At 41.0% G+C, this 52,577-nt stretch overlaps 1 protein-coding gene across 1 annotated transcript; it reads right to left on the bottom strand.

Moving 5' to 3' along the window:
• Window positions 1-1,580: 1,580 nt before the first annotated feature.
• On the bottom strand, window positions 1,581-41,521 carry ARSF (arylsulfatase F). Its single transcript, XM_021706663.1, has 9 exons — window positions 41,433-41,521; window positions 38,196-38,317; window positions 34,167-34,289; window positions 31,517-31,940; window positions 27,492-27,628; window positions 17,436-17,570; window positions 13,550-13,712; window positions 5,748-5,872; window positions 1,581-1,927 (listed from the first exon to the last, which is right to left on the bottom strand). Exons 1-9 carry the CDS (start codon window positions 41,519-41,521, stop codon window positions 1,581-1,583), a joined length of 1,665 nt encoding a protein of 554 aa, XP_021562338.1.
• Window positions 41,522-52,577: the final 11,056 nt, after the last annotated feature.

Raw genomic sequence — 52,577 nt, 5'->3', positions numbered from 1 at the left:
TGGGTCTCGAATCCGTGGGCTCAGGCAATCCACTCACCTCAGCCTCCCAAAGCACGGGATTACGGGCTGAGCCACCGAGCCTGGCTCTCACTGTTATTTAAATGGTTGGTATATTGCTTACTGAGCAATGAGTCTGATGTACACAGGACCTTATATTTAGTTTGCTGGAGATCAGGTGTAGTAGCTCATGCCTGTGATACTAACACTTTGGGAGACCAATGTCAGGATTGCTTGAGCCCAAGAGTTTGAGACCAGCCTGGGCAACATACAGAGACCCTATCTCTACAAAACATTTTAAAATGGGCTGGGTGTGGTGGCACCTGTCGCCCCAGCTACTCAGGAAGCTGAGGTGGGAGCATCACCTGAGCCCAGGAGATCAGGCTGTGGTGAGCTGTGATCATGCTACTGTACTTCAGCCTGGGTGACAGAGTGAGACCCCCAACTCAAAAATTAAAAAGAAAAAATAAAGAATTTTCTGAAAAGAAACATAGAAGATGGTAAAAAATGCTTGTTTTCTGACACTAAAAAATAAATTTCAAAAACTAAAAATTAGCTCTTTTCCTCTTTGGCTGCAGAGAAACTATGTCCATCATGAATGACGCAGTAACTGTCAGACCAGGAAGTTCAAAGTGGTCATCAGTGTCCTTCTCCCAAGGAAGGCAACAGCACCTAAGACAGAAATTTTGGGGGAAAAACTAACCAAAATGGACAAGACTGCGTCAGATGTTGTCTTTGTGTCTGGATTCAGAACTCATTTCTGTGGTCCCAAGACAATGGCCTTTGGCATGATTTGCAATTCCTCCAATAATACAAAGAAAAATAAACCCAAACACAGGCTTGCAAGAAATGGCCCCATATGAGAAGCAAAAGTGTTCAAGAAAGCAGCAAAAGGAACTCAAAAACAGAATAAAGACAGTCGGGGTGGGGGGCGACAGGGCAAAGACCAGTGTTGGTGCTGGTCAAAATAAATGAAGTGCCCAGCAGTGAACTGGAGATTGGACAACAGCAGGATAAAAATTCTAGGCTGGATGCAGTGGCTCATCCTTGTAATCCCAACACTTTGGGAGGTTGAAGCAGGAAAATCTCTTGAGCCCAGGAGTTTGAGACCAACCAGGGCTACAAAGCAAGACCTTGTCTCTACAAGAAAAAAAAATTAGCCAGGTATAGTGGTGCGTGCCCAGCTACTTGGGAGGTTGAGGCAGGAGGATCGCTTGATCCCAGGAGGTAAAGGCTTCAGTAAGCCATGATTGTGCTACTGCACTCCAGCTGGGGAGACTGAGTGAGACCTCAACTCAAAAAGATGAAAAATTCTGCAAAAATGTTATCTGCGACTAGTGTGTGGATTTTAACTAAAACTAAAACTAAGCACTTCTCAAAAAGATAAAGAAAATCAAATAGACATTTATCCACAGGAAGAAAAAAAGCTAGCAGCAAGTGAAACAACCTATGGGAGTTGAATAATCTGACAAATTTATTGGCTCTCAAATGCTTTCCTTGTAAATTTGAAAGCACCAGAGTTGGTGGCCACTGGTGGCCTGGTTTTAATCACTTTTTTAATTATTACTCCAGGGCTGAGCTAGTTACCCTTCCTTGTCACACAGACAAAAGGGGAATACACCACAGCAAGGCTTCAGCTGTATCCTGTCCTGATTTAACTCTGACAGTTGCTCCTGGACAGGAATGATGGATTTCTGGTGTTTCTCCAGGGCACTGGCCACCGTGTTAATCACCATGTCATACCGAGGCTCTGTCTCAGGCGTCAGGGGTGTGGACTCTGATGGATCCCTGGAGAGGTCAAAGAGCAGGGGAGGGTGGTGATGGGTCACCAGATCTCCAGAGCATTCACACAACTTAATCTCATAGCAGGCTTGGGCTCCCGGTGGCTGGAACACGGGTGTCACATAATGCACCTTCCAAACAGCCCCACCTGGAGAAGAAAGGAGATTTGTGGGTTTTTTTAAAAATTTGTTTTTTTTCATGGAGATTTTTTTTCTTTATTTCCATAGCTTTGGGGGTAAAAATAGTTTTGTGGTTACATAGTTGCACTGTGCAGTGACAAAAAAAGATTTGTTAAAAGATACAAAATTACTAGTCAGGAGCAGTGGTTCATACCTGTCATCTTAGCACACTGGGAGGCCGAGGTGAGAGGGTTGCTTGAGCCCAGGAGTTTGAGACCAGCCTGAGCAACTTGACAAGTCCTCATTTCTACAACAAATACAAAAATTAGCCATGTGTGGTGGCATGTGCCTGTAGTCTCAGCTACTCAGGAGGCTGAGGTGGCAGGATCACTTGAGTCCAGCAGGTTGAGTCTGCAGTAAGCCATGATTATGCCACTGTGGTCCAACCTGGTTGACAGAGTGAGACTCTGACAAAAATAAAAATTACATCTGGATAGGAAAAATAAGTCTTGATGTTTTTTTGTTTTTTAAGAAAGTAGGACTTACTGAGAGGACAGAAAAGCTCCCACAGTGGAAGGGGACCCGAAGGGGTTGCTTAAGTCTTAGTGTTTTATAGCACTGTAAGATGATAATAATTATCCTGACCTGGTCACAATACATTATCTGTATTGTAATATCAGCAATATCATCACTATGTACCCCATGAATGTGCACAAGTATGACATGTCGTCTCAAGATAGAATAGGCCAGGCATGGTGGTTCATGCCTATAATCTCAGCATCTTGGGAGACTGAGGCCAGAGAATCTCAAAAACTCAGGAGTTTGAGACCAGCCTAGGCAACATAGGAAGACCTCATATGTACAAAATATCAAAAAAGTTAGCCAGGAGTGGTGGCGTGTGCCTGTACTCCCAGCTACTCAGAGGCTGAGGCAGAAGGATCGCCTAAGCTCAGGAGGTCGAGGCTGAGGTGAAATGTGATTGTGCCACTGCACTCCAACTTGGGTGACAGAGTGGCACTCTGACTCAAAAAAATAATAAATAAGTAAATACATAAAATAAAAAAGTTATAGTTTTCTATAGCACAGTAGGATAACTATTGTCAACAATAATATATAGCTTTAAATAGCTAAAAAGGAGGATATTAAATGTTCCCAACACAAAGGCATGATAAATGTCTGAGATGACAGATTTGCTAATTACCTGATCTGATCACTGTACATTATATATATCAAAATGTCACTAAGGGTCCCATAAATATGTACAATCACTATGTGTTAATTTAAAACATAAAAAATACTTCCTATTTCTGAGACATAAAGAGATTTCTTTCTAAAATTTTGAATTTTACATTTTATATTTAAATATTTCATCTACCTATAATTAATTCATTAATTATCCTTTTTTTTTAAGATACAGACAGGGTTGGGCTTTGACATCCAGGCTAGTGTGCAGTGGTAAGATCATAGTTCACTGCAGCCTTGAATTCCTGGACGCTGGACTGAAACGATCTTCCCATCTCAGTCTCCTGACTACAGGCATGTGCTACCATGCTCAGCTGGAATTGAGTTTTATAAAAGAAATTGTTATCATGTTACTATTTAGGCATACAAAATAGTCAGCCCAGAGAAGGTATTCAATGACTATTTTATCACCTTAAAAAGAAAGTAAATTAGAGGCATGCAACCAATGTGTTTACTTTTTTTCTCCTTCCTTCTTCTAAAGACCATTTCTGATCTTTCTCTCTGTCCACAGGTCAGAGCTAAATATTAGCATCTTTAGAACAAGAAGAGAACGTTATAATTTCCCAGTAAAATCTTACACTCATTTTCTAGCAGCCATCAACTCTGTTTCTAAAAATGTATATAGATGTTTTTCTATTTTTTTAAAGAGAGGGTCATGCTCTGTGGCCCATGCTGGAGTGCAGTGGCATGGTTACAGCTCACTGCAGCCTTGACCTCCTGGGCTCAGGCGATCCTCTTGCCTCAGCCTCCGAAGTAGCTAGGACTACTGATGCATGCCACCATACCCAGCTGAGTTTTTATTTTTTGTAGAAATTGATTCTTGCCATGTTGCCCTGGCTGGTCTTAAACTCCTGGCGTCAAACAATTCTCCCTTCTTGACCTCCCAAAGTGCTGGGACTACAGGTGCACACCACCACACATGGCTATTTTTAAAATTAGTTAATTTAGTAATTAATTAATAGAGGTAGAGTCTTGCTCTGCTTTCTCACCACAGCCTCAACCTTTTGGGCTCAAGCGATTCTCTCGCTTCAGCCTCCTAAGTAGCTGGGACTACAGGCATGTGCCACCATGCCTGGCTTATATTTTGATTTTTTGTAGAGGTGAGGTTTCGCCATGTTGCTCAGGCTGGTCTCAAACCCCTGGTCTCAAGCAATCCTCCTGCCTTTGCCTCCTGAAATGCTGAGAATACAGGCACAAACCACTATACTCAGTCTAAAAATGCATATCTCTTAAAAGTGTCCCCCTGTCTTTTGTGGAAAGTTTTGTATCCTTTGAATTATTTTATAAATCTATTTTTCTTATTAAGGTGCAACTGGCAAATAAAATTGCATACATTTCTCTCATAAAATGTGATTTTTTTTTAGGAGGGTGGGGGAGTCAAGGTCTTACTCTGTTATGCGGGCTAGAGGGCAATGGCATGATCATGGCTCACCACAGCCTCAAAATCAGGGGCTCAGATGATCTTCCTGTGGCAGCTTCCCATGTAGCTGGGACTACAGGCACACGTCACCACACCTGGCTAATTTTTTGATTTATTATAGAGATGAGGTCTCACCAAGTTGGTCAGGCTGGTCTCAAACCCATGGGGGCAGGCAATCCTCTCACCTTGGCCTCCCAAAGTGCTGGGATTATAGACATGAGCCACCACACCTACCCTGCCTGGCTCACTTTAAACAATTTTTTTTTTTTGGTAGAGATGAAGTCTTGCTATGTTGCCCAGGTTGGTCTTGAACTCCTGGGCTCAAGTGGTCCTCTGCCTCGATCTCCCAGTGCTGGGGTTTCAGGTGTGGACCACCGTGTCTAGCCACATGTAATGTTTTGATATATGTACACCATGTGAAATAACTAAATCAAGCTGATTAGCACCTTCTCTACCCGCTGCCTGCCTTTCTAACAGAGTCATTCTGAGAAACTCTTCTAAGAGGATATATGAGGGGGAACCCCCAAAACCCGAAATTATCTTTTTGAGGGTGGGTCCCTTGTAGTACAGGTTTCCTCCACTAGGTAAGTGTTCTGGGAACCCATTGGCATCTGTGGACCAGCTAGTGGTGTTGTGAGACACTGTGTTCGGCTTCAGTGAATTTTTTTTGGAGATGGTTTCAATGCATTTGCCCATTTCATGATAGGTGATTAATGAGCGCACCTGCCCACACCATGCTGAGTGTTCAGCGGTTTTTGGCCAAAAATGGTGAGACCCCTGTGCCCCACCCTCTCTATTCACCCGATCTCTCCCCAAGCGACTTTTGTTTTTTGTTTCAAAGAGAAACGTTTTGCCAATGAGGAAGAGGTGAAACAAAAAAATGGCAGAAGCACCAAAAGACATGAAAATGGACGAGTTTAAAAACTGTTTTGAGTCATGAAAAAGTGTCTTGATAGGTGTATTGCAACAAACGGAAAGTACTTTGAAGGTGACTGAAGTTCAAACATGTCAGAATAAACAAACAATTTTTTTCATAAATAAATTCTGGGTACTTTTGGATCCCTTCGTAGTTTCAGTGACAACCCTAGCATGAAAGGACTTATCCATGGAGACAAGGAAGAAATGATCAGAATGGACCTACATGACCCAGGTAGACAGTACGGAGGAGGGGAAATGAATGAACTCACCGTTGTCTTTGGGATGCCACCGCACAGCATGCAGGTAGGAGCCACAGTAGTGGAACAAAAACTCGTGTTCTGAGTGTTGGACGTCCCCACGCAGCAATGGCATGAGGTCATGGCCATCAATCACCCTGCAGACATAGACGGAGGGAAGAGAAGGAAAGCTGACCACCAGGCTGTCTGAAGGATGCTCAGGCCTCCCCAAGATTGGAGGACAGACAGCGTGCTGGGTATTTATGAAAAGTCGTGCCAGCTTGTGGGGGGTAACACCCTACCAGGAAAGAGAAGAAACTTGGGGTTTTGCAGAGAAATGATGAGTGGGGGGAGTGTGTCAGTGCATTCCCCTGTGAAGGAAACACCTTAGTTGTGGACCCAGAGATCGTCTGCTGCTCAGTATTTATAGTGGTCTTGTAAATCAGCATCTCATCTGCAATAGGATCGCTGACTTCAGAAAGGAATTTTTATGGAGTCGCTAAAAAATCATGTATTTTATTTTATTTAATTTATTTTATGAGTCAGGGTCTCACTCTGCTGCCCAGGCTGGAGTGTAGAAGCACGATCACGGCTCACAGTACCCTTGATCTCCTGGGCTCAGGTGATCCTTCAGCCTCAGCTTCCAGAGTAGCTGGGACAACAACCATGTGCCACCACCATGTCCTGCTAATTTTTAAATTTTTTATAGAGATGAGGTCTTGCCAAGTTGGCCAGTTGGCCTTAAACTCTTGGGCTCAAGCAGTCCTCCCACCATGGCCTACCGAAGTGCTGGGATTAGAGGTGTGAGCCACCATACCCAGCCTACTTTTAATTTTATATTAGAAAATATATCTTGTAACTTATGTTAGAAAACAATAATAATGAGACTTTACTTGTGATAGAAAATATAACACATCCTAGATAATTCTAAAAGTTATCACAAACAAAACCATGTTTATTCTCAGATAAAATAACTTCTTATTTTGATTACCACCTGCAAGCTTATTGGCATGTATAGTAAGTTTAGCAAAATCACACCATACAAGGCCCACTTTTAAAAATGTCTCTATATTAGCAACACATAACTGAAAATTATATTATTTTAAAAGTACCATTTACTATAGCCTAAAAAAGTTTGAAATGTTTAGGGATTCCTCTTCTTATGTTAAAAATTAATGTGCTGAAATCCACAAAGCATCTAACAAGAGAAATAAATAGAGAAATAAACTCCATTTATAGAGTAGAAGACTCAAGTTGTTATGACATCAATTTTCTGCAAATTGATCTATAGATTTAATACAATCTCAGAAAAGTCCCAGAAGTGTCTATGTAAAAACTGAGAAACTTATTCTAAAATTTAGATGAGGAAAATAAAGAACCTAGAATAATCTAAAATTTTTTGAAAAAGAAAATATTTTGAGGACTCAATGCACCATTCTATTCTATTCTATATTTCAACTGTATACCAAAGACTAGACACATGGTATGCTGTGTGTGTTTAAATTTACAATCAAATAAACTAAATATTAAAAGCCTACCCTTTAAAAGATAATTTCATTTTTTTAGTTCCCCTCAAGTTTTGTTGTGTTTATTGAAATATCATTTACACGACAGCAAAACTCAACCTTTTTAGGTATACAGCTCAATAAGTTTTGTTTTTTTTGAGTTGGAGTCTCACTCTGTCGCCCAGACTGGAGTGCAGTGGCCACTCCCGGCCACCTCAGCCTCGACCTGCTGGGCTCCGGCGATCCTTCTGCCTCAGCCTTCCAAGTAGCTGGAACTACAGGCACGCCCTACCACACCCAGCTAATTTTTGATTTATTGTAGAGATGAGTTCTTGCCACGTTGCCCAGGTGGGTCTCGAACCCGTGGGCTCAGGCAATCCACTCACTTCAGTCTCCCAAAGGTGCGGGATTACAGGCTGAGTCACCGAGCCCGGCTAATAAGTTTTGACAATTGTATATACAGTCATTAACCACCACCACAATAAAAACTCATAGTTTCCTAATTATTTGATTATATTTTACTATGTATATATTTTTCATTTTTATAGAGACAAGGTCTCGCTGTGTTGCCCAGTCTGATCTCGAACTCCAGGGCTCAAGCAGTCCTCCTGCCTCAGGTTCCCAGAGTGCTAGGATTACAGGCGTGAGCCACCGCACCTGGTTGGCCTTTTACTGTTATCTATGCACTTGAAGTAATTTAGGTCTATTGTATCTGTAGAGTAGATATTCCATATGATGATCAATTGCAGTATGTCTCCCCAACCCCATGTTCAGCGACAGAATGTTTGTAGTTTGAAATTAGCTGCAGTGGGAATATTTACACCAGGGAAATTGGCAACTGCTCCAAAGTAGGACTCTTGTTTTGAGAGTCAGTTGTTAAGTATTCTTAGCATACCACTCTTTGCGTGTGTGTTACAAAATATACCTATGAGGTCCAACAAGTAGTTTTGTGAACTCATCCTAGAAAAAGTGCTTCATACGTCCTCACTGAGTCACCTTTGAAGGACTCTCCTTGGAAAGCTATGCACTGATGCCAGTGCCTAGTCCACCCATCAAAGCAATTTTGGAACTATTTTTCTGGAATTGCCATCAGAGCTATTGTCAATATTCATTGAGGTCTGACCATGAAGTTTGCGAACTTACCACCGTGTGCTTATGTTGTACAAAAACTGTATTGGAACGCCCTGCCTACTCACCTGATCTGACCCCCAGTGACTCTTTTCTTTACCTGAAGATAAAGGAAATATCGAAAGGAAGACATTTGATGACATTCAGGACATCAAGGGTCATATGATGACAGCTCTGACGGTCATTCCAGAAAAAGAGTTGCAAAATTGCTTTGACAGGCAGACTAGGTGCTGGCATCAGTGCATGGCTTCCCAAGGGAAGGACGTCGAGATTCAGCAATGTAGTAAGATTCAGAAACGAGGTATGGAGCACTTTTTCTAGGATGACTTCATGAACTTAGTTGTTGGACCTCATATTCAGAAGCAAAACAGAATCTACTGCTTCTTCTTTCAAAAGACCTGAGCTTACTTAGGTAAACTTCCCTGCACTTTTCAGAAGGCCATCCTTTCAACTGGTATAAAATATTCTAGAATTTGCATCGTGTATGATTGTGATCGCTTCTACACTATGTTGCTGACTTTTCAATCATGATGAAAATTATATTTCATTCTGAAACTTTAATGACCGTCGTTACTTAGGGTCCTTACATGCGAATTATTTTAGCACCACGCACCAGACTATTCATTCTGTAATTATCCATGAGATCCTCGCCTTGATAAATTTCAAGGTCACAGGATTGTGGCTTTGACTAGATTTTCTAGCAAAGGTATATATGAGTTTCTACAGGTCCCACAGTGATGTCATAATTCTTTGATATGTAAATGACAAATTACATAGCTATAGGTGTCTTCACAGAATGCTAACCTGCTCAACGACTTAAATTTTGTTCTTGGTAATTAGGTTTCTAAAGTGACTGAGAGAAGACTAAAAAAAATATGATTTGGTTTTTATAATATCAACATCCTTAATTTTAGTACAGGTGAAATTTCGAGAGCCCGATTTGATGTTTTTTATGTTGTTACTTTCATTGGGAGAGACTCGTGTCCCTGCCTTCGGCCATAAAAAACAAGCCTAATAGTGTGAATTTTCTGATTGCTTCTACATGTTAGATGAATGTGGGGGACTCTCCTAAAACTCAGTTTTATCTTTTGGAGGGTGGGCCCCTTATAGTACAGGCTCCCCTTGCTAGGTAAGTGTTCCAGGAGCTCATTGGCATCCGTGAACTAGCTGGTGGTTTTGTGAGAGGCTGCATTTGGCTTCAGTGAAGTTTTTGGAGCTTCCTTTTTTTTTTTTTTGAGTTGGAGTCTCACTGTCGCCCAGACTGGAGTGCAGTGGCCGCTCCCGGCCACCGCAGCCTCGACCTGCTGGGCTCCGGCGATCCTTCCGCCTCAGCCTTCCAAGTAGCTGGAACTACAGGTGCGCGCTACCACGCCCGGCTAATTCTTTTGATTTATTGTAGAGATGAGGTCTTGCCTGCCCAGGCGGGTCTCGAACCCGCGGGCTCAGGCAATCCACTCACCTCAGCCTCTCAAAGGCGCGGGATTACAGGCTGAGCCACCGAGCCCGGCTGGAGCTTCTTTCAAAGCGATTGCCCACTTTATGATAGGTGATTTACGAGTGCACCAGCCCACACCGCACTGAGTGTTTAGCAGTTTTCGACACAAAACAGCATGACCCCCGTGCCCCACCCTCCATATTCACCTGATCTCTCCCCAGGTGACAATTTTTTCTTTCCCTGGATGATAAAAGTCCTCCAAGGGAAATGTTTTGCCCATGTGGAAGAGGTGAAACAAAAAAAGGCAGAGAAGTTCAAGAGGCATCAAAATTGACGAGTTCAAAAGCTGTTCTGAGCAGTGGAAAAAGCATCTCGATAGGTGTATTGTATTCAATGGAGAGTACTTTGAAGGTGACAAGTTTAAACATGTGAGAGTAAGTACACAATTTTTAATAAATAAATTTCAGGTTTTTGGGCCCCCCCTTGTACTTTCTAGGTAGCAAAGACATATCTAACTGGTCAACCCAAAGATACTAACCAAGTTATGAGCTCAGATTAAGAGTTCTGGGACAAGCAAACCAGGATCAGTTATGACAGCTCAGCACAGCAGCCTGATGGGGAAGCTCAGAGGTCGCGTCTTTCTCCACTGGCGCAATCATTATCTACGTGATCTTCCCATCACTTCCTGTTTAACTACAACCATGGCACAGCCTCCGAGGAACTACTTCATGATGAGTGTAGTCACAGCTATAGACAGGATAGCATGGCTGTAGTATGCATGTTACCATGGAGACCAAATCATATCCCTAAACCCCTGATCAAGTGAGCCTGCAATCTCGTGTCTCTCAACTCATCCTTCTAATTAATCAATTAGTGATTTAGAGATAGGGACTCACTCTGCCACCTGGGCTGGACTGCTGTGGTATGATCATAGCTCACCTCATCCTTGACCTTCTGGGCTCAGGCGATCCTTCTGCCTCAGCCTCAGCTGGGATAGCAGGCATGTACCACCATGCCCAGTTCATTTTTCAATTTTTGGTAGAGATGGGATCTTGCTATGTTGCTCAGGCTGGTCTTGAGCTCCTGTCCTCAAGCAATCCTACCAGCTCAGCCTCCCCAAGTACTGGGATTACAGGCATGAGCCACAACATCTGGTCTCAAGATTCTTTTTAGATATAGTTGTTTTTTGGTTTTTTTTGAATCAGGGTATCACTCTGTTGCCCAGGCTGGAATGCAGGGACATGATCATGGCTCACTGCAGTCTCCAGTATCTGGGCTCAAGTGATTCTCCCACCTCAACCTCCCAAGTAGCTGGGATTACAGGTGCATGCCACCACACCCAGCTAATTAAAAAATTTTTTTTTGTAGAGATGAGGTCTCACTATGTTGCCCAGGCTGGTCTCAAGCTCCTGGACTCAAGCAATCCTCCTGTCTCAGCCTCCCAAAGTGCTAAGATGTCAAGTTTATGCCACCGCACCCAACTAGATATAGATTTTTATATTTTCTTTTCTCCTCCCACATAATACAGAAGAGAAAAATATTTTAGAAATCCTTGTGAAATTTTTTTATGGAAAAAATATTAATAACTTATTAGACATCTCCTATTTTTCCCTTTTAGCATTTAGAAACATTTTTTTGATGCTAACCGTTATGCATATCAACTCACTAATATTAGATTTTATTTTATGATTTTGAGGATAATGCTTTAGATAAAGAATCTATTTTTCTGCCTGAAAATAAATTAGGTATCAATGGTGCTAATACAGAAGAGAAAAAATATTTTAAAAATCATCATGAGAGCTGGGCTCGGTGGCTCAGCCTGTAATCCCGCGCCTTTGGGAGGCTGAGGTGAGTGAATTGCCTGAGCCTGTGGGTTCGAGACATGCCTGGGCAGGCGAGACCTCATCTCTACACTAAAATCAAAAAATTAGCCGGGCGTGGTAGCGCACGCCTGTAATTCCGGGTACTCGGAAGGCTGAGGCGGAAGGATCACCGGAGCCCAGCAGGTCGAGGCTGCGGTGGCTGGGAGCGGCCACTGCACTCTAGTCTGGTCAACAGAGTGAGACTCCGACTCAAAAGAAAAAAAAAAAATCATCATGAGATTAAGAAATGAAACTACCCAGAATCCCCAGCTTCTTGGTTATAACATGCAAAGATAATTGCTTTAAGACATCTGCCACACTGCATAACCCAACAGCCTGTTGGTGAAGACAGAAATTCCAGAATAGTAGGACTCAAAGGTAACTACTTCCAAGGTCCATCTAAGGTCCTCACATTAAAAAGGATGATCAGCCTGGGAAACTTAACAAGACTCTGCTTCTCCCAAAATTTAAAAAATAAAAATTAGCTGGGCATGGTGGTGCATATCTGTGGATCTGTGGTCTTAGCTACTTTGGAGGCTGAAGCAGGAGGATCACTTGAGACCAGTAGTGTGAGACCAGCCTGAGCCACATAACAAGACTCTCATCTCTACAACAGATACAAAACTTAGCCAGACATTGTGGTGTGCACTTGAAGTTCTAGCTACTCAGGAGGCTGAGGCAGGAGGATCGCTTGAGCACAGGAGGTTGAGGCTGTGGTGAGCTACGATCATGCCACTACACTCCAGCATGGACAACACAGCAAGACTTCATCCCTTAAAAAAATCTAATTAAGTTTTTAAAATATCCTGAAACAATAAAATAAAGTTTAGCCTCAATGTGAATAACTAAGTAGCATAAAAAATGTACAAGTTCATCTATATATAAATCCAGAATAATTCTCTTTACTGGCTAAAATAAGGCCAGAGCTTTTTTTGATGACTGGGAGCATATTTTTCTTACTACAAGGGGCTCACTCTCCAAATGATAATTCCAAGTTTTTTTGGAGGGGTGCCCCCTTATTCACCATGGAATATGATTCAGCCATAAAAAGAATGAAAGTCTCTCATATGCTGCAACGTGATGGGAACATGGTGGCCATTATGTTTAGTGAAACAACACAGAGACAGAAAGACACATATCACATGTTCTCACTCACATGGGAAAGCTAAAGAATAATGGCTAGAAGAAAATAGAAAGTAGATTAGTGGTTACCAGAGGCTGGGAAGGGAGGAAAGGGGAGTTAAGGGAAAACAAAGAAAATATATAATATGTTTATATAAAATATATATCATATATTTTAAATTATAACTATAAATTGATATATAAATATATAATATCTTTTATATATTAGAAAATAAAATAAATTTATATGCATAAATATAAAAATTTTACAATTTTTAAAATTTATAAATTTTATATTTATATTTCATATATTTATATTTTATACTTATAGGCATAAAATTTATAAATATTTTATAATTTATAAAATACTATTAAGATATAATAAATATGTTATATGTTTTTATATAAATATATGATATATTATGAATTAATATAATTAATATACATATTATATATGTATTTATTACCACTAAACTGTACACTTTAAAATGTTAAGTTGGTAAATTATATATGCATATTTTATGTCAATCAAAAAAAGACTGGTCTTTGGCACATACCTGATTCGGGAAAGACACAGCCATATATGAAGGTGAAACTACCTAAATATTGTGGAGAAATGTCAAAATACAATCAAATAAAGCTTTTTTGATGGGTGGGACATCTTCTTCCTACTCTAAGGGGCCCGACCTTCACATGATGATTCCAGGTCTTCTTTGTTCTGACTTTTCTCAGAAGGAAAGAGAGGGAGGAGGAGCTTTTGGTTAACAGGCTACTTTCCATTACCTGTCCTGAGGGAGACTCGCTCCCGACACAGATGCCAGCGTTGGAAGGACATCCATTAAACTTGTAGGTTCTTCAATCCTCTGACCAGCTGGTACCTTTTCTGGCCACCGGAAAATTCCTGGGACTCGAATGCCACCTTCCCAGCCTCCCATGCCCTTTCCACCTGCAAGGAAATGGGATCAAGTTCGATTATGGTGGTCTGTTCAAATAGTCACTGTGTCAAGTATGTTTACAAAGGGGAACCCCCCCAAAACTGAAATTATCTATTGGAGGGTGAACCTTTTGTAGTACAGGCTTCTCTGCTAGGTAAGTGTACTAGGAACCCATCAGTAACCATGTACCAACTAGCATTGTTGTGAGAGGTTGCGTTTGGCTTCAGTGAATTATTTTTTGGAGACTCTTTCAAGGCTTTTGCCCATTTCATGATGGGTGATTGACGAGCATACCGGTCTACACCACACTGAGTGTTCAGCAGGTTTTGGACCAAAACAACATGACTCCCGTGCTCCACCCTTCCTATTCACCTGATCTCACCCCAAGTGAATTTTTTTTTTGTTTCTCTGGATGAAAAATGTCCTCAGAGGGAAATGTTTTGCCAATATAGAAGAGGTGAAACAAAAAACAGCAAAAGCACTAAAAGACGTCAACATGGACGAGCTCAAAAACTATTCTGAGCAATGGAAAAAGCATCTTGATAGGTGTATTGCATCAAACAGAGAGTACTTTGAAGGTGACTGAAGTCTAAACATGTCAGAATGAATATACAATCTTTTATAAATAAATTTCAGGATTTTTTGGGTCCCCGTCACACAATGTAAATTAATATCTAGAGGAGACAATATTTGCTCAGTGTTGACCACTTGCAGGGTCCTGATAGGGTCAGTAGTGCACATCCATGGAGTCATATTTTCATATGTTGCAGATGGGTTTCTGATGGAACCACTAATCATATTTAATATAAGGTTTTTGCATTCTATTCACATGGCTATTCACTCCACCTAGATTACTTCTATCTTAAATATACACCTGCTTGAATTTCAACATTCTGTATACTTTGTTCAAAACAATCTTCTCAATGAGGCTTGCCTGCATATTTTGAGAACAGAAGACACTGGGCATGCTCAGAGTGGTATTTTATTTGAAATAAAACATTCCCAAATGTTCCATCCTCATTTCTATTCTTTTTTGTCTGTATTTACCACTCTCTTTTAATGTATCCTATAATTTATTTTATTTTTACTTCTGCAGCCCCTCCCTCCAGCAGATTGCAGCCTCCATGAAAGCAATAATTTCTGCCTGTTTTGTTCAAAACTAATTCCATCACCCTGAAAACAAAATAGCTAACTTTTTGTCCAAATCAGGGTATTATTGAGAATGAAAGCAGGAAGGAATATTAATTATACAAGAAGAATAGGCATCAAACCAGGATTTCCATGGGAAAATTAGGAGGAAGGACCATCCTACCATGCTAATGAATTTTACTCATTTATTAAATTACTCAAAGCAGGATTTAACTTACAGCCTGTTGAAAAATGGAGATATTTTTTCCTTGCATTTTTTTTGAGTTGGAGTCTCACTCTGTTGCCCAGGCTGGAGGTCAGTGGCACAATTACAGTTCACTGTAGCCTCAACCTCCTGGGCTCAGATGATCCTCCTGCCTCAGCCTCCCCTATAGCAGACACATGCCACCACACCTGGCTAACTTTTAATTTTTTTGTATAAAAGAGATCTCACTATGTTGCTCAGGCTAGTCTCAGCCTCCTGGCCTCAAGCGATCCTCTTACCTCAGTCTCCAAAAGTTACTGGGATTATAGCCATGAACTACTGCACTCAGCCTTAAAAAAAATTTTTTTTGCAATTTTTTGAGACTTAAAAAAGTTTTTGTAGGCAAAAATATAATGTCTCTAATAATAATTTCCATTATGGGCTTGTTTTGTCTTCTAAGCACATGCTTTAATTTGTGGACCTTAAAGATGAAACATTCACACCCTCTGCCAAACTGAGGTGAGGACCTCATCTCATTCATACAAAAATTATAATTTTCTACAAAATACAAGATTGTACACTGTGTATTTGCATGAATAGCAATGGATTGTACTCTTGAAAACACTTAAAAATATCTCTCAAGACAGATGATAAAATGTACTTAACATTTTCCAGATTAGTTACTCTCTCTCCCTCCCTCCCTCCATCCCTCCTTTCCTTCCTTCCTTCCTTTCTGTCTCTCTCTCTTCCTTTTTTTTGAGTTGAGGTCTCACTGTGTGGCCCAGGCCGACACAATAAAGTGACAAAATAAAGGCTCACCACAGCTTCGATCTCCTGGGCTCAGGCAAACCTCTTGCCTCAGCCTCCCAAGTAGCTGGGACTATAGGCCTGTGCCACCACGCCTGGCTAAATTTTCTGATTTTTGTAGAGATATGGTCTTGCTATGCTCCCTGGACTGGTCTTGAACTCCTGGCCTCAAGTGATCCTCCTGCCTTGGCCTTGCAAAAATGCTGAGGTTACAGACGTGAGTCACCGCACCTGGCCCAGGTAACATTCTTTTTTTTTTTGAGTTGGAGTCTCACTCTGTCACCCAGACTGGAGTGCAGTGGCTGCTCTGGCCACCGCAGCCTCGACCTACTGGGCTCTGGCGATCCTTCCGCCTCAGCCTTCCAAGTAGCCGGAATTACAGGTGCGTGCTACCATGCCCGGCTGATTTTTTGATTTATTGTAGAGATGAGGTCTTGCTGCCCAGGTGGGTCTCGAACCCGTGGGCTCAGGCAATCCACTCAGCTCAGCCTCCCAAAGGCGCGGGATTACAGGCTGAGCCACTGAGCCCGGCTCAGGTAACATTCTTATAACAGCAAGATACATGTTATAGACAAGGCCAATGTGGTAGCTAATGGTCACGTTATCATGGACTAAATGTTGCATCATGACATAAATCAGTGTGAGTTTATTTGTATAATCAGAGGAAGGCTTGGCTACTTATGCACTATGCCATATCTTTGGAAGAGAATAAAGACTCCCTAATGACAAGGAATCTCTGGTTTCTGATCTTTGTTCCCTAGTTACCATATTCCTTCTCATTTGACCTTCTCTCAATAGTCTCAGAAATGCAATTAATGAGTAGATATTCAGCTCCTTTTTGTTTGTTTGTTTTTGAGTAGAGGCTCTTACTCTGTCACCCAGGCTGGAGCACAGTGGCATGATGATGGCTCATCGCACCCTCAACCTGTTGGGCTCAGGTGATCCTCCTGCCTTAGCCTCCTGAATATCTGGGAATACAGGCGCACACTACTACACCTGGCTATTTAAAAATTTTATTTTTTGTAGAGACAAGGTCTTGTTATGTTATCCAGGCTGGTCTCAAACTCCTGGCCTCAAGTGATCCTCCCGCTTCAGTCTACCAAAGTGCTTGGATGACAGGCATGAGTCAATGCTCCTGGCCTGATATTCAATATTTTTTTAAAAGATCCCTTAAAGATATCCCTTTGTGCTAATACCTCATAATCTTCTAAATTGTCAGGGCAGCAGATTTCTGGTTGCTTCTTCAGCATAGCACCTGTTCTCATGGCTAGTTTTCACAGAAATTTTGGCAGATTTAAGATCAATTTCCATCCCTGCCTGCCATTTGGGTGATGGACTCAGTAGAAGCCCAAACCTCACCAACATACAACAAACCTGCACGTGGCCCCTCTTGAAACTAAAACTTATACAAATAATAAAAATATGGTCAACATCCTTGATATTGGCCCTGAAATTCATTTTAATAAGAGTCAAATTTAACAGACTTTTTCAGTTTTTCACGTAGCATTTCTTCATGTCATGGACTCCAATTTTAATGACTGTAGAAAAGAGCTTATTCATCACCAGATGACCAGATCACCAGATGTCGTCTTACCTTTGTATATCCCATTCCATCCACCAAGTTGAGCATGACCCCATCTAGCCTCCAAATGCCCTCCATGGTCTGATGCAAAGTAGACAAGAGTGCTGTTTTTTAGACCGAAATCATCGATGGCACCAAGAATCTTGCCTTGAATAATAAAAAGGAGGGGGACAGGTAAAAATAATGACATTATGAAATATTAGACACATAGGTTGACTGAGTAGATTTCCATAGGAAAGCAAGGATGGTGTGACCCTTACTGTTTCATAAGCTACAGAGGAGTTTGGGTACTGTGGCTCATGCCTGTCATCCTAGCACTTTGGGAGACAGAGGCGGGAGGACTGCTTGAGGCTGAGAGTTCAAGACTAGCCTGGGAAACAGAGCAGGACCTTGTCTTTACAAAAACTAAACAAGAACTAAAATAAATTAGCTGGGTGTGGTGTTGCATGCATGCAGTCCCAGCTCCCTTGGAGGCTAAGGCAGGAGGATCACTTGAGCCCAGGAGTTTGAGGCTGGGCTGCAGGAAGCTATGATTGTGCCACTGCACTCCAGCCTGGACTACAGAGTGAGGCAATGTCTCTAAAAAAAGCTTCAGAAGAAAAGAGTTCTGCCTTAGTGGTTTAAATTACCAAATCATAGAAAGAGAGATAAATTAGAGTCCAAAATAAAAAAAAGTTTTTATATATAATATATATCTGATGACCTCCTTTAAGAAAAATTTTTATGACAATTCAAATGAATATCAACTGCACTAATGTCACTTAAAATGTAAATTCTCTTTTATCATTTACTTCTTCCAGAATAAAAGAAAAAGATTAAAGAGGCAAATCCAGTTTTTTCCTTCAGATAGAAAAGAAAGGGATGTGGTTGTATTTTGACTGTGATTTTTCATGAAAAAATAGTCAGTTTATGTGATCTCTCTGCTCACAGAAGCAGACCATTGTTGCAGAGTTTGTGGGGACAGAGGCAGGATAAACAGACTCCAAGTGTTGTTCACATAATCTATTTAACATGTTCTTGATCTTGCAGGTGATTTAGGTAACTAATTCTCTCTCTCTCTCTGTCTCTTTCCTTCTCTGTCTCTCTTCTATCTCCCTCTCTCTCTGTCTCTCTCCATCTCTGTCTCTCTTTCTCTTCTCTCTCTGTCTCTCTCTCCTCTCTTGATCTCTCTTTCTCCTCTCTCTCTCTGCCTCTCTTTCTCCTCTGTCTCTTTCCTCTCTTTGTCTCCCCCTCTCTGTTTCCCTTCTCTCTCTCTGTCTCTGTCTCTCTTTTCTCTCTCTGCCTGTCTCTCTGTTTCTCTCTCCTCTCTGTCTCTCTCTCCTATCTCTCTCTGTCTCTTTCTCCTCTCTTTTGCCTCTCTCTTCTCTGTCTCTCCCCATCACATCGTAATTCTTTACCTAATAATTTTCCCTTCTATTCTCATCTGGCATTTATAATAAATGCCGGCAGGTCGAGGCTGCGATGGCCGGGAGTGGCCACTGCACTCCAGTCTGGGAGACAGAGTGAGACTCCAACTAAAAAAAAAAAAAAAAAGTAAATTATTTTGACTGGGGCTTGTAGATAAAATAACAAGAATTCATCTTTGTTAATTTTCTGATTTTGATGATTCCTGGTGATAATGTCTGAGAATGTCTTTGTTTAGAAAATGTACACTAAGGTTTTTAAATTTAATGACCCCCACAGTTGCATCTTATTCTCAAATATTCAGGAGGAAGAAAAAAGAGTAAGAATTTATGTGGCACCAGAAGTGGTAGCTCATGCCTATAAATTCCAGCTTGAGACTAGCCTGGGCTACACAGTGAAAACTTGTCTCTATAAAATCAAAAAATCAACCAGGCATGGTGGTTCATACTTGTAGTCCAAGCTGAGGCGAGAGGATCTCTTGAGCCCAGGAGTTTGAGACCAGCCTGGGCTACACAACAAAACTTTATCTCTACAAAAATAAAAAAAAATAACTGAGCATGATGGCATGCACCTGTAGTTCTAGCTACTTGGGAAGCTGAGGCAGGAGGATCCCCTGAGTCCAGGAGGTCGAGGCTACAGTGATCAGTGATTGTGCCATTGCACTCCAGTCTGGGCAACACACACACACACACACACACACACACACACACACACACACACACACACACAAGAGTATGTAGAGGCTGAAGAAAGAGAAAAAAAGGAAGGAAGAAATGGAACTAGTGAAAGAAAGGAAGAAAGAAAGAGAAGCTATATTTGATAAATTGTTAGCAGTTGAGAAAGCTGAGTGAAGGTCTTCTTGCTACTTTTCAGTAAATATGAAACTTTTGCATATAACAAACTCAACAAGAGTCATCTTTCTCTGATTCCAATAATGATACAAAATAATTTAGGAGTTACAGAAAATAAAGAAAATGATAAAGAGAAAAATAAAAACCACTGATTTCCTGTTTTCATTGCCATCTGACTGTTTAAGAAATTGTCCCATACCTTGGAGATGGGCCTTTCTCTCTATGCTTGGGATTATACTGTATGCACAGTTTCCAATCTGCTTTTTTTATCCAATATTATTTCTTTAAAAATTTACAAGGTTTAAAAAATTGTCTGAGAACTTGATTTAGTAACTGGAAAAATATCCACTGTATTTCACACACACAAAAAGAGTTCCATAAATTGTTTAACTGTTGCACTGCTTGTTACCATTTTGGATAATTTTTACACTTTGTCATAATTAAAAATTCTATACTGAACAACTTTTGGCATTCAAAATAGTTCTAACAACTGCACATTTTCTTAGGAAAATTAACTACAGGATATCTCCCATCTAAGATGTGCCATCTTCTAGCAGTTGTATGTGAGAATGCCCATTTTTTCATCAGCATCTCATGTTTGACAGGTGATTATGTTAAATTACTGGTGATTTTGATTGCGTTAAATTACTGGTGATTTTGATTACTGGTGTGTCTACCTTGATATTTGTGCTTTTAGTCTGTGAATAATGTCTAGCTTTTGATGATTTTTTTGGGCAGACATGTATTCCCAGTATCCATCAATAAGAAATCTTTATTTATTAAGCGATTAAAACAATGTCATATTGTTGCTAGTAGTTCTTCAATTTGAAAAGGGCCTTTATTTATGCATTTATCATGTATAATTTTGATATTACTAATTCTATAACTCATCCAGAGTTGAATTTACTATCTATCGTCTCCTCTGGTTTTTATTTTGTTTTACTCAATGTCCATAATGTACATGGAAAAGTATGTTAATTGAATTGACAATAGTTTTTCCTAAACTGACTTTATAAATCTCTTAGGGTTAGAGAAACTAATTAGTGGAAACTAGAAGGATTAAAACAAGAGAAGTTTATTGTGCCACAATTCTGGAAACCATATTCCAAAATCAAATTAAGGTGTTGGCAGGATCACATTCTCTCCCTCTCTCTCTGTCTATCTCTCTTTTTATCTCTCTCTGTCTATGTCTCTCTCTGCCTCTGTCTCTCTCTGTTTCTGTCTCTCCTCTCTCTCTAGGGAAGGTTCTTCCTTGATTCTGTATTAATTTTGGAATAACTAATACTTGTGTAAAATTCTTTTCTCATCCATTTATTCAATTTTTCTTTCTGAAGTCAGCTGTTTTTAAGACAATTATTTACTTGAAAAAATATTTCTAAAGCCGGGCTCGGTGGCTCAGCCTGTAATCCCGCGCCTTTGGGAGGCTGAGGTGAGTGGATTGCCTGAGCCCGCAGGTTCGAGACCCGCCTGGGCAGTGAGACCTCATCTCTACAATAAATCAAAAAATCAGCCGGGCGTGGTAGCGCATGCCTGTAATTCCAGCTACTTGGAAGGCTGAGGCGGAAGGATCGCCAGAGCCCAGGAGGCGAGGCTACGGTGGCTGGGAGCAGCCACTGCACTCCAGTCTGGGCGACAGAGTGAGACTCCAACTCAAAAAAAAAAAATGTCTAAATATTTAGTTGCTGGAATTGGAGCTATTATAAATAGTATGCATGGCTCAGCGTATCTTGCAATAGGTTATTTTTAACATAACAAAGTCCTAATTTTTGTGACTACACCTAACAGAAACACTGTAGAATATATGTATATTAAACTAATTACACGATTATACTAATATATATATTAATATATACCATAGGAAAAAATGTATGCTATATTATGCACATATAAATGTATATATTTAGGTAATACTAGAAAGTACACAAGCGCTTTCTGGGGTATACCTAATTAATATATATTTTAAAAGTCTCTCAAAATGTTAAGAATAGAAATAAGGTGAAGTATCAGACAGCATCATGCTCAAGGTAAAAACTGAAACTATTTTGTAACACTAGCTGTAAACTAAGAATATTTTTGTCATTATTATTGAATTTACTTTTTTAGCTAACCTGACTAATGTAATTAGCATAAAACTTAAATACCTACTTTATCAACATGATACACACTTGATATTAAATGTAGTGGACAAGATCGGGCACAGTGGCTCACATCTATAATCTCAACACTTTGGGAGGCCAAGGTGAGAGGATTGCCTGAGCCCACAGGTTTGAGACAAGCCTGGGCAGCTTGGCGAGACCACATCTCTACAATAAATAAAAAAATTAGCTGGGTGTAGTAGCATGTGCCTGTAGTTTCAGCTACTTGGAAAGTTAAGGTGGAAGGATCAACTGAGCCCAGTAGGTCATGGCTGTGGTGGCCATGAGCGTGCCACTGCACTCCAGCCTGGGTGACAAAGTGAGACTCCAACTAAAAAAAAAATGTAGTGGACATAATTGTTTATGTTGAATACTTTAGAAAGTTTAATAAAACAACCACAGCACTAATCTATATGTGTATATGTATAATATTCATACTATAGTTATGATACCACATATAATATAGACTAGCTAACAAAATAAATAAAAGTATATGATTGTATATTAATTGAATTTTTATAATATATTCATATTATAATATATACTTTATCTTTATATAAATATAATTATACCCTTGATTTTAGCCTAAAGTTAAAGAAGTGATATAAATATAATTATAATGTACTAATACTATACTATAATCTACTAATATTATATTTATGATATATAAATATACTAATATGTTAATATGTATGAGTAATATATCTATAATGAAAAGTATAGTTATAGTATAATGTACATTATATTATTATACATGAGTACATATAATATGAGATACATTATATATGATAATATAATATACATTATAAGATAATACACAGTATATTATTAATGGACACAAAAATTTGTTTTATTAGATTCTCTAGAGTTTTCAACATAGATAATCCTGTTCCTTACAAATAATATCAAATTAGTTTGAGTTGTTTCTCTTCTTGACATCATTCTATCATTCTATTTCTATCTGTATATCTAAAGAGGTTAAAAATTAATTAAGTATTGGTCATGGAGATGATTAACACCTTTCTAGCATCAATTGATATAAATATATATAGGAAGTGTGTATTATAATGATCTATGATATATATTTCTTATATATGTAACCAAAATTCTTCCTAAGGCATATATTAAATGTATATAATATAAATAACATACAAAATGCATATAATATAACATGAGTTATAGTATATATAATTTTTTTTGTCCCATTCCATAATGTGAAAAAATATATTTTATATGTCATATAACAATTATTGGCTAGGTGTGGTGGCTCAAGCCTGTAGTCCCAACTACTTGGGAGGTTGAGGAGGGAGGATGACCTGAGCCCAGGAGTTTGAGGCTGTGGTGAGCCACAGAGCAAGACTTTGACTCAAACAAAAATTATTATGTGTATATATGTAAATACATTGAGCTGTTATATAGAGGTGTTACACACACACACACACACACACACACACACACACACACACACACGATACTTAGACATATTTTCACTCTCCTTTGTGGTCCTGCCCCATCCAGTGATGCCACAAGCCATCCTTCTCTTAGTCACCGTGCCCTGGGACTCCACCCATCATAACCACCTGCCCCACAGGTGAGGTCAAGAGCCTCAACCTGGTCTCATCTCTCATTGACAGCATCTGTCTCCTCCTTGCTGGACGACTCACCCTCTTATCTCCTTTCTTGAGAAACCTACTCTTCAGAGTCAAGCTGAGGCACTGAATCCCTTTCCACTTAGAGATGCATGACTCATAGTGTATCTGAGGTCTTCCCCTCGGGTAGGGTAAGGGCGTTGCTTGCATTGGAAGCCTCTCAGGGTGTTGAGGAAGAAGGATGTCGGGTCAAGGGAAAGTTGCCGGAGTTTTCCTGTCATTACTTGCGAAATGACAGCATGTAGGAATCTGGGAGGGAGGGGTTGGGAGGCTTCTCTCTCTCTCTTTCCTCATCGTTCACCATAAGCGCTTAGCTTTGCACAAAGAGACAGCTGCATTAGAGACCAAGAGCTTTGGAGTTCCAAATGACCTCACTAACCTCTGTTTTGTAAGCCCAAGCTGGTCACCAAATGCTGTGTGTTTTTGTTTCGTCATCTGCTAATGGGGGTAACGATGATGATGAAGAGAATGGTATTTGCCCGAGGCTGAGTGACTTATAAAGAAGAGGTGGACTTGGCTCATGGGTCTGCAGGGTATCCAAGAAGCATGGCATCGGCGTCTGCTTCTGGTGAGGACTCTGAAAGATTCTACCCATGACAGAAGAGAAGGGGAAAGGGAGTCAGCATGTCACAGGCACGATCACGGTTCACCACGGCCTTGACCTCCTGGGCTCAGGTGATCCTCCCGCCTCAGTCTCCTGAGTAGCTGGAACTACAGAAGCATGCCACCACGTCTGGCGAAGTTTTTTACTTTTGTGTGTAAAGATGAGATCTTGCTATGTTTCCCAGACTGGTCTTGAACTCCTGGGCTCAAGTAGTCCTCCCACCTCAGCCTCCCAAGGTGCAGGGATTACAGGAGTGAGCCACCTCACCCAGCAGCGGATAAAATTTCAACAAGAAATCTGAGGGAACACATATTCAAACTATAGCATACCCATCTATTAGGATGTTAATAGGATATGTTTGGAACACACTTGGAAAAGTGCGTGGCCCATAGGAAGTACCAAGTTTAAAAATGTTTGTGGCTATCTACTCATCTATCTATCTATCATTTCTATCTCTATTCATTATTTATCATCCATCATCTATCCTATTTATCATCTATTCATCAAACTAGCATATCTATTTCTCTATTCATTATCTATCATCTATCCATCCATCATTTATCTATCTCTATTCATTATCTATCTATCCATCTCTCTCTCTCTTTTTTTTTTTTTTGAGTTGGAGTCTCATTCTGTCACCCAGACTGGAGTACAGTGGCCGCTCCCGGCCACCGCAGCCTCGCCCTGCTGGGCTCCTTCCGCCTCAGCCTTCCGAGTAGCCGGAATTACCGGCGCGCGCTACCACGCCCGGCTGATTGTTTGATTTACTGTAGAGATGAGATCTCGCTGCCCAGGCGGGTCTCGAACCCGCGGGCTCATGCAATCCACTCACCTCAGCCTCCCAAAGGCGCGGGATTACAGGCTGAGCCACCGAGCCCGGCTCATCTCTCTTGATCTATCTATTCATTATCTATCTATCTGTCTATCTATCCATCAATCCATCATCTATCTCTCCATCTATGTATTCATTATCTGTCTACCTATGTATCTATTTAAGCTATCTATCCTTCTCCCTCTTTATTATCTATCCAACATCCATCTGTCTTCTAGTCATCCATAATATAGCATCTATCTATCCATCATTTATCTATGTATTCATTATCTACTTATATTATCTATCTATGCATCTGTCTGTCTTTTATTTATCCATCATCTATAATCTATCATCTATCTATTCATTATCTATCACCTATCCATTCATTATCTATCTGTCTTCTATTTATTCATCACCTATCTTCTATTTCTCATCTATTTATCTATGATCTGTCTCTTATCTATCATCTATCCTTTCTTATCTACGTGTCCATCATCTATCATCTATCACCTATTTATCTGTCATCCATCATCTACCATCTATCTATTCATTGTCTATCTATTATCTATCTATATCATGTATCATCTATCCATCATTTATCCATCTACCATCTGTCATCTATCATCTGTTTATATGCAATCTATCTATCATCTATCTATTCATTATCTTTCTATATTGTTTATCTATCCATCATCTATCTGTTTATTTGTCTTCTATTTATCCATCATCTATCATCTGTTTATCCGTCATCTCTCTGTTTCTATATATGTGTACACAAACACAACAGAAGCACACATACACACTTATACCCACATAAACATCTATATATGTGAATATATTTGATTCACATTTTATATTTTTAAGTTTCAAAAAAAGTTTTATTTGGTTAAGACTACGTACATTGAAAATGTTTTATTGACTTTGTTTTCGTCAGATTTAATTTCCAAGATGTCTCCTTGTTTAGTGGCATATACTTCATGACAACATCTGTATCTGGGAAACATGGTAAGTTTGTGTTCTGCTCATTTGGGAGTCTTATGCATGCTCTCTTTCAGTAATGTTGGGAAATGGAATCTGTTTTGCGAATTGATGTATTTACCATGTAAATCCTGGGAATTGACCTCAGCATGGTCCTGTCTCTCTACAGTACAATTTCACCAGGGCTCTGGGCTCTGACTCTTCTCTGAATCCCGGACCACAAACTCAGGTCCTGGCACACAACAGAACTGACATAAAGGTTTGCTGTTTTGACTAAAGACTTTCTAGATCTAGTGTGTGCTCTGGCCAGAACTGGAGACCCAACTACGTAGACAGAAACCCCAGTTGAGAGGCAGGCAGTGTGCAAAGAAAGCACAAGAAATGAACACGGGTCTTGTGCCAGCTTTCTCAATCACTTGCACCTGTTACCTCGTTCATGTCTCTGGCCAACCTTGCCATATGGACATCATTACTTCACTCTACAGTTGGCCAAGGGTAACTTCTGGGTGCTGTGCACTCTCAAAACACACTAATTGTTGGATCAGATGGTAGATAAACTTCTGGTTCTTTGAGAAATCTCCATACCGATTTCCAGAGAAGTTGTACGAATATATACTCCCATCAACATTGTGTGAGCATTCTCTTTTCACCGTATTCACACCAACATCTAAATCTTTTCAAAATTTTTGTAATAGTGGCAATCCCAACTGGGCTAAGGAAACATTTCATTGTGGTTTTAATTTGCATTTCCCTGATTTCACAACTTGGTGTCCATCCAAAGAAACAGAGGTTCGTATAAAAAAAGATATGTGCACTCATGTGTTCATCACAGCACAATTCACAATTGCAATGATGTGGAATCAATCTAAATGCCCATCAAATCATCAGTGGATAAAGAAAATGCTAAATCCATCTTTCATCTATCTATCCTATCTATCATCTATCTATCTATTTATCTATTATCATCATCATCTATCTATCCTATCTGTCATGTATCTATCTATCTATCTATCTAGCCCACCTATTCTATCTATCTACCTATTTATCATCTATCTATCTAGCCTATCATTTATCTATCTATTCAATCATCTATCTACTTATCTATCACCTATCATCTATCTTTCATCTACCATCTATCTATCTATTATCTATCTATATCTATATATCTATTCATGTACCCAAACACACACACACATGCACCATGGAATGCTATACAGTCATAAAAAGAATGAAATCATGTATTTTGCAGCAACTTAGATGGATTTGGTGACCATCCCTGCAAGTGAACTAACACAAAAACAGAAAACCAAACTCTGCGTATTGTCACTTATAATTGGGAACTGAGCTCAGGGCCTGCAAAGGCCAAGAGATGGTGTGATGGATGCTGGAGACTCAGAAGGGGAAGGGGAAGGGGGAGAGCTGAAAAATCACCTGTCAGTGACAGTGTGCACAGGTGGAGGTGGCAGGTGCACTTAAAGGTCAGACTTCTTCACCACTCTATAAAGTAGCTGTGGAGCCAAAAACTATTTGTACCCCTAAAGCCATTGATAAATAAATAAATAAATAAATAAATAAATAAATAAATAAATAAAGCCCCACATTGGTTTCCATCTCCTCAGGCCTTACGACTTACCCACAATGGAGTCCATCTCTTGAACGTTGTCTCCGTATAGACCATGCTTGCTGGTCCCTACGAATGCATCCGTGGTGGGGAGTGGCGTGTGCACGTGAAGAAAAGAGAAAAAGAGCAGAAAAGGTCCTTCATGGTACCTGAGAAGACATCAGTGACATTACTCTTGAGTTAAAAAAAAAATCTACAAAAGTGAATTAACACCAGTCTTTGGCTTCTAGCTCTCATATATGAAGCAGGACCACCCAAAGAAACTTGGAATTTATTTATTAAAAATTGTTCAATTATTCCTGCATGTTTAAGTTTCAGTCACCTTCAAGTACTCTCTTTTGGATGCAATATACCTATCGAGATGCTTTTTCTACCGCTCAAAACAGTTTTGAACCTATCAATTTGTATGCCTTTTAATTCTTCTGCTTGTTTTCTGTTTCATTGGCAAAATGTTTCCCTTGGAGAAATTTTTCATCTAGGGACACAATAAAAAGCTGCTTAGGTGAGATTGGGTGAATGGGGAAGGTGGGGCATGGAGATCATGCTGTTTTTGGTGAAAAACTGCTGCACACTCAGTGTGGCGTGGGCAGGTGTGCTCATCAATCACCTATCATGAAATGGGCAAAAATGTTGAAAGGATCTCCAAAAAATAATTCACTGAAGCCGAACGCAGCCTCTCCCCCAAACACTAGCTGGCACATGGATGTTGATGGGTTTCTAGAACATTTACCTAGTGGGGGAAACCTGTACTATAAGGGGCCCACCCTCCAAAAGGCTATTTCAGATTTTTTGGGGTCCTCTCTTATAGACATCATTTCTTCCCTCCTCTCTATAGTCCCCCACAGACAGAGGGGGTACACGCAAGAGACCATCCTTCCTGGAGTGGATTCTAAGATCCTCTAGCATCCTAATTGTTCCATTTCTTCAGGGAAGATGTCACCAGTGTTCCTTTGAGTCTCAGACACTAAGACACATTTGGGATGATATTGTAAGCCAGTGTAGACCTCCTCACCATAAGCAGGCAAACAATCCAATGCAGCTCTGCACGTTCTCACAGCTCCGAAAGTCTCAAGCCAGTGTCACACCCTGACAGACATCGAGGGACAGTGACCTAGAAGTTGTTTTTGAGCAATCTCTATGCTTTTACAAATCATGAGCAAGCAGAAACAGAAACACCTTGACAAGTTATCCACCTCGTCCTCACATTAGGATGTGGGAACGGGGCTGACTCGTTTTTAATTCTGACAATCCATCTGTGTGAAAGATAAGCCCTCAGCTACCAGGGCAGCTCACGGCTCACAGGCCACTCTTTGGGAAATTTCTGCTCCAATGAGACATCAAAGTATAAAGAATGGAAAAGATGAATTAAAAAACCACCACCACCACAACAAAAGGGTTGGGTCATGGTGTACCAGGTTGAACAGTGTTCCCACAAAATTCATGTTCACTGAAAACCTCAGAATGAAACCTTATTTAGAAATGAAGTCTTTAGATGTAATTAGTTGAGACGAAACCATCCTGGATGAGGTGGCCCTACATCCAGTGACCAATGTCCTCACAGGAGACAGAAGAGGAAACACAGTCATGTGGAGACGGAGGCAGAGCCTGGAGTGACGTGGCCAGAAGCCCAGGGATGCCTGGAGCCACCAGGAGCTGGAAGAGGTGGGACAGATCCTCCCCTGGAGCCTTTGGAAGGAACTTCAGTTCTGAACTTTAAAGATTTAAAATCATGTAGCACTCTAAAATAAAGTAAGCTGCAAAAATAAAGAGTGATGGTCAATGTGGTCAGCTGAATAATGCCCCATTCCCAAGATGTCCGCATCCTAATCCCCAAAATCTGTGAACATGCGAACTTACATGGTAAAATATCTTTACAAATTGAATTAAATTAAGACTCAGGAGATAAGGAGATTATCCTGGATTATATGGGTAGATCCAATGTAGTCAAAAGAGTCTTACAAGAGAAAGGCAGGAGGGTCTGAGTGAAAAAAAGAAAAGAAAAGCTACAAGTCAGCCAGGAATAATGGCTCACACCTGTGATTCCAGTGCTTTGGGAGGCCAAGAAAGGAGGATCACTTGCGACCAGGAATTCAAGCCCAGCCTGGGTAACATAGCAAGACCCCTGTCTAGTTAAAAAAAAGCTACAAGCCAAGGAATGCTCGTTGTACATTGCTCAATATTGTGTTATTTTGGATCATATTAAAGTTTTGAAACTCGACAGAGGTTTTTCTGGAAAACATCCCTCTTAACAATAGCATTTGTTCTTGAAGTACCAATGAAAGTCTTAAGAAACCATGTGTGGAGATGTCTGAAGACTTGAAGACTGGCTGACAGTATGAAACAGGGTTGCATGTCTTGAACATTCAGAGTGGTTGATGGCTAACTTTCAACATGTAGATAGATGCCTTCTTTGTAAAACTTCCTAGAAATTTGCATATTTGGAAAGATGCCAAGGAGGAAAAGGGTCCTTGGTCTCTAAATGAGACCAGGCATTCAGTTGCATCTACAGAGAAAATAAAAGTCCTATCACTCCCACATAACATCTTTTTATTGTCTTCCCTTGGGCAACAGGGTGAGGACAAAGCTATTTATCTGGTTATGCAAGACACCTCTACCCTTAATCAACTCTATACTACAGTCCAACACATCAACTTTTCCTCTGACTATTCATGGCTTGGCTCTTTTAATGCCAAGAAGACCACATTGCTCACAGTTTCCCGTGAACCTTACTTTCCTTATACAAAAGGGACTCCAAAAACCTGGAATTATTTTTTGGCGGGCAGGCCCCTTGTAGTACAGTCTTCTCCTGTGAGACGCAGCATTTGGCTTCAGTGAATTTTTTTTTTTGTTGAGATTATTCAATGCATTTGCCCATTTCATGATGGGTGATATACAAGCACACCTGTTCACAACGCACTGAGTGTTCAGCAGTTTTTGACCAAAAATGGCATTACCCCTGTGTCTCAACCTATCTATTCACCCAGTCGCTCCCTGAGCAACATTTTTTAAATTGTTTCCCCAATGAAAAAAGTCCTCAGAGGGAAGCGTTTTTCTGATGTGGAAGAGATGAAACAAAAAAACTGCAGAAGTACTAAAAGGCATCAACATGGACAAGTTCAAAAACTGTTTTGAGCAGTGGAAAAATCATCACGATAGGTATATTGCATCCAACGGAGACTTTGAAGGTTGCTGAAGTTTAAACACATAGAATAAATATACATTATTCTAGAAATAAATTCTTGGTTTTTTTTGTCCCCCCCCTTGTATTTGCATTTCTCTTTCTCACTTGTTCTGATTCATTTTTGAAGATTCTAGTTAGATATTAAGTGCTCAAGGGTGGATTGTCTTTGAAGAGTTTCACAGTATGGACCTCTGGTACTCTGGACTTATGTCCACTTGGCTGCCTTTCTCTCTCTCTCTCTCTCTCTCTCTCTCTCTCTCTCTCTCCTTCCTTCTCTCTCTCTCTCTCTCTCTCTTTCTCTCTTTCTTTCTTTCTTTCCTTCCTTTTTTCCTTCCTTTCTTTTCTCTCTCTCTTTCTTTTTCAAGTTGGGGTCTCACTCTGACACCCAGGCAGGAGTGCAGTGGCATAATCATGGTTCAACACAGCCTTGACTTCCTGGGTTCAGGCAATGCTCCTGTCTCAGCCTCTTGAGTAGCTGGAACCACTACACCTGGCTAATTTTTAAAATTTTTTTGTAGAGAAGTGGTCTAGTCATATTGTCCAGGCTGGTCTTGAACCCCTGACTTCAAGTGATCCTCCCACCTTGGCCTTCCAAAGTGCTGTGCTGGGATTACAGGTGTGAGCCCCTATTCCTGGCCGAGATTTTTTAAAAAAGGAATCATTCTGCCAATTATTCCACGTCTTTTCAATGATAACCTTTACCTTTCTTTTCTTTTCTTTTTTTTTTTTTTTGAGTCAGAGTCTCACTCTGTCACCCAGGCTGGAGTGCAGTGGCATGCTCACGGCCACTACAGCCTCGACCTGCTGGGCTTAGGCAATCCTTCCACCTCAGCCTTCCAAGTAGCTGGACCTTTACCTTTCTAGAAATGAAATGGCCTCCTTCACCATGATGGATCCAGCTCTCTCTGCCTTCATGGGCTGCTCCGTGATCTCATGGCCTCGCATGAGGAGGCAATCCCAGTACAAAGGGGACTGGAAACTGGAGAACCAACCGTAGGCCATGAGGACAATAAACAGGATCATGGCGAAGATGAGGGGCCAAGGAACCGTGATCCAGCCACTCAGCTTCCCGATGGTAAGGGTGACGGCAGTGACAGTGACCAACTGGATGCACAGCCAGACCCAACCATCAATGGCCAGTTCAGTGTTCCGCGAAGGGTCTGGCCAGCAGGGCTCAAAGAGTGAAAACGGCATGCCATAGAAGTAATCAAACCCATAATGGTACGGATGGTGGCAGTGGTCGCTCCGGGACTCGCAGTTCAAGCCTTGATGCCATTTACCTAAGAATAAATACACAAAGACATTTTCATGTGCAGGGATGTCGCAAAGAACATGAGACTGTTCAACAATCAGCTCACATACAAACATGAAGTTGCTTGTGTTTTTCTTTGATTAAAACATTCGAGCTCAGGTTGGGCATGGTGGCTCACGCCTGTCATCCCAGCACTTATGGAGCCCGAGGTGGGAGGCTCTCTTGAGTTCAGGAGCTTGAGACTAGCCTGGGCAACATAGGAGACCCCCATCTCTATAAAAAGTTTTAAAAATTAGCCAGGCGTGGTGGCTCATGCCTGTCATCCCAGCACTTTGGGAGGCTGAGACAGGGGGATTGCTTGAGCCCAGGCATTTGAGACCAGCTTGGGCAACATAGCGAGAGCTCAGCTCTAAAAAAATTTTCAGAAAATAGCCGATATGGGGTCACATCTCTGTTGTCTCAGCTACTCAGGAGGCTGAGGCAGAAGGATTGCCTGAGCACAGAAGGTGGTGTCTGCCATAAACTGTGGTCATACCACTGCACTCTAGCCTAGGCAACAGAGCAAGACCTTGTCTCAAAAATAAATAAATAATTAAACAGATAAAAAAATAAAAATCCAGACAAGTAGAATAAATAAAACAAACTCATATAGCACACAGCCTTGTGAAGGATCAATTTCCTCATCTGTGAAATCAGAGAGATGGGTTACTCTCTGACATCCCTTTGATCTGTATATATCAATGATTCTGTAAGTGTATAGAATCCACTCACTGAATTAGGGCAATTAACCAAGGACCATAATCATCACCTGAAAGGGATGTATGGTTTTATTTTCTGAATTGACCCATGAGTAGCAAGGGTAGAGGGGAGAGGGGAATCCTTGTTCCTCTGAACACAAGAAGAATGATTATCAAGAACTCATCTTCTAGGTAGTTTTCTAATCTTGTGCCTCGGGATAATTGTCCCTGGAGGCCTCTGGAATGCAATTCCCAAGTTTAGGCAACGATGATGACTGAAAACACGTGTCATTTTCCAGCAAGTATCAATCAAGTTGTCTTACAAGTGAGAGACATTGAGGACAAAATCTTGCAAGAAAATTATGTGGCCCCAGATTTTCAAAACCTTGAAATCTGTTAGGTTGAACCATATTAAATTGTCATCAACCATTTTGTCTTAGAAAAATTGCAACCTAATCTTTGAAGCTAATCTACAATTCAATTTAATCTTTGGATATGTGTATTATATACACCAACAATAGCAACAAGTACAAACGAATTGCCTATAAGAAAAATATACTGTAGTAGAATTTGTATGAGTTTAATACACAGACTGAGAAGACTCCGAAATAGTAATAAAAATATTTCTAGAAGTCATTTAGAAATAAGAATAGGTAGTATACCTAGGTTGAACAATATGAGAAAAAATAATAAAAATCTTAGATGTTAGAATCTAGTTTACCATGAGGAAAAAGTGATTATTTGAAACATGATAACTGGTATAAAATGTATGTGTAAAAATGAATAACAAATCTTAATGAGATATTACTGCACACCTACTAGAATGGTTAAAAGAAAAACTTGATAATATTAAGTGTTGATGAGGATGTGGAGTAACTGGAACTCCAATATATTGGTGGTTAAAGTGTAAAAGGATACAACCACTTTGAAGAAATGTTTAGCAGTTTGTTAAAAAGTTAAAGTATATCTACTTAGAATCTTGTAATTCACTTCCTAGGTATTTACCTAGGAGAAATTAAAACATGTGTTGGCAAAAATACTTATTCAAGACTGAGCATGGTTATTTATTTATATACTTATTTATGCCTGCAATGCCAGCACTTTGGGAAGCTGAGGTGGGAGGATTGCTTGACATTGGAGTTCGAGACCAACTTGGGCAACATAGCGAGGCCTCGTCTTTACAAAAATATAAATTAGTTGAGTGTGGTGGCATGCACCTGTAGGCCCAGCTACTCAAGAGGCTGAGGTGGGAGGATTGCCTGAGCCCAGGAGGCAGGAGATTGAGGCTGCAGTGAGCTGTGATCATATCACTGCACTCTAACCTGAATGACAGAGTGACACTCTATCTAAAAAAAAAAAAGATATTTGTGGAGTCCAGATTTTGTAGTGTTGTTTGATCTAGCAAAGATGATGAACATTGCAAAGGAAAGTGTTTCCAAGAAAATAGTAAGTCAAGGATAGAATGAAGGCTATTATGACCTTATGGTTGATGACGAACACCAATGACTGTGTCTTACCTATGATTCCTGTGCTGTATCCTTCCTCCTTTAGTAAGGCTGCAAATGAAGTTTCATTATGAGGGAGGCCTGAGGGGACTCCAAGTGATCTGATGACACGCTTACTGCCATTAGAAACCATGCCTGAAAGTAGTGTAAAAAGAAAAAAGTAAAGAACAATTGAACAAGTGAAGGAATAGTGTTACTGTTTGTCTTCCTCCAAAATTCCTACGTTGAAATTCTCACCCCTGAGAAGATGGTGTCAGGAGGTGGGGCCTTTGGGAGGGGATGAAGTCATGAAGGTGGAGTCTCATACATGGGGTTTGCCTTGTTATACAGAAAGGAAGAGACCCAGGAGCTCTCCCTCTCTCTCTCTGCCATGTAAGGACTCAGCAAGAAGGTGGCCATCTGCACACCAGGAAGAGTCCTTTCCAGATATGGAATCCACAGTCCTTGACCTTGGACCTTCTGGCTTCTAGAACCATGAAGCATGAATGGTATTAAGAGGTGGAGCTTTTGGTAGTGGATAGGGTCATGAGAGTTGGGTCCCCATGATGGGATTAGTGTCCTTATAAGAAGAGGAAGAGACCCTAGAGCTCACTCTGTTTGTCTTCCCCAAATTCCTATGTTGAATCCTCACTCCCAAGGTGATGGTGTCAGAAAGTAGGGCCTTTAGGAGGTGATGAGGTCTTGAGGGTTGGGCTTCTATGATGGGATTCATAATCTTATATGAAAAAGAAGAGACTCCAGAGCTCTCTCTCTCTCCACCACATGAGGACAATGAGAAGGTGACTGTTGGCTGTTTGCAAACCAGGAGGTGAGTCCTCACCAGACACAGAATCTACATGCCTTGACCTTGGACTTCAGCCTCCAGAGCTACAAGACATAAATGCCTGTTGTTTATAAGCTGCTTGGTCTTGGGTATTTTGTTACAGCCGCACAAATGGACTAAGACACCTTCCTGAAGCATGAAGTTTCCACCCCAGCAAATGGGGAAAGGTAGGTGTTGACTGAATGTTTGTGTCCTTCCAAATTTCCTATGTTGAATCTTCATCTCCAAGGGGATGATGTTGGTAAGTTGGGGTTTTGGGTGGGGATGAGGTCATGAGGGTTGTGTCCCCATGATGGGATTAGTATCCTTGTAAGATGAGAAAGAGACCCCAGAGACCACACTCTCTCTACCATGTGAGGACATAACAAGAAGGTCACTATCTGTAAACCAGGAAGAGTTCTCACCAGACACAGAATCTTCTTGACCTTGGACTTCAGCCTCAAGAACCATGAGACATGAATGTCTGTTGTTTGTAAGCTGCTTGGTCTCAAGTGTTTTGCTATAGTGGCACAAATTGACTACAACACTCTCCTGAAACATGAAGGTTCCACCCAAGCAAATGGGGAAATGTGTGTGTTCTCATGTTATTGGTGTCCCCAGTGTCAACTACCTCCATCTCTGTGACAATTTAGCTCCTCCATCTCTGTGATAATTTAGCTCCTTACTCTTAAACTGCAAAGTCTGTGCCCACAAGCCAAGACCACTTTTCTCACCTTTAAAAAACATAAACATATGAGGTCCAACAATGAGTTTCACAAGAGCATCCTAGAAAAAGTGCTACATTCCTCATTCCTGAATCTCATTATGGTCACCTTGCAAGGACTCCCCTAGGGAAGCTATGCACAGATGGCAGCACCTAGTCCACACATCAAAGCAATTTGGAACTCTTTTTCTGGAATGGCTATCAAAGCTATCATCATTATTTGCTGAGGTCTGACAATTAAGTTCGCAAACTTGCCACTGTGTACTTATGTTGGCAGCACTGAACAGATAACTGTATTGGAATATCCTCCCTACTCACCTGATCTGGCCTCCAATGACCCCTTTCTTTACCCAAAGATAAAGAAAATATTGAAAGGAAGACATTTGATGACATTCAGGACATCAAGGGTATTAGGATGACGGCTCTGATGGCCATTCCTGAAAGAGTTCCAAAATCACTTTGATGGGTGGACTAGGTGCTGCCATCAGTGCATAGCTTCCCAAGGAGGGTCTTTTGAAGGTGACTGTAGTGAGATTCAACAATATGGTATGTAGCACTTTTTCTAGAATGAGTTAGTGAACTTCATTGTTGGACCCCATATGAACCAGCAATTCCACTCCTGAGGATATACCCAAAACAACTGAAAAGTGGTATTCAAGAAAAAACTTGTTCATATAATGTGTGTAGCTCTTTTATGCATAATAGCTCATGGGTAGAAACAACACAGCTGTTCATCAGTTGGTGAATAGATAAACAATGTCGTGTGTATTGTAGTATCAAACAATTAAAAGAGTGAGGCTCTGACACAGGCTATGTGGATGAACTTTGTATTTGTCGCACTCAGTGACAGAAGTCAGCCATAAAATATCACATGGTGTGGAATTCCACTTATATAAAGTGTTCAACAGAGCAGAGTGTGGTGGCTCACATCTATAATCCTGGCAGCTTGGGAGGCCAAGGCGGGAGGATGGCATAAGCCCAGGAGTTAGAGACTAGCCTAGGCAACATAGCAAGACCACATCTCTACAAAAAAATATAAAAAGTTAGTCAGGCATGGTGGTGGTGGTCCCGGCTACTCAGGAGGCTGAGCAGGAGAACTAGTTGAACCCAGGAAGTCAAGGCTGCAGTGAGTTATGTTTGTGCCACTGGACTCCAGCCTAGGTGAGATAGCAAGACCCTGTCTCTACAAAATAAGAATAGAAAAGAACCAGACACACTTGGCCAGGTGTAGTGGTTCACACCTGCAATCCCAGCACTTTGGGAGGCTAAGGCAGGAGGATGGCTTGGGCCCAGGAGTTCGAGACCAGCCTGAGCAACATAGCAAGACCTCATCTCGACAAAAAATAACAAAATAAAATATCTAAAACAGACAAATCCACAGACACAGAAAGTGGGTTAGTGATTGCCCAAGGGCTGGGAGAAGGAAAAACAGAGAGTGATTACTTAATGGGGACAAGGTCTCCTTTTTTTAGGGTGACGAAAATATTCTGGAACCAGATGGAGATTGTACAATACTGTGGATGTGCTAAATATTCCTGAATTGCACATTTCAAAATAAATAGTGGTTTCAAAACCACAATTGTCACTGAGTGTGATATTTTCAAGGTTCATAACTTTATGTTCTATAAATTTTACTATAGTTAAAGAAATGTAACAAGAACGTAACAACGAGATCCTAGGGCATAATTTTCTTCTTCTGCTTCTATTGATGTTTTCTTTAAAACTGAAATAAATTGAACAAGGGAATAATGCTATTGTCTCCACCGCTACAGTGTGGTGATAAAAGTTTTTCAGATTCTGAGAGACGTTTTCAGGTAACTACTGGCTCACATTCAGACACCTGGAGTCAATTATTTCCCTCCAAGAGAGATTTTCTTTGTTGTCCTGGTGTAGAAAGTCAAACCTACTGTGCTCATTCACCAGGAAAGCAGAAAGAAAAACCAATACTATGTACAAAGACATGACTCAGGCACACGGGGTGATTCTGTATTGATTATGGGGACGGTGATGTCCACTTTGATGCTGGTAACCAGGCACCTAGTGACAGAGGTCACATGTTGTTAAAGGGTCACATATTGGAGTGTGTGTGCCTGGTCTTTACTTTTCTTTTTTGTTTTATTTTATTTTATTTTTGTAGAGACTGGGTCTTGCTATGCTGCCCAGGCTGGAGCATAGCGGTACAGTCATCGCTCACGGAAGCCTCCAACTCCTGGGCTCAATTGATCCTTCCGCCTCAGCCTCCTGAGTAGCTGGGACTACAGGCACCACCACACCTGGCTAATTTTTAAAATTTTTCACAGAGATGGGTCTCACTATGTTGCCCAGACTGGTCTCAAACTCCTGGCCTCAAGTGATCCTCCCTCCTCAGCCTTCCAAAGTGTTGGAATGACAGGTGTGAGCCACCACGCCTAGCCTTGCTTTTCTTGTTTACTTTTTAAAGTATTCAAACCACATTTCTCTTTCCTCCCATCCTAAGGTGACCACAGAGCGTGGTGGAGTCAGCCCATTTACACACCTGACCGGATGGGGTACCTGCCAGTCAGGAAGGCAGATCGGCTGGGGCTACACAAGGAGGCAGCTGAGATATGCTGTGTCAGCTGGGCACCTTCCTGGGCCAAGCGATCAATGTTAGGAGTCCTGAGAAGAGAGAAGGAAGAGTTATTAGAGGGGAGGGGAGGGGAAAGGATGGAGAGAAAAACAGAGAGGGGGAGAGACAGAGAGGGAGGGAGGAAGGGGAGGAAGGGAGAGACAGACAGAGAGTGAGAGAGAGAGAGAGAGAGAGAGAGAGAGAGAGAGAGACAGAGACAGAGACAGAGACAGAGACAGAGAGAAAAGAGGGAGAGAGAGACTGAGAGAGAGAGACACAGAGACACAGAGAGAGAGAAAGAGGCGTAGTAAGACAGAGAGAGAGAGGAAAAAAGAGACAGGGAGAGAGACAGAGACAGATAGAGAGATACAGAGACAGAGAGAGACGAGAAGAGGAATTTCAACATAAACAGTGTCTCTGTCGATCGTGACTCCCAGGGTCCCAGAACAGGTAGCTGCGCACAGAAACCATCCTCCTCTTTGGCCGGAATCAATGTGAAATAGAATGGATTGTATAATGAGGGACTGCTTTGCTGTGCCCATTGAGTATACTACTCCCTTGCAAAGTAGAATAAAATAAATATAATATGATATAATATAAAAAATAAATAAGATAAAATAAAATATAAAACAAAATGAAATATAATGTAAAATAAAAATACATAAAATGATAAAATAAAAAATATATAAAATATAATATAAAATAAAAACACATAAAATAAAATGCTAAAATAAATTTAAAATAAATAAAATAGAATGTATAAAATAAATAAATAAAATTAAATATCATAAAATAAAAATACATAAAATAAAAAATAAAATAAAATATTTAAGAGTCTCTCGCCTGATTCATTGCTTACAGTCCTTAACATGCTTAACTACTTACAACCTAAGGATGGGTGTCAGCCCACCTGTCTGACACATAAATATCCCTGTAGTAGACACGGGTTGCAAAATGATTAAATCTAAAAAAGAAGGAAATCTTGTCATTTGCAGCAACGTAGATGACCCTGGAGGACATTATGCAAAGTGGAATAACCCAGGTACAGAAAGACGAATATGCGTGCTCTTACTCATATGTGAGAGCTAAAAAGTCGAACTCGTAGAAGGAGAGGCTAGATGGTTGGGTACCAGGGGCCAGGGAGACCGGAAATGAGAAGATGCTGGTCAAAGGATACAAAGTCTTTCTTAGGAGGAACACACCTAAGAGACCTACTGCACATCATGGGGATGAAGGCTCCTCATAATGTATTGTCTACTCTTGAAAATCATTAGGAGTCGATTTTACGTGTTTTCATTGTAGATAAATAACAAGTATATGAGGTGACACATACGTTTAACAGCTTGATTTGGCAATTCCACAATGGATACATGAGTCAAAACATCATTCTTTTTTGGAGGAGGGCTGTACTTTTTTGTTGAGCAGGAGTGTCACTCTGTCGCTCAGGCTGAAGTGCAGTGGCACGATCACAGCTCACTGCAGCCTTAGCATCCCGGGTGTGTGCCTGAGTAGCTGGGACTACAGGCACACAGCACCATGTCTTGCTAATTTCTTTTTTCAGAGACAAGATCTCACCATGTTGCCCAGGATGATCTCAAACTCCTGGGCTCAAATGATCCTCCCAGCTTGGCCTCCTAAAGTGCTGGGATTAGAGATGTGAACCACTGTGTTTGGGATTTCACAGAGTATAATTTAGTGTCTCAAAGTGATGTACTCCTAAGTTTAACATACTCATGCTTCATGAAGATGACTTTTATAACACACCAGAAAGCTCTAAGTTTGTTTCTTGTTTGTTTTTCCTTTTTTTCAGAATGTTCATTGTTAAAGAAGCACATCACCTTAAAGAATATGTTGGCTTCCAAAATTAGATAGAATAATCAATTCTGGTGAGTGCAGGTGTATATATATCCATAAAAAATATAAATATACACTTATAAATTATTTGCATATATTTATTTTTACTTTATATGGATATAATATATGTGACAAGTATTATATATAATTATTTTATATATTATATTATATATTCATGAATATGTTTTATATATAGTTTATAAAATGTATATTTATAGAAAATATGTAATTTTACCCATAAATATATATAAGTTTTATATGAATTATAGTTTTATAGTTTTTATAGTCTTATATACTTTATAGTTTTATATAAATTCATATAAAAGTTATATAAATTTATAATAGTTTTATAGCTTTATATATTTTTATAGCCTTATATAGTTTTATATAAATGTATAATAGATCTATAGTTTTATATAAATTTATATATAAACTCAAGATCATTTGTATATAAATATATACATACATGACACAGATACACCATTCATTATAATAGTCTATCATACGGGGTTATTGATGTGCCAGGTACTATCCTAAGTGCTTTGCAGAGATGAACTCAGTGGTATTTACTACTTTTCTGTGTACTGTATAAATCAGATAATTAAGGCACAGAGAGGGTAAGCCACTTCATCATGACTTCACAGCCAGTCAATGCAGACCCAAAGCTCAAATCCAGTCAAGCTTTTAATCCTACTAGCCTCTTTAATGTTCGAAATGATGGACGTGCTAATTACCCTGATCTGATCACTACACTTTATAGGTATTGAAACATGATGGTGTGTTCCATGAATATGTACAATTATTATTTGTCCAGTTAAAAAATTACAAAAGACCAGGTGTGATGGCTTACCCCTGCAATCCCAGCACTTTGGGAGACTGAGGCAGGAGGATCACTTGAGGCCAAGAATTTGAGATCAGCCTGGGTAACATAGAAAAACCTCATCTCTACAAAAATTCAATTAGCCAGTCGTGGTGCGTGCCAGTAGTCCCAGCTACTCAGGAGGCTGAGGAGGGAAGATCGCCAGAGCCCAGGAGGTTGAGGCTGTGATGAGCTGTGATTGCACCGCTGCACTCCAGCCTGGGCAACAAAGTCAGACCCCGCCTCAAAAAATAAAACGCATAAAATAAGCAACAACACATTTTAAAAAGAAATAAAAATAAAATAAAATGAAAAACGAGCACAAATTTTAAAAATAACTCTAAAAAGCCCAGCGAAATCAATTTGCCTATGCATGCAGACACAATAGTATGACTTGTCAACCTTCCAAGCCTGAACAGCAGATGGACCCGTGATCCTCTGTGAGGCTGTACCTTAGGGTGTCGTTGCCGTAACAGCCCAAATCTCCAATTCCCAAGTCGTCGGCCAATATCAGGACGATGTTAGGTTTGTCATATTTCATTCCATATGACCGGCACGTGCTCAAGAGTAAGCACGCTAAAGCCAGGAAGATTTGTCTACTCCTGCAAAGAGAGTGGGATTTTACTGGATTACCCCGTTCTGGAAGAATTCAGGATCCATGGGATGACCCCCCAAAAACCCGAATCATCTTTTGGAGGGTGGGCCCCTTGTAGTACAGGCTTCTCCCGCGAGGTAAGTATTCTAGGAACCCATTGACCAGCTAACACTGGTGTGAGAGACTGAGTTTGGCTTCTGTGAAAATTTTTTGGAGATTCTTTCAACGTGTTTGCCCATTTCACGATGGGTGATTTATTAGTGCATCTGCGTGTTTACACTGTACTGAGTGTTCAGCAGTTTTTGATTGAACATGGCATGACTCCCATGCCCCACCCTCCCTATTCACCCAAACTCGCCCCAAGTGACTTTTTTTGTTGTTTCCCTGATGAAAAAAGTCCTCAAAGGGAAACATTTTGCCGATGTGGACGTAGTGAAACAAAAAATAGCAGAAGCTCTAAAAGTCATCAACAAGGACGAGTTCAAAAACTGTTTTGAGCAGTGTCAAAAGCATCTTGATAGGTGTATTGCATCCAATGGAGAGGACTTTGAAGGTGACGGACGTTTAAATATGTGAGAATAAATACACAATTTTTAATAAATAAATTCCAGGTTTTTTTGGGTCCCCGCTTATATTTCTCAACACAAGAAGTCATTGAAAATTAAGTGCATCTTTCCAGGGTCAGCCAAAGTTCATGAATTTCTCCTTCTAAACCTTGAACATTGCAGCTGAATGGTATCAGGCGTGCTTGAGGCAGTGTCCCCTGAGCTTTCAAATCCCATCAGATACATGCTAAAACGAATGCTTCTCTGGGGAGCAAAGTCAGCCAATGTGTAACTTGGAGATCAATCATGTGTGAGTATGAGGCAATAAGATTTCTGAGGTTAAACCCTTGGGAGAGGTGCATGTAGACTTCCATTCACATTTACATGTGTATGGATGTGTGTCTATTGCAACACTCTTCACAATAGCCCAGATATGGAATCAGCCTACTTGTTCACCGACAGACATATGAATAAAGAAAATGTGGTATAAGGACCAGGTGTGATGGCTCGTGACTGTAAGTCAAACTACTTGGGAGGTTGAGGCAGGAGGATCACTTGAGGCCAGGAGTTTGAGATCAGCTTGGGCAACATAGTGAGTCACCATTGCTACAAATAAAAATAAGAATAAAAATAAAAACTAGCCATGAGTGGTGGCACGTGCCTGTAGTCCCAGCTACTTGGGAGGCTGAGGCAGGAGGATCACTTGAACCTAGGAGTTTGAGGCTGCCATAAGCTATAATTGCGTCACTGTGCTTCAGCCTGGGCAACATAACAAGATCCCACCTGTGCAAAAATAAAAAATAAAATTAAGCCATGTATGTAGTCCCAGTTACTCAGAAGGCCAAGGTAGGAGGATCACTTGAGCCCAGGAGGTCGAGGCTACAGTGAGCTACGAATGCATCACTGCACTGTAGCCTGGGCAACAGAGCAATACCTTTTCTTTTAAAAGAAAAAAGAAAACGTGGTATATATACACAATGGAATATTATTCAGCTTTATTAAAAGGAGGAAATTCTGTCAGGTTGGTCTTGAACTCCTGACCTCAAGTGATCCTCCTGCCTCAGCCTCCCAAGTAGCTGGGCCTATAGGCATGTGTCACCACTCATGGCTAGTTTTTTTAATTGTAATTTTTATTTGTAGAGATGGGGGGTCTCACTATGTTACCCAGGCTAATCTTGAACTCCTGGTCTCAAATGGATAAAGGATAAATCTGGAGGATATTACATTAAATGAAATAAACCAGGTTGAAAACAACACATATTACATGATCTCTCTTATAAGTTGAATCTAAAAGCAGTGGAATTCACAGAAGCAGAGAGTGGAATGGTGGGTGCCAGTAGCTGAGGGTGGGAGGGAGGCTTGGGGAAGCACTGGTCAAAAGATACAAAGTTTCAGTTAGAAGAAGTAAGTTCAAGATATCTACTGTACTTAGGATGCAGCCTTACTTCCTGGGCTCAAGTAATCCTCCTGCCTCAGCCTCCCAAGTAGCTGGGACTACAAGCACACATTACCATGCCAGACTAATTTTTAAATTTTTTTGTAGAGACGAAGACTTGCTATGCTGTCCAGGCTGGTCTTAAACTTCTGGGCTCAAGCGATCCTCCTGCCTCGGCCTCACTAAGTGCAGGGATTACAGGCATGAGCCACCACATCCAGCCAAATATATACAATTTTTATTTGCCAACATTAAAAAAATCAATGCAATTTATTATTTCCCGAAAAAAATGTGTGTCAATAGCAGTTTTGCTGAAGAAACATTTGTTTGGGAGAAAAATAAAAAAACAAAAACAACGAATGAGTTAAAAAAAAAAAAAACAAAAAGAGGGAGGAAGACCAGTTTAGCCCAAGTCATAATTTTGCTCCTTCCCAGCTGAGGTCTCAGTTTTCTGGAGAAAGACCTAACCCTGTTCTCACTGCATTCCCACTCAGTTATCAGATAATCAATATTGGACCTCTGGGTGATTGATCCAGCTTCTATCTTGTGTCTAAATGTGTTTCAAAATCCACCTCGAATATTTCCTCTGAGCAAGACAAAGAGCTGTTCACCCCATCTGTTCTCAGACTGTCCTCTGCAAATGCTCTGAAGCAATACCGGCCACAAGACATTGCAACTTTTTGCTTTATGCAAACATTTTCTCCCAAGACTGCAAACGTCTTGTAGACAAAAGCTGTCTGCCAAGACTTTTTTTCTCCCTGCCAGATCACACCAGTGTTTGTCTCACTGTGTCTCCCAGGCTGCAGTGCCGTGACACAATCACGGCTCACCACAGCCTCCACCTCCTGGATTCAGGTGATCCTCATGCCTCAGCCTCCTGAGTACCTGGGACTACAGGCGCACGCCACCACATCCTGCTAATTTTGTAACATTTTTTATAGAGACGAGATCTTGCTACATTGACCAGTTTCCAGGCTCAAGCGATCCTCCTGCCTCAGCCTTCCATAGTACTGGGATGACAGGTGTGAGCTACTGGGTCTGGCCCAGAAATGCTTTTTGTCTGCCCAAAGATGGTTGAATTGCTTTCATTGCCATTTTTTACAATACTTTAAAATAATGTACATGTGTTGAAAATCTACAATTTATATTTGTATCCATTGCCTAAATCTCTCCTACTTAAAACACAATTATAGATACTGCATCTGGAATATCAACTTAGGACATCTTACGGACAGCCATATAATAACAGCATAATATTAAATGCTTCTCTCTATAGGGCTAAACTCACAAATGTCAAACAAGTATACATTAAATTCAATGGGTTCACAATATAGTTCACGACTTCTCTTATCTGGGTGGTTTCATCATGTAGCTCCAAGTAGCTTACTGCTTTCTTTGGCAGAAGACATATCAAATGTTGAAAAGACCGAAAAAAAAAGTGTTATCATTGTTGTTGTGTTTGTTAAGTGAGTTGCTATCACGAAATCCTCACTGAATTTGGGAGCTGTAGTCCTACTTGCAATATTCTAAAACTGGTTTTCCAAAGCTATTCCTCTACAAATCCTGAGCTCTCAATGAGTAAGGCCCATGGGCCAGTTTCTTAAAGAATTTTTACCGCCCCACGTCCTCGGGGTTCTTCTGGGATGAATTGGCCCAGTCGCAAAACCTACTCTTGAACGTGTCTACACAAGAGAATCATCTCGGAGTCCTGCCAAACCTAAAGGTCTGAACTCAGAAAGTCTTCGTAACGTGAATTCAGGTCACCTGAACGGAGGAGACCCTCTTGACCTTGAGTTCATCCCAATCCAGAAACCACGGCAGGGGAATTTGATGGTGGTAGACGGTTGTACAGAATTGGAAATGCCAAATGAATTGCAATGAAAGAAGACAAAAGCCTGTCTTCCATCTGCAAGATAACACCCATGTCTGTATCTTAAAATAAAAATTAATACAAAATGCAAACGTATTCTTCCTTCAATGCATTTTTCTCAAAAGAATCATATGGGCACAGACCACACACACACACACACACACACACACACACACACACACACACACACACACACAAGAATGAAATAGAAATGAAGAAAGAGGAGCAAGAGAGATGGAATAAGAAAAAATAAAAGAGAAACAAGAAATTTACCCAAACGAAAATTGATTTGAAAGCCATTTATCAGTGCTTAAGCTCATCTTCTAAAACAGTCAGCCAAGGATACTTTCAAGTCTCTCATCACAACCAGAGAGGGGGAAAAATAAACTCTAAGAAAGTCTGTATATCAAGTCTTCCCAACTCACCTATCCATTGAGTACGTCTCTAATGTCCAGGAGCAGGACAGAAAGGCCGTTCTGAGAGGTCTTTGCTGTTTCTGGTGGCCCCTTGGCATTTATTTCTGACACGTTAGCCTCCCTCTGCCGAGGAGAGGCTGGCTTCAGATGATTTGTGTTGATAATTTACAAATGAGGCAATCTGTGCCTAAGATTTGCATCTCTGACTGAAGTCAGGAGGGAAACACACACACACACAACAATAAAATGTGACAACACCTGTAACTTTTCTGGCTAAGGCTATTTTCCTACCACCAAACTGATTCAGCAAACCAGAGTGAAGACCGACTCCCTTTCTGAGGAAGAATAACATCCTGTATTGCACATATTGCATGGCGGTGACCCTAGGGTCTCCTAAAATGCCTCAGAGATGCCAGTGCACCTCATTCAAAGAGAGAAAATACAAGATCTACCCTGGTATTATTTCTTAAAGATATCCAGAAAGACTATGGAGAATAATTTAAAGAATTGTAGGTGTACTCATTACAAAAAAAAAAATAAAGCTGGGTATGGTGGCGTGTGCCAGTAGTCCCAGCTACTTGAGAACCTGAGGCAGGAGGATTGCTTGGGGCCAAGAATTCGAGATCAGCCTAGACAACATAGCAAGACTGCATCTCTATAATAATAAAAAATAAAAATAAGGAGGGTGAGGTGGTACACACTTGTAGTCCAAGTTACTTGGGAGGCTGAGGCAAGAGGGTTGCTTGAGGCCAGGAATTCAAGATCAGCCTGAACAACATAGTAAGACCCTATCTCTACAAAAAAAATAAATAAATAAAAATAAGTCAGGTGTGGTGGTGCATGCCTGTAATCTCAGCTACTTGGTAGGCTGAGGGGGCAGGATTGCTTGAACTACAAAGTTTGAGGCTGCAGTGAGTTAGGATTGCACCACTACACTCCAGCCCGGGCGACACAGCAAGACCCTGTCTCTGAAACATCATAACACAAAGACACCATGAGAACAAACTTTTGACCCAACTAGGGTGTTGGTTCTTGCCTGATAAAGGTTATGATTTGCAAAACGCCATCCTCAAACTGGGTGGTGTTAGGACAGTATGCATGTGTCTGTTTTTATGCAAACCAGGTGGATTTGGCGCTTGGCTAGCAGCTTTGTAATCTTTTTAAAAAATAGGACGGTGCATGCGTGCACATTTTCACGATCATGTTGAGTGTGGTGAGCTCGCTGAAGATGAAGTTTTCCAAGAAAAATGATACAATGTATCCTTTAGCAAAGTCTGTATTTCTCGGGAAGTGTGGCGTCTGGCACTAATTAGGGCGCTCCACCTTCCAGGATACAGGGTTACATCGTAACTAAATTATCTGCCGGTCCCTTATGTGACAAAGATCCTTAAACTTTTGGGGCTCACGTTTCTCATGGTTTTATCTGCAGGTAGATAATGACACCCCCGCATGCGTTCCCTGGACCATTTCAGCTGCCTGAGTAAGAGATTGCTATCATCCTAATTCTTTGGAAGTATCAGCTGATGAAGCCTCCACAAATCATCCCAGTGTCCACAGATCAGGCTGACCCACACTCCTGAGAGCTCAAGGAGCTTTGATTAGATGAGTCTGATGTCCCAAGTGGTACTGGAGTTTTGGGAAAACTTGCTGAAACAGAGCAAAGACAAACAAGCAGACACTTTTAAAAAAAATCAAGTCCTTCATACAAATTTTGGCCAACAATATCCTGTTTCAAGGAAGCCATTTCACAAGTCATTTCGCAATGAGCCACTTGCCAAGGTTTCTTTTGTGTGTGTGTGAGTTGGAGTCTCACTCTGTCGCCCAGGCTGGAGTGCCGTGGCACACTCACGGCCAGACCAGCGTCGACCTGCTGGGCTCCGGTGATCCTTCCCCAGCCTTCCAAGTACCCGGAACTACAGGTACGCCCTACCACACCCAGCTAATCCTTGATTTATTGTAGAGACGAGGTCTCACCAAGTTGCCTGGACTGGTCTCCCAAAGTGCTGGAATTACAGGCTGAGCCACCGAGTCTGGGCTGCCAAGGTATGTTTTTTAATTACAAAGAAAGTATCCAAGACTACCAAGTTAAAAAGAACTGACTCTTTGGACCTGAGCAAAAGTTTGTTCATTCAGTAAATGTTTAATAAATGTCAGTTGAGCATCTGACTTCCAGGCAGACTTCGTTCAGAGTTACAAGATAATGAGTCAAACTCACTCCTCATTCACCACAAAGTCTTAAAACCCAGCTGTGGTTATTAAAAAGTACCACAGGCTGGGTGCAGTGGCTCACCCCTGTCATCCCAGCACTTTGAAAGGCTGAAGCAGGATTGCCTGAGGCCAGGAGTTCAAGACCAGCCCAGGCAACATAGCGAGACCTCATCTCTAAAATTAAAAAATTAGCCAGATAGTGGTGTGCGCCTGTAGTCCCAGCTACTTGGGAGCCTGAAGAGGGAGAATTCGCTGAGTCCAGGAGGTTGAGGCTACGGTGAGCCATGATTGTGCCACTGCATTCCAGTCTGGGTGACAGAGTGAGACCCAGAGTTAAAAAAACTGCAACAAAATGCTACAGATTAAAAAATTTGAACACACCCAGGGTTGAAATGGATACAGGTTAGAATATGGACAAAATTCTACTTGGGATGATCAGAGAGCATCACAGAAAACAATTCTTGACCCAAAGTCCCAATGAAAGATATTGGTAAGAAGACTTGGGGGAGAAGCCCCCAGTCACAGGGGTGATGTCCCCTTCAAGGAGAGGGGAGTCTTGGACGTTGTGGTAGAGGAATTGGATATTGTCTCACAATCAAGGTGAGCAGCACTGTGATTTATGCCAGAGCTTAATCCACCCAAAGGGATAAGAAGCCTGAGAAAGAACAAGTGTTTTTTGAGAAACTATGACTTGTTCCTGAACAAAGCCCAAGAACAGTGCTAAACAAACCGCACCTCAGAATGGAGGTCAAGACAAGTGAAACACCCTGCAGATGAGCCATGGAGTCACCCTGCTCTTTGTATAAGGGTGTTCCATGCCTTTTAAAGACATAAGAAGACAGGTCAGGCAACAAATGGGGATACTTCTGAAGCCATGTTACAGCTTTCAAACCAAACCATCAGCCTGAGGAAATCTATGACCACAAAAGTGAAATTATTCATCCAATTATCCCCTTCTGATTCTACTGCAATGCCGCCCTGGCTTCTAAATCAGATAGGGTCAAGTGTTCTGTCTCCTCTGTTCTCTGCATACTTTCTAGAATGTAGGAGACCATAAAAGGCATTAGTACTAATTTTTTTGTAGACTTGGGGTCTCACTATATTGCCCAGGCTGATCTTGAACTCCTAGCCTCAAGCAGTCCCCCCATCTCAGCCGCCCCAAAGCACTAGGATCACCCACATGAGTCACCATGCCTGGCTAATTTTTATTATTTTTTGCACAGATAGGTCTTTCTAAGTTGCCCAAGCTGGTCTTGAACTCCAGGCCTTAAGAGGTCCTCCCACCTTGGCCTTCCAAAGTGCTGGGATTACTACACCCAGCCATGAAGTCATGATTAATGAATCTATCCCTTTAAAAGTTGACTTACATACTCCAAAATCACTGAAGAGGCAATCCTATAACATGCAACCAAGAATCCTAATAAAATGGGATTGTCCGATTTAGCCATTAAAAGCACAGAGGGCCTTGAATTTTCATTTAACAAGGAATGACTTTTTTTGCACAAGTATATCCCAAACACTACATAAGATACTTATACTAAAAACAAATTTGAAGTTTTCATTGTTTATCTGAAAGTTAAATCCACCCTGGGCGTTCTATAATACATCTGGCAACCGAACACAAAGATAAAACGTGGGCTAAACAAGTCAGGTTAGTTCTAATAATTCTCCAGCAAGTAAATACTATGAAATGTGTTGATGTTGGCCAGGTGTGGTGGCTGATGCCTGTAATCCCAGTGTTTTGGGAGGCTGAGGCAAGAGGATTGCTCGAGGCCAGGAATTCAAGCCCAGCCTGAGAGAGAGAGAGAAAGAGAGAGAGAGAGAGAGAGAGAGAGAGAGAGAGAGAGAGAGAGAGAGAGAGAGAGAGAGAAGGGAAAAAGGGAAGAGAAAAAATTAGCCAGGAGTGGTGGTGTGCACATGTAATCCCAACTATTTAGGAGGCTGAGGGAGGAGGGTCCCTTGAGCCCAGGAGGTCGAGGCTGTGGTGCATTATAATTGCACCACTGCCCTCCAGCCTGCACTCCAGACAGAGACATGCTCTGTTTCCAAAAATAAAATAATTGTGAGTATAATGCCTGACCTCATTGGGTAGAAGAAAACAAAGTCAATACGGGCCAAAAGGCACGTAATAAACTGAAGAACCATCCATCGTTGAATAAAAGAATCTTAGAAAACTAGCAAGAGAGGATATTTTCTTCTATTTAATTTAATTTTTTTGAATCAGGGTCTCTGGCACGATCATGGCTCACCGCAACCTTGACCTCCTGGGCTCAGATAATCCTTCTGCTTCAGCCTCCCAAGTAACTGGGACTACAGGCACACGCCACCATGCTTGGCTAATTATTTTATTTTTTAGAGATGAGATCTTGCTATGTTGCCCAGGCTGCTCTTGAACTCCTGGCTTCAAGTGATCCTCTCACCTTGGCCTCCCAAAGTGCTGGGATTGCAGGTGTGAGCCACCACACCTGGTCTGTTATTATTATTTCTTCATGTCAGTAGCCTGGAAAATTCAGCCAGTCAAAGAAGTCAACAGAGAATCTGATAAATGAACCAAAAGACTCAGCAGTGTGTACCAGGGTCTCAAATCAAAACAATGTGTTGAGGTGTCAGGGTCAGCCAGGGCATCAAGCAGAGGCAGGGGCAGGATGGAGTCCAGATCCCAGGGGACAGGAACAGGGTGCTGTGTCCCTGGGATTCAGAATCATCACAACAAAACAGAAAACAAAACAACAACACTGGGAAGTGACATGTGGGTGCAGTGGTCGGTTCTTGGAATGGTTCAGTCCCCTCAAAACTTAGGCACTGATGGCCAATGGGGTCACCTCTATATTTCTGGTGAGAAAAGTGTGAGACAGGTCAGGGCAGAGTCCCTGGGGAGATCACAGATCCAGCAAGCACCCAAGCACAGGAAAACCTCGGCTTAGCAGAGCACCCTAAAAGCTCCCACTTTCCAAACCCACAGCCCCTTCTCAATACCTCATAAGAAGGACCGCAATATAGTTAAATAAATCCCAAAGAAATAGTAACCTTCCCCATGGCCCTGTGACACAAAACCACAGAAACTCATAGAAAAAGAAATGCCAGACAGGATGTGGTGGCTCATGCCTGTCATCCCATTACTTTGGGAGGCCAAGAAGGGAGGATTGCTTGAGGCCAGGAGTTCAAGACCAGCCTGGGCAACATAGCAAGACCCTGTCTCTACAAAAAAAAAAATTAGCTGGGAGTAGTGGCATGGGCCTATAGTCTCAGTTACTTGGAGGCTGAGATGGAAGGATCACCTGAGCCCAGGGGGTTGAGGCTACAGTGAGCCATGATCATGCCACTGCACTCCAGCCTGGGCAACACAGTGAGACTCCAGTTAAAAAAGGAAGGAAGGAAGGAAGGAAGGAAGGAAGAGAAAAGAAATGTCCATAGTCTCAGTATCTGCGAAATCACTTGACACTTGGAAAGATTCCATGGTGCAAAATACAGAGATGCTTCTCAAAAGTTAGGATATGCCGTGAGACAGAATTTCTCCACAAAACAAACGAATTGTATGAAAACCACTAGCATATGTTATCAGCAAAACTTGTCAATAGCAAAGGGACATGATCGGATAGCATTCTACCAAGTGAACTGTCACAGAAACAAAGAACTGGATACCGCATGCTCTCACTCATAAGTGGGCCCTGGGCACGGGTCACGTGAGCACAAGGGAGGCAGACATTGGTTGTTGTGGGGGGTGGGAAGGAGGGAGGAGGGTGGAGGCATGTGGCAACACACTGGGTACCAGGTCCACTACGGGGGAGAGAGGTCCAGCTAGCAGCCCACACCTCACCTGCACGCAACCTACTCATTCAGTAAATCCTCAACAACTCAAAACTCAAAATAAACCAAAAATAAGAATGACGTCCAATTCAGACTTATCCATGGGAAAGAAACTGTAGAAAGTTTAGGAAAAAAAATGGAACTAGACACCAGAAAAGTGATATCAATTTCAAAAAGATTTGTGACTCAATAATTTGAAAGCCACCCAAGCACTGCCATACATTCCTTGGAGATTTTTATTTTCTGTGTCTAGAGATATTTTGATGATGATTTCTGCAGCCAGGCTGGAAGTTCTGACACGCCTCAAATTAATAACACCTCGGGACATGATAGCTTGATGGATTTTGTAAACTTGCTCAAATTAAAAAAAAAAAGAAAAAAGAAAAATGCAGTTGTAGACACAGCCGTTTATATCATGTAGACTTGTTTATTTCATTCCAAGAAAGGATCCTTTGGGGGAACAACTGGAAACGAAGTTAAATTCAAATCTTCAAAGCAGTTTGGAGATTTCTCAAAGAACTAAAAAATAGATTCACCTCTTCACCCAGCAATCCCCGTCTTGGGAATTGACCCAAAGATACTGTTTTGTTTTTACTTCTTTGAACATATCCTTTTCACAGGAAAATATAATCTGAGCTGTTACTTTTTTTTTTTTCCTCATTTATTTATTTATTTATTTTTTTTAATAATTAATCAGTATTTTTATTATAGTTTTGTGGGG

Source organism: Carlito syrichta, unplaced genomic scaffold, assembly GCF_000164805.1.
Source record: "Carlito syrichta isolate Samal-C Ts95f unplaced genomic scaffold, Tarsius_syrichta-2.0.1 Scaffold315840, whole genome shotgun sequence".
Lineage (NCBI taxonomy): Eukaryota > Metazoa > Chordata > Mammalia > Primates > Tarsiidae > Carlito > Carlito syrichta.
Note: the sequence above shows the minus strand (reverse complement) of the source record. Positions and strands in the feature narration are given on the sequence as shown.

Coding starts and splice junctions, on each gene's coding strand:
- ARSF (XM_021706663.1), bottom strand. CDS start 41,521: ATGAAATATGACAAACCTAACATCGTCCTGATATTGGCCGACGACTTG. Junction 34,290..38,195: donor CAGGTACCCCATCCGGTCAG/GTGTGTAAATGG, acceptor CACTACTTTCAG/GCATGGTTTCTAATGGCAGT. Junction 31,941..34,166: donor ATACAGCACAGGAATCATAG/GTAAGACACAGT, acceptor ATTTATTCTTAG/GTAAATGGCATCAAGGCTTG.